General features: G+C 37.9%; 4 protein-coding genes across 10 annotated transcripts in view; all 4 read right to left on the bottom strand.

Moving 5' to 3' along the window:
• Positions 1 to 5,478, bottom strand: part of LOC143848302 (uncharacterized) — a 10,659-nt gene extending 5,181 nt beyond the window's left edge. For all 5 annotated transcript variants that reach the window (XR_013235365.1, XM_077357210.1, XM_077357208.1 and 2 more), the window contains exons 1-3: positions 5,247 to 5,478; positions 1,300 to 1,367; positions 920 to 1,022 (exon numbers count right to left, since the gene is read on the bottom strand). Coding sequence is in view for 4 of the 5 variants with exons in the window: in XM_077357210.1 (XP_077213325.1) it covers positions 920 to 1,022; positions 1,300 to 1,367; positions 5,247 to 5,409 (334 nt within the window). In the remaining variant the exon portion in view is untranslated. The remainder of the gene's footprint in view (positions 1 to 919; positions 1,023 to 1,299; positions 1,368 to 5,246) is intronic.
• A 12,415-nt stretch (positions 5,479 to 17,893) lies between these two features.
• LOC143848979 (ankyrin repeat-containing protein At5g02620-like) lies at positions 17,894 to 24,447 on the bottom strand. Its single transcript, XM_077358017.1, has 3 exons — positions 23,462 to 24,447; positions 22,289 to 22,695; positions 17,894 to 18,921 (listed from the first exon to the last, which is right to left on the bottom strand). Exons 1-3 carry the CDS (start codon positions 23,799 to 23,801, stop codon positions 18,046 to 18,048), a joined length of 1,623 nt encoding a protein of 540 aa, XP_077214132.1. The 5' UTR covers positions 23,802 to 24,447; the 3' UTR covers positions 17,894 to 18,045.
• A 4,117-nt stretch (positions 24,448 to 28,564) lies between these two features.
• NUDT9 (nudix hydrolase homolog 9) lies at positions 28,565 to 42,870 on the bottom strand. Of its 3 annotated transcripts, XM_077357287.1 has the most exons (9): positions 42,707 to 42,867; positions 41,267 to 41,341; positions 40,497 to 40,553; positions 37,048 to 37,121; positions 34,446 to 34,504; positions 32,345 to 32,493; positions 29,572 to 29,712; positions 29,223 to 29,381; positions 28,565 to 29,004 (listed from the first exon to the last, which is right to left on the bottom strand). In XM_077357287.1, exons 1-9 carry the CDS (start codon positions 42,809 to 42,811, stop codon positions 28,909 to 28,911), a joined length of 915 nt encoding a protein of 304 aa, XP_077213402.1. In that variant the 5' UTR covers positions 42,812 to 42,867; the 3' UTR covers positions 28,565 to 28,908. The 3 variants fall into 3 exon arrangements, with proteins under 3 accessions (XP_077213402.1, XP_077213403.1, XP_077213404.1); XM_077357288.1 differs by lacking the exon at positions 41,267 to 41,341 and having other exon boundaries at positions 42,707 to 42,870; XM_077357289.1 differs by lacking the exons at positions 41,267 to 41,341; positions 42,707 to 42,867 and adding an exon at positions 41,068 to 41,154.
• A 6,603-nt stretch (positions 42,871 to 49,473) lies between these two features.
• On the bottom strand, positions 49,474 to 62,849 carry LOC143847780 (ankyrin repeat-containing protein ITN1-like). The gene is made up of 4 exons (XM_077356545.1): positions 62,561 to 62,849; positions 61,562 to 62,281; positions 55,951 to 56,360; positions 49,474 to 50,510 (listed from the first exon to the last, which is right to left on the bottom strand). The coding sequence occupies exons 1-4, from the start codon at positions 62,580 to 62,582 to the stop codon at positions 49,674 to 49,676; spliced, it is 1,989 nt and encodes a 662-aa protein (XP_077212660.1). The 5' UTR covers positions 62,583 to 62,849; the 3' UTR covers positions 49,474 to 49,673.
• Positions 62,850 to 72,089: the final 9,240 nt, after the last annotated feature.

Raw genomic sequence — 72,089 nt, 5'->3', positions numbered from 1 at the left:
GGTCTGCCCCTACCTCTTTTTACTCCATCAACTTGGCACGAGTCACTTCTTCTCACTGAAACATCCAAAGGCCTATGTTAGATATGCCCAAACCATCTTAAGCGGTGCTCTCTCATCTTCTCCTCACTTGGTGCCACCCCCACCTTTTTACGGATGTCTTCATTTTAATTCTATCTAACCTCGTGTGGCCGCACATCCATCTAAGCATTCGCATCTCCGCTGCACTCATCTTATGCACATGCTGCTTCTTAGTGGCCCAACAGTCTGAGCCGTACAGCATGGCTGGCCAAGAAATGAGGGGACTATGTGAGGGTAAAAATGGAAAACATATATACAGTTAAGTAATGTATAAGATTAATGCACAATAAGTATCTTATATTCCACAAATCCTTGTATAGGTTATTGGATGTGTAGGGAGTTAAGTTACTAATAATGAAGACATACAAACAACTAACTTCTTGGCACAAGAGATATTACCATAATTATGAAAACCTCAACATAACCAACAAATACAAAAAAAATACTAAAATACCATTTTATATGAATAACAAAAAGAAAGTAGCAAATAAAGAACGGCTAAAATAGCAATATGAAGTAGAAATATTAGCGACAGAACTGACTTTTTGGTCCAAGAGATAATTACTACAATGATGAAAGCTTGAAATAGAAGCAATAGATAAAAAAATGCCATGAATACATAGATATGTAAGTAAATAAATAATGGTTAAAGTAGCAATAGTGCATTTGATGAATACACCTAACAAAAATAACAATAATCAACAAGCCATTACAATTTGAAGACCAAAATCAAGAAAGTGAATGTGAATCACTTGAATTCATTTGTTCTCGGAAACTTAAAATATACAATGATGTCGATCTGTGGTGGTTCCAGGGAAAAAGTGCTATTTTAAATCGGTACCCGGCAAAGCAACTGAATTATTAACCATGACTTCCCTTTCTATTGTTCGAATGTGGTCTCTCATGACATGAGGTGATAGAATCCTTTCATACAGAACCTGGTCCTGAAATAAAATGCATATGATATCAGTGTAATTTTTAATACAGAATACAAAAAATAAAAATAACAAAAAGAGAGAACCTTAGCTAGCTAACCCAAATTCTGGTTCAGTGACAATTCATGTTTCTTTAACTAATTTGACACTTTCCAATAAAATTAGTTTCAATCTTGGAAAAAAGAAAAGAAATCTAGAGCTAAAATTATCTTGCGATGCTACTTCATGACGCAAAGAAATATGAAGTCACTAATTACGGATATATAAAAAAAGATTCATATTTAACCTTTGAGGCGTAAGTCTTAGCTTCTGATAGCACTCTTTTTAGAGCTATTGCAGCATTTGGATGATATTCTGAAATGAAATATAATCACTCAATCAGTTGCTTGTCTTGAACAGTTTATATGAAAAAGGACACAGTACTGGAAAGATGAAATAGGATATGGATAGCAAAAACAGCTTGTGCAACAACTAGAAATGTAAATCCATGTGTGGCTGAGAATGTGTTCCAAAAAATGAATTCCAATTGTTGGAAATGAAGATTATGCTATTGTGGTGACAAGACCTCAAGTATTAATCCTGTCAATTTGAAGCTGCATTGTTACCAGTCAAATTAGTCTACTAAATACTCGGGAATGTTATCTAACTTCTACTGTGCCATCAACAATTTATTTCTTTATAACTGGCAAACTAAAAAAATAAATTAAGAGTTACCTCAAATAACAGAACGTGAAAAAAATAGAATGAAAATAAAGAAATTTGTGGAAAGAGCAAAATCATGCAATGGGAAGGCTGATCAAAGAAAGAATACCTACCAAAGCTGCATAATATAGTCGAACTGTCGGTCACATCACTGATTATGGGACATCTGAGCAATTTCATTTCCGTCCAAAAGTTTTGTAGGTCTTTTTAGACTCTAATTCTGCATAGAGTAATAGTTCATCCAAATGATGATATTTTACTAATCATCTTCAATCATTAATTAGGATACACAATGCAAAAAGGACAGAACCCGGCAAAATCCATGCGGACAAGACGGGTGGACTGACGTTCTAACTTCCAACATCTCTCTAGAAATAACACGAGGTCTAGCACAAACTCTATGATGCCCAATCAAACTTTACATAACCCATCTTTTGTGCTAGGGAGCAGTTGATGGTGGGTTCTGTTTTCTGTTTAGCATGGTGCAGAAACAGAAAAACAGGGAGTAAGGTCCTCATAAGAACGAGAGAGGTAGGCTGTCTCTATTATAAACCAGATTGGATTTCAGGGGACAATAATTATCCCGAACGAAAGGTAGGATGTCTCTATTAAAACCAGATTAGATGTTGTGGAACAATAATTATCCCCCACAATGCAGTCATACTCTATATAAATTGTTGATATCCTTGGAAAGGTCCTTTGTAGAAAAGTGAGCAATTAACAAGGTTTCTAATGACTTGAACTTGAATATGATTTAATGATTAATTGAAAAATCACCAAAGCCTTCCATATTGCTTCATCTCCCATTAAGGCTGTGTTCGTTTCAGATTGTGACAGCCAATTTTAGCCCCTTATCCGATTATTGGCTCAAAATTACGTTCAATTTTGGGTCCAACTATGAAGCACGGATACGGGTACGGGGTGTGGGTAAGACATGATACGGGTGAATGGATACGTGATTTTTTTTTTTTTAAAGGATAGGGTACGTTGCGGGTACGCTGAATATAATATATTTTTATATTTTATTATATATTTACAAAAATTAAAAAAATTGAATGCCCTGCTCGTTTGGGATTGTCCCAACTCCCAACCGAATGTGAGCCCCAAACAGATTATCGGACTCAAAATCAAACATAATTTTGACTCCAATAATCAGTTTTGGGCTCTCAATCGGTTGTCAGTGTCACAATCTCAAATGAACAGGGCCTAAATGTAATTTTGAGCCCAAATGTGAGCCCAAAACAGAGTATTGGACTCAAAAAATAATTTTGACTCCAAAAATCAGTTTTGGGCTCTCAATCGGTTGTCACAATCTCAAATGAACAGGGCCTAAATGTACTTTTGAGCCCAAATGTGAGCCCCAAACAGTTTTGAATTGTTTGTTGTTTGGGTGTGTACCCAGTACGCACCCAGGGAGTACCCGGTCACACCCGTACCCAATACGCACCCGATACGGGTGCATCAGCCTCCGGAGAGTACCCGTGCTTCCTTGGGGTCCAATAATCGGATGGGAGCTAACAATCGCTTGTCACAATCTGTAACAAACAGGGCCTACACCATTTATGTATCAAACCTTCAAAAAATATATTGAAATCATCAATATAAATGGAAATTACATGACACTAGATAGTGTCATACCAAGTTACTAGCACGTTATTTGAGCATTAATTAACCGTATTTTCTTTTCAACTGGAGTTTAGAAAATCAGCCTTTGATATGGATATCAAAATATTGTATCATTTTGTATTTTGCTTTGGCACAATGGCTAACAAAAGTATCAAACCAGGTTCTCTTGGCACAATGGCTAAATGGTGACTTACCATCATGGTTACCATCAAACCATGATGGTAAGTCACCATTCAAAAAAAAAAAAAACATGATGGCAAGTTTGCTCAATTCGGGCAATGAAGATTTGGGACTTCCATGCCTGAACTAAGCTGTATGACATCCTCACCGGATATGGGATGAAGAAACCATAAAGAAATACGTAAAAAGGGTCACTTTTTCTTAAAGATGAAACTCACATCTGTTACTTGCATGAAATTTTCGAATTGTCAGCACAATTGATATGAAAAAATTTCCTCCCCAAAGTTCCACCTCTTCCCAGATCTACATGCCTCATAGGATCCAAATTGACATGTGATAGCAACAAGTTGGCACAGGCATAGGATCCAAATCGACATGTAATAACAACAAGTTGACACAGGTATACTGTCACTTGGCCAAAGAGTTACCCAATTGTTACTCCGCACAACTTACCCAATTGTAACTCCCTGTAACATATAAACTCAAGACTCATTTTCCATCATAAAATGCCTTCCTATGTGATTCCATAGGATCCCTCACACATCGTCAACCAACGTATCAAAGAGAGATTTGCCTAGTAGTGGCTACAAATTGGCAGACGCCAACAATTATTGGTTGGTAGTAAGGTTGGTTCACCATACAATAAAATCAGAAGAGAAACACCATAGACTTGTGAAATTCTTCAGAGGTGTTGCAATAAAAGAACGCTTTAACAAGTGCAGATGGTGTTGGCAAACTTGTACAACTACTACTACTACATTGGCTCGATGAAACGCAAACTTCCTCACACACTCCATGGTCATAGACTAGTTACCATGATGGTTTTGTCTATCTTCTTCTATGTTCACTAGCAACTTGGGTCGGGGAAACCCGACCCGGATTGTCCCGGCCTGAAAATAACGTGGGTCGGGTTTAGAAATCATGGGTCTTGGGTCGGGTTTAAAGAAAAAAAACCGAACCCCCAAACCCGACCTGACTCTTATAGGTGTACTGTGACTTTCTTAAGTATCTTTTGAATAATAAGAAAAACTAGTTTCCATTGTATTGATATAATTGTTTTCATTGAGGTGATCAAGTTTGTGATGTGAAAAAAGTAGTTTCTTTCTTAAATATATTCACTTTGATTACTTAAATTTAGAGATTTTTGGTTAGAAGATTTGGTGTTTTCTACAATCTTTGAAATTAGTCACTACCCTAAGTGAAAAATTCAAAACCAGACCCGACCCGACCCAAGAAACTATATCAGGTTGGGTCGAGTTAATGAATCTTGTGTTTTCCCATAAAAAACTCGATCCAACTTGACCCGACCCGAGATAATTTCTCGGGTATAGTAGGGTTATGGAAAACCCAATACGCTCAACCCGAGTTCCAACCCTAATAATAAGTTAATAACCCCTCAAAAATCAAGCAGGATTGAAATTTGAGGTGACTACCCCACCAAGAAAGATTACTCAAGGAGAAAATTTTGAGGTGATTTTCTCATACCATCATTCATCCTTTCCTACCCTCTAAATACCCCTAAACTGAAACGTGTACATCTAACAAAAACAATGATTTATGTCTTAAGAGGTCATCTCCTTTCTTTCTTACACAGATATATGTCAAACCCATCAATCTTCTAACAGAAATCAAGACAACCCAAGTTGCAGAATTCACCAGAGAACATTATAGTAAGAAAGAATGTATGATTAACTGAAATGAGTAGTATGAAATTGGGAAATATACCTTTGCACCACACAAGGAGGCCTTGTTCCACTTCATGGACAAGGTATTGAATCTTTGCTTGAAGATTGTAGATTTGGATGGTAACCTCGTCGATGGTTAAAGTGGCCATGCACTCGTAGAGAAACTGGTTTTCTAGGGTTTGGTTCACATGAATTTGCACCATTTTTGTTTCAGAGAAGCATCATTCTAGTTGGTTAGTGTGGTTTTCTTAATTAATTGTCTCTGCTTGAATAAGGGAGGTTTGATATATTCACGGATTTACCCCCTTTTCTTACTTGGGACAGCCCACTCTAGCATATTTATTAGTTATTACTTATTACTAATGATTTAGACTAGAAGGGGCTGTCCGAAGTAAGAAATGGCGCAGTCAACACCTCTTTGAAACTAAGGAAGCCCTTGATGATAGGTCCCATATGACATAGTAGGCCCCATCATTGGTTGATCTGGACCGTTCAACTGACAAGAACTATGTTGGATCTCCAATGGCCCAAAGATAATTAAAAAGGTCATTCCCCAAGCCAATTAAAAAGGAAAAGACAGGCTGAGTTTGTGCAACTATTGAAACATGGTAGTCTCAATATCAGTACCTTACTTTCTTTTTGAAGTCTTCTCTATGCTCTAACCTAATTCCATGGAATTCCAAGGCCTTGACTACCTTCAGTCCATTATTTTCAAAAAGTACTGTAGGGCTCAAGGATGGTCCAAACCGTCCATTTGATGGGCCACATCTTTAATAGATTGTACCCAAAAATATCATCTATCTATAGATCAAAGGGTTGGGATCATCCTATGGAAAGGATTTTTTTGGCACTGTTTATTTATGATATGGCCCATAAATGGATGGTTTGAATCATCGTATGGTGTGGGCTGTACAGTAATTTTGTAAAAATGCTAGACTATATACTCCGTATAAAATCTCATGGACATGACTCGTGGACTAGACTAGACTGGACTGGACAGGACATGCAGCCAAACGAGCAGTCATCTTTTGCTAGCGTCCATCACAGAAGGCATTTAGCGGATGGGCTGTTGCATTTGAGGCTTAGACATAAGGATGATCCAAACCATCCATTAGAATGGCCACAGCCTAAATAGGGTGTGGCCCAAAAATTATTTCCATGTTATCAACCCTCTAACATTCAGATCGGAGGGTTAGGATCAACCTATAGAAATGATCTTTGAGGCACAACCTATTTATGATGTGGCCCATCTAATGGACGGTTTGGATCATCCTATGGTGCGGGCCATACCGTACTTTTAATAAAGTGAGAGTGCACTCATCAAAATACAGTAGTGCTGATAACATTTCCCAAAAAATTGTGCCCTAAGATTTTGAAAATTACAAGAGAACCGAATCGGGTCGCTATGCTAAGGCCTCAACCTAACTCAAAATTAAATCAAGTTCGATTTTCCCAACCTAACCTCGGGAAATACCAACTCAGCCCAAGTTGAAATCGGGTTAAGCCCAGCCCAAGTTGCAAATTGGAGATTGAATGCTCTGTGTTCGGGCAAAAATTAATGTTCAGTATTGTAGAAAAATCGATTTTGTACTACATGTTGGAGATTTTCAAAATAAAAAAGATTTTTGAAAATGTTTTTAATAACAAAGAGGTTTTACTTAGAGAAAAGGAGTGTTTTGAAAGAGATGATATGGCTTGTGGAATACTAATGTTTAGTCGCACATTAAGTGAGAAAAGTGGAGAACCATAAACAAGTATCCTTTTACTTTTTCCTTTTGTTTTAAATTCAAATTCCATTTGCTAACGGTGGACCAATAGGACGGTGGGCAATGAATTGTAGGGCCCTAGTGATGCTTTTTGACGCACTTTGCACTTCGCAAATACCATCGTAACTATCAAAGGGCAACCAAGTGTGAATCCGAGCTTCAGATTGACGATCGGTCGCGATCCAACGTTTAGACACGGGGGAAGACGGGTGTTTTATTGTTATTTTTATTTTTTGAAATAGTGAGATATGTATTAAGATAGATGGGGAAAAGCCTTAATAACGAGGAGCTCAATAATACAAAAAGTGCTCAATAATTCCAAAAGAGAAAATAACCCGATATTCACTCCAGAGCCGATCTCAATTGTAGAACCACAATCTAACAGTCAGATAAGCAGCATATGTTGATTGCGTACCATGAAAAGGTGCATTTCAACCTGAAAAGGCACCGGGTCTATAAATAGACCAGAAACTCACTATTTATGGCAGAATTCGAGATTTTTCCTGTGGGAAATATTTTCTAGTGATTTCCAGTCTTCTTCTCCCTCTTTAGAGATTTTTAAATTCTCCTTTATTTCATTTTTGTTTTCTTTCTCTTTAGTTATTTGTTTTTCGTGGAAACAAAACCAATATCTCACAAACTTGCCAAAATCCAATGGTGTTTTGGGCTATTTATGTTTATGGGTAACACCAATAGACATAGGTAGATTTGGTTTACTGGACGTTATTGTATCTTGGAGCCAAATTCATGGATCCCAATGCACATCAATATTCAAGTGGTTGGGCGAATATTGTCTTAGGGCCCATTTGGTTTGCAAGAAAAGTCTTTCCACCCTAGAAAGGATTTTTGGGGAAAACCTTTTCTTTTCCTTTCTTTTCTAGGAAAATCCTTTTCATCGTTTGATATAACAAAACTGAAATAGAAAGCCTTTTCTTAGAAAGGCATGCATATCGTTTGGATGAATGTTAATAGGAATATATATATATATATATATATATATATATATATATGAGAATATCGACTAATCCATTATCAATGGGTTTCACATAATAATGATTTATATATAATTCTTTTCAATATATCAAGGTGTATATAGTTGTTTAAACGTACTATTTTTTACAAAATTAATTGTAAAATCCCAACAATTATTCCAAATCAAAAAAGTGTTTTTATTTACTACTTTCTTCCTCTATTTTCTCTTTTCTATATTTTTTAATATTATTTTGCCATTTATTTACAATCAATGACATGCCAAATAATAAAGTCATATATGAGATTAAAATCATATATGAGATTATTAAATTATATTGTATCAGATAAACTCATAATTCTCATATACTTACATATGCGAAGGCGAGTATGGGCAGTTGGGTTTTTTCAGTTTCCTCCAATATTTGAAGTCTTTAAGGAACTCTTAGCATGTAAAATTCTTGAAGCAAAATAGAAGATTAGAAAGCAGTACTTGAAAAAATTGCTCATTGAATGATAATTTACTCTTTTTTTTAACAATGTTGAAGATGATACTTCTCCCTCTTAGACTTGCAAAATTTAACAAGAGAAAATAAATTGGAGTTTCTCCTCCTTAAGGTAGAATATAGGAAGTTTTAATGGCATTCTTATATCTATTAAACTCTTGTTTGGCTCCAATGGCATGAATGAACAACAAAGATAAATTATTCTCGTGTTTAATCGATCACAATATTAAAGCTTATTCCATCATGCTAAATTGGAGTGCATGCAATTGTTGTCACATCCCCTAATTGGTTGAATACATCGTGCAATGGGCCATCATATACACGACCAATACAAGCATGGCTCGCCCATTGTAGATGACATAACCTAAAATCAGTAGCATTGTACAATATGCCCATTTGATAAATGTAGCTTTGTACAACATGCTCATTTGATAATTGAACTTGAACGTTGAACGCTACTAATTTTTTATAGCCATCACTTTGCAAGTCATTGAGCGGACAATGGTATCATTGACTTGTACAACTTTATAGTATTATCTTCTACTTAATAGCTTGGCAAATGAAGGGTTTAGATTACCTAATGTCTTTTGGCAATATAGTGATATCTTTTGGCACCTCTCAAAGTCTTGGTTAATTGAGTCATTTCAAGCTTGTTTCATAAGAAGATGATATATGAAAACAATGTTACTTTCTGTATCTAACTAGCAGTCTCCTCAGGCCATGGTGTCATACCTATTTTTTAGAGTTAAGTAAATCAAGGATTCATTAAAAAAAAGAATTTCTTACCAAGATTAAAGAGGGTAGATTCCATCTGAAAACTCTACCATTATGGGTTTACTGTTTGTATGCCAATTATAAAGATAATCCAATATAAAGTGGATTGGATTGGATCAAATATGAAATATATAAAAAAATTCAGACATGTTATGAAAAAAAAGAGATAAAAATTAGCCATATATTCATCTGTAGCACAAGCAAATAAGGGTGTCAATTTTGGCTTGGGCTCGGAAGCTCGCTCGAGCTCGGCTCAAATCCTTAACGAGCCGAGCCCGAGTTAGGCCAGGCTCGGCTCGGCTCGGCTCATTAAAGCTCGTTAAGAATTTAATATATTTAAATATATATATATTATATATTAATATATACATTAAAAGGGTTGTCCATGGAGTGAAAGGGGAGGGGGGGGGGCAAAATATGTCACTTCATTTTTGGAACCCCATTTGTTACTAGGACCACCCCCCATAGTGTAAAAAAAGTAGTCAAATTACACTAGTAGGGCTGTCCAGGGAAGATGAGGGGTGTGAAGGGAAGATGAGGGGTGTGAACATAATATAACCTGAGCTCGGCTCGCGAGCCTGGCCGAGCCTGACCGAGCTGAGCCGAACCGAGCCTGGTTCAAGCCCGAGCCCGAGCCGAGCCTGGTCAAGCTCGGCTCGGCTCGGCTCGTTTACACCCCTACAAGCAAGGCAAAAGTAATAGTGTTTTAAACTTGTATTCTATAAGAAGGCAAAATAGCTGATGTGATAGCGTTGTAATTTTGTAGGAATAATAAACTATTCAAGAAAAAGAGCAATAGTTTGCTGCGGGAAGATACGTTGCATGCTAATGACAAACTTAGGCATGTAAGAGAACATGCACATATGCAGCAAGACTACAATCCCTTTTTATTAAAAAAATATTTTTATTAATTTAGTTGAATGTGTATTTACAACTTCTAATGTTAACATGCATACATTCAGTAAGACCACAATCCCCATCATCTATTTGCTATAGACTAGGATGTGTAGTGCCACTAGCTTATACTCTCGTTTTGACAGTTCAATCTGCAGATTTGCAGTATTTTTTTTACAATATGCAGTTATAGATTTGCAGTCTGTCAAATGTCAAATGTCTTCATTCACCACTTGAAAACATCTGATTGTCACATTAGTGTCTTTACAAAGATGGACTCCAAACACACCTACTTAAACATTGAAATAAAACAAGTGACGTAACTCCAAAGACGATGAGAAAACATCTGCCCTACAGAGATAATATGAAAACAACAAATCATAACTTTTTGTAAAGGGCCTTACTTTATCCAACTATGGGAATAGATTTTGCACAAGATTCAGGCTATAAGTTGGAGAAATCGCAATATCTTTCGAATAGAATTCGAAAATGGAGGTTCCGGTAAGATTCGAGTGATCTTGAAGGTTATTGGTGTTTGGAATTACAGGGAGAAAAAGCAACTTTTGGGAGAAGAAGCAGATTTCATTTTTTTTTCTTCAACAGAAGAGAGAGAGAGAGAGAGAGAGAGAGAGAGAGAGACGATGGGAACATGCTAAGTTTATATTCGGGAAGAAGTTGTGTGCGAGTTTGAGTTGCCCTTCATACGTCTTTCCATGGATGGAAAGGAAAGCTGCATCCCACATTTTAAGAGGAAAAGATATTTGGGATTTATGTTGAGATATCTCAAAAAACTAAAAACCTAATCAATGATAGATATGCTTTCCTTCTATAAACAAACAACAGAAAGAGATGGAAATATGAAAAATGGTGTCCTTTCCATCTCTTTCAGCCCTTTCTTGCAAAACAAACAGGCTCTTAGGCTCTGTTCACTCGCCTTCTCAAGAAAGGAAAAGAGAAGAAAGTAAGCCATTTTTTCTTGTGATTGGACATAATTGGACATTTTCCGCCGTTCACTCGTTTTCTCGCGAAAGCGGATTTACACATGTGAAAATTCTAAATAATTACGTGGAAAACCAACTTTCTTGCACTTTCCCTCTAAATTTGCTCACCAAAAGGATGAAAATTTCATTTTCCTGAGAAAACCACTTTGCCTGCATACTTTTTTTTCCTTTCTCGGCCAAGTGAACAAAGAGAAAAAAGAGTTTTCTCACAGTTTCTTTTCCTTTCTTTTCTAGTTTTCCACGTCATATTCTTTTCCTTTCTTTTCTTCTCCTGCAGCTAGAAAACAAGTGAACGGAGCCTTAAGGAAAGCGACATCAATAATACGCCTTAGAGCATCAATCTTCTTCTAAATCTACATTTAAGTTTCATCATCCCCTACGTAGATTTTTCTTAAGCAAATATCACCTAATCTCCAAACTGGCATAGCCTCGAAATTGGCGTAGCCAAAAGCGCGAAGAACAAGTCAACAGTTGATCTTCATTGGCCTCTGATCGGATAAACATTTGAATTCAAGAAGTGTTGTTCTACAAGTCCACGAAGAACAAGTAAGATCAACTTTCTCTAAAGAAGGAAGAAAATTTCTTTGATTTCAATAAAATAAGAGTAAATCATCCAAAACCATATACATTGGTTGTATTTATAATAAGCCCGTAACCACCTTTCCTACTAAGACTCAATTACCTAAGTCTACAAGAACTCAATTACCTAAACCTACATGGACTCAATCCCCAACTCCTAAACTTCTAACACATCAAAAGACAAAAAATAGTTGGGCTCTTTTTCTTTTTCTTTTTAAAGAAGCATGATGCAAAAAGAGACTAATTCCGCTTCTACTTGATGTAGCTATTTCCAAGGAGACTCGGCTACTTCAATCCCCTCCACTTGAAGAGAACTCGACCCCGACTTCATTGGTGATGTCATCATAGCATCTCCAACCTCAAAGACCTTGACACATCGGCGCTTGGCCTTTTTGGCGTTGCACTTAGCATTGGCATGAGCAAGCTTCTTTTGCTTCTTTTTGACACCTTTGTGTATTTGCTTCTTCTTGGATTTGGCGAGGGATTCCTTTAGCGACAAACAAGAGTGTCCCTCCACTTGAGAAGCTTTGGGATCCTTCCTATCCGTCAAAGGTAGAAGGGCATAACTCTTATTGTTCTGGCAAACAACGAAGACAGTATCTCTTCTCTTATGAATAGAATCAATGTCAAATTGCCAAGGCCTTCCCAACAATATATGGTAAGTATCCATATTTATAACATCACAAAGAACTTCATCATGTACCTTTTGAAACCCAACCGAGCTTGTAGGGAGTAGGGTTCTTCTCTGTCTTTAACTTGAGCTTCTCCACCATATACTTTGATGTGAGATTCTCAACGCTACCTCTGTCAATGATGACATGAAGATGATTGTTCCGTTGCGTAAGTTCCTCTGCTTTTGGTATTCACCTAAAACACCGCTTAACTAGAGATCGTCCAGGAGCACTAGTAGTAGGGATAGGATCTTCTTTTGTATTTTGTTTCTCTTTATGCTCCCCTTCATTACAATTCTTCATATCATCGTCTCCATGCATGTCACCAACGACTAGATTGGTAGTACACCAGCCACCTTGTGGGCATTGGTTGGATTTGTGACCCAATTGGTTATACTAGTAGCACATGATCTGATGCTCGAACCACGGCTCGTACGGATCACGCCAGAGAACTAGAGTCATTGCCGAAGTAGGAGCAACATCTCCGCCTTCTCTTTCTCGTGTCAGAAACGCCTGGATATATTTGCTTACCCCAACATGAGGATTGAGAACCTCCTCCTGTTTTGCCATCGGAATTGCCGTATGTGGTGTCTCTACTACAGCTTGACTCATATAAAAAAGTCCTCTAGGACGGACGATTGATTATGGTCTCAACTCGTTGTGCCATCTTCACCGCCTCATATAATCTCCAAACTGAGTGAAGAGTTACATGGTCATAGACTTCCTGACGAAGATCGCTGATGTAGCGTGATACGCACTGTGTCTCGATCTCCGAAACATCATTCCTAGATAATAGTATGTAGAACTCCTCTATGTAATCTCGCATTGATTTGTTTTTTTTTTTTTTGTCAGTAATTTAGTACCGTTAGAAGAGTTCCTATCATAGTCAATGGGTAAAAATCTCTCACAAAGCTTTGATGCATCCATGCCCACGTCCGGATTGGTCACTTTCCCATCCTTGTACGAGAGAGTAAGCGTAGCTCCCACCATACCGAAGCTCCTCCTTTAAGCTTGATAATCTCGAGTTTTGTCTTCTTCTCCTCGGGTACTTCCATATAGTAGAAAAACATCTCGAACGCCGCAAGCCGATCTAGGAAATATTCTGATGTAGGACATTAGTAGTAGGTTTCTTATTTCACTAGGATACTAGGATTTTATTGCCTAACTAGGATTAACATCTTTCTTTCTTTTCTTTCCATTAGGATTATTCTGTTTTGTTTGTCTCTTGAGTGGGAAAGAGATATTTTTTTTTATTTAGTAGGATTTAGTTTCTTATTTTTAGTTTCTGATTTTCCTTTATATAAGAGGTTGTAATGTGTAAAATAATCAATCATGGAATAATATTAAAGATGTTTGTCTCTCTATCTCTGCTCTCCCCTTTCCTAGTGGATTCTAGGGTTCTTCTTCTTCTTCCTAATGGATTCTAGGATAATTATCGGATCGTATGCTTCGGGTACGATTCCACGTTGATCCGTTGCGTTAGTTGGTATCAGAGCAAGGTCTCTCCTCGGATCGAACCATCTTACTTCAACGGCAAACACCACCGTCAAGAAAGCTTGGATTTATGATGCGGACTTCCCGCACAAGCAAGTTTTCCTGATATTTATCCAGGTTTTGTTCTTCAATCTCGTCTCCCATCTCTACCACCATCCACCACACCAAGAAAAAAAATAAAAATCTGGCCACTTCTCTAGTTTCCGAAACCCAACACCATAACACCTTCCCTTTTCACTTAACCCGTTATTTTTACATAGGAACCAAGTCCACAGCCATTGCATCCCCAACCAACCACCTTAATTTTCTTTCCAAAACTGCCATCTTTCCTTTGAAAATAGCAGTGGAAATCAACCACAAAATCCTCATTTTACCCTACGTTTAGGCATTTTCTACACCTTTCTATTTACTCCGCACACCAATAGCATCTTTCTTCCTTCCCAAAATTTCAGCCCGCCCTTTAGTCATCTACAATTCCTAATTTTCAGCCACCATATCTCCTCTCATAAATCTCCATCCCCTACTTTACAAATTCAGCCCTTTTCCCTTCTGTTTAGCCCTTCGGAAATTCCGGTTCCTAGTAAACAAGTCACTAAAATCAGTCCTTAATTTTCTCCCCAATAGCCTTTAAATAGTAAGCAGATAATATCATATCTTTAGAGAAAATCTACTTTACAGTTCCTATTATTTTTGCCACCTACTTTCCTACAATTTAGCATCCTTGCTCCCTGATTTTTAGAGGATTTTAGACATGCCTACCTTGCACATCCCTAATTAATAGCTGTCCATTGCAAGTCAACATTTTCTAAAAGCTAGACATCTTTCTGTATAACAAAATTGCATCTACCGAATTAAGAAAAGTTGCTATTTTACCTTCTTTTTGCTTTCCTTCCATTCATTCCAGCATGAGACAAAATCCCAAGTCAACCTCAATTTTATACGTTTCTTGCTATCACTAATTTTCCCTACTTTAACACATCGATCCAACCCTCCATTGGTGACTCTACTTTGTTCCTTTTGAACCATTCACCCATCTCCTTTGGCAGTGTTAATTCCAATTACCTATCCAACCCAAACTGAATTTTTTCAAGTCAATCTAAACTACAGATCATTCCCACCATTTCCTATTTGATTTGCCTAGAATAAGAACCAAGCCGAATCCCATCTTCCATTTACAGAGAACCCTTGAATTGTATTGTTAGCCCAAACTATTTCCCCTTTCCCTTGTCCCATCTTATTACCACCTTTCATCTTAACCGTTAAAAGTGTCTGAAATTTTCTTTAACTCTCCATGGATCTAAGTTTTGTCCCACCTTTCTTTGGATGTGTTGATTGTGAGTCTGCGTGTTTAGCTTGGATTGACGGAATTGAAGATTGTGTATACAAATATGGCCTGAGCCATGCAGAGATAATTAAGTGTGCAAAAGCGATCACCGGCCTTCATGCAAAATATTTCTTGAAAAAATGGAACGAGAACGGTATAGATTGGGACAATCACCCTTCAACTGTTGGTATGAATTACGTGATCTGCTTATAAAAGAATTCGCGCCAGTTGCCTATCAAGAGTGCGTGATGATCCAAGCTAAAATCAGGCGAGAGAAAGCTCAAAAGGCCGTAGACCGTGCCAAGAAGAAAGCTGCTTGTCTCCTTATCCAAAAGACTTGGCGCATGTATCGGGCCAGAAGCTCATTTAAGAGGTACGTCAGCTCTACAATCAAGATTCAAAGCTGGTGGCGTCCAAAGATCACCCGAGTTGATTACTCGTGCACAAAATATGCCACTAGCATCATTCAGAAAGCCTGGAGAGCCAAGATCACTTGATGGAGAATCATGATCAAATCCTTAGTTGTAGCGCGCGAGTCAGAAATGGTAGACAAACTCTATCTATCTCTCTCTCTCTCTCTCTCTCTCTCTCTCTCTCTCTCTATATATATATATATATATATATATATATATATATATATATATATGACAATGTCGTTCATACCGAGCAAAGTGAAATATACGTTCTACCCTAATTACCCAGGATCAAGAGACCTTAATTTCTAGTCGAATCAAGTCCAACCTTCTACGAGGCAGATGGAAGTACCTGGTTCGATGGAAAGGATTTCAATTCGAGGTCAAAGCCAACAATTCATTTGTACAACTCTATTCTACATCGGGCCTAAATTTATGCTTGTTCTATTCATTCTGTCTAAACTCGAGGTTGAGTTTCTTTCAAGTGGGAGGGACTGATGTAGGACATTAGTATAGGTTTCTTATTTCACTAGGATACTAGGATTTTATTGCCTAGCTAGGATTAGCATCTTTCTTTCTTTTCTTTCCATTAGGATTAGTTTCCTGTTTTGTTGGTCTCTTGAGTGGGAAAGAGATATTTTTTATTTTATTTAGTAGGATTTAGTTTCTTTTTTTTAGTTTCTTATTTTCCTTTATATAAGAGGTTGCAATGTGTAAAACAATCAATCATAGAATAATATTAAAGACTTTTGACCATTCAAAAAAAATAAAAATTAAAGACTTGTCTCTTCTCCCCTTTCCTAGTGGATTCTAGGGTTCTTCTTCTTCTTCCTAGTGGATTCTAGGACAATTATCGGATAGTATGTCTCAGGTACGATTCCACGTTTGATCCGCTACGTTATATTCAATGTAGAGTTGGTCGTTGAACTCCGGCAGATCCACCTTATTACGATGGTCGCAATCACAAGATGCGGCTTGTGGAATATGATCATAAGTATGCCTCGAGTAGACGATATCGTCGTCATCGCCAGGAAAATACGTAACTCTGTTCGGGGCATTTAACTTGACATAGAGCTTGAGCGTGCCACTGCTGATCATTGTCGTCGATATGGGGTTAGTCGCACTCAATAGGATTCAATTGTGCCAATTACTTTTCTATTTGATTAATGGTAGCCTATAGAGAATTGAACATCTCCACGATCACAATCGCTTGAGTTCTCATTCTATGTTTGGAAGCCATGGAATGTAGCAGGGTTCTAATAACACCTGGCGTAGCTAAAAGCGTGAAGAACAAAGTCGGAAGTTGATCACCATTGACCTCTGATGAGATAAACCTTCGAATCAACGAAGGGTTGTTCTAGTAGTCTAAGAAGAGTAAAATCAACTTTCTATTAAGAAGGACGAAAATCTCTTTGATTTCAATAAGGTAAGAATAAATAGTCCAAAACCATGTACATAGGTGATTTTTATAATAAGCCAGTAGCCACCTTTCCTACTACGACTCAATTACCTAAGTCTACAAGAACTTAATTCCTAAAGCTACATGGGCTCAATCACCCAATTCCTAAACTCCTAACTTAATTCCTAAAGCTACATGGGCTCAATCACCCAATTCCTAAACTCCTAACACATCAAAAGAAAAAAAAATTAGTTGGACTTATTTAGAAAAAAGAGCATGATGCAAAGAGAGACTATTCTGCTTCCACTTGATGTAGCTGTTTCCAAGGAGGATGGGCTACATAAAAAACCCACAACTAGAAACAACTCAAAGGGCTAAAGAAATACTAGGAAAGCCTTGCAACAAAAACCCGAAACCAGCCAGAAAGACTCATTATGAAGACTTATAATCAGAAGCCTTTCTGGGCCTTTTTTTTATTCAACTTTATTTCAGAAGCAAAACCACGATCGAGACAGTCACGAGAACACAGAAACAAAACAATGGATAAGGGGGATAGAGAGACAATGGATGTAAGGGATAGAGGGGCATAAGCCCTTGTCAAGGAGGGAGAAAATCGAAAAGCTCTAGTGATGCTCTGAATACCCCTTCACGAGCAAGACGATCCGCATCTCCACTAGCCAACCTCCCAAGGTGGTGGAAGAGAACCCGGTGTCCCTCCACCCGGTCCGAGATCTCATCCATACACTCTGAGAATCTCCATGGATGAGTAGACTTCCAGCACAACCATCTGGGCTGGGTTTAAAAAACCCAAAATATCCAAATTTTCTTTTGAAACTGACCATATTATCGTTATCCTAATTTTATCCTCTCCTACCATCATACATTATACACTGGTGCTACTCAAGAACAAGTTATTCCTTCTAAGAAAAACAAAAGGGAAACAAGAAAAACAGCACTATAATACATGGAAAATATACAACATTAAGGATAGTAAAACAGAGCTAGAGATAGCAATAACACCGTGGACAAAAAAATTCGGTGTAGTAATCTCAAATTGCATACATTTTCTTATACTCATTGTGCATTAGCTCAGAATCTGAGATCTGTGACATTGACCATGACCGCATCCCGCTCATCGAAGACTTCCTGATGCTTCTACAGTTAGACTTAGAAGCCTCAATTCTATGTATCACGACCCAATAGCACATTGTCCCCAAAGTTGTAGCCAGTATAGTCGTTCCTATAACTGTTGCTCCAACTGCCAACCACCTTTCGTGATCCCCCACTACAATAAATGATAGCGCTAGAAATGCCACAGATATAAGTACACAAGCAAACCACATTAGCTTGTTTATAATTGCCATCATTTGCTTCTTTGCTTTGCTCTCTATAACCACGACCGATGTTTGTACCACAACCACAGCCAAAGATATGAAGAGAGCTACTGAATCGAAGACAAAGAAGATCATAAATGGAGCCAAAGGTGCAATGTTGGCTTCTCCAAGGGACAATCCTGGTGAGAGGTTATCCGGGTCGTCAGCAAATTGGCCTGGGACAGTGAAAATGGCAGCAAAGGCAACAGTGGCAATGAGGACAGCAACCACTGTGGTAGAGTTTATTGCATTGTTGAGACCCTCAATGTGAAGCTTGTTAATACGCTTGGTGATCTCTTGCATTTGTCTCCTTGTCTGACGAGTGGGTTTGAGCTGGGAGTGGAGTTCATGCTTTATGTCACTCACTGTTTGCTTCAATTCTTGGGTGGCATTGGGGGGCATAAGTGCCCTTGCACTTTGGACACCATGCGCACTAAGAATGGTAGCGACGTTTGTATTACTGATTTTCTCAGCGGTGTCGAGAGCAGTTTCCCCTGCTTTGTTGATGGCTTTGGTGTCAATACCCTCGCATTTTAGCAGTCTAATCACAATCTGCACAAAAAAGTGGGCTCAAATGTTTTTCTTCTCAGTTTTGATTCATAATCTCAAGCTATGGTTAAGGAAACTAAACTATGAAAACCTTAAGGCCCCGTTTGAATTGCAGGGATTTTTTTGAAAGAAAAACGTTTCCAAATTTCCTGCTTTTCCATTGTTTGATTACAAAAGAAAAAAAAAAGTTTGAACCACCACAGTTAAAATTTTATTTATAGAGATCTTCAATTTCTAATGATATTCCTCTAAAAAATCCACAACCATTTCATTCCCTTTCCTTTTTTCCATTGTTTGATTACAAAAGAAAAAAAAAGGTTTGAACTACCACAGTTATAATTTTATTTATAGAGATCTTCAATTTATAATGATATTCCTCTAAAAAAGCCATAACCATTTCATTCCCTCTAAATCATGGAAACAAAAAAATATTAAAAAAAGGACGGCCCAGTGCACGAGGCTTCCGCCATTGCGGGGTCTGGGGAGGGCTAGAAGTATGCATCCCTACCCCAGCTTTGCAGAGAGGCTAGCGCAACGGTAAGGTTGCTCCATTGTGACCTGGTGGTCATGGGTTCGAGTCACGGAAACAAAAAAATATATTCGTAGGAAAAAAAAATTCCACGAGCTGTTTTTCATGCAATTCAAACATGCCTAAGGGCAAATCCAAATCCACGATAAAGCCTTTGTTGGGATATAGTGTAGGGGTATTATTGTCCATCACATTTTTAGTATATAAACATCATAATCCATATGTTGTTGGAATATATCTACAATGAATGGGTATTATTGTCAATCACATTTTTAGTACATAAAAACCATAACATGAGTGAGGGTGATGCAGATATTAAGATTTATTTACATGTTAATTAGTTTCTAGGATTTTATTTTCCATGTTATTTAGAATTAGGAAGTTTAATCTTTTATGAATTCTCAATTTAGTAGTTTTTATATGTTGCTTGCTTGAGAAGGAAGCTCTGCTTTGAAATGTAACTTGCACTTGCCTGTATTTTGTCTTGTTATAATTATCTCTTCAATCAGATATGGCAAGAGAGAGGGCTCCTTTTCTTTTCTTTTTTAATTATAACTTCTTACTTACACTAATAGAAGTTGCTTCTGTGAGAAGGAAACTTGCCTCTTTTGATAATACCACTCAAAGTAGGAAGCCATCTCTTCTTCAGGTTATTTTCATCTCTTCTTCCCCTATTCTTCTAATTCTATCCCCTTTCGTCTATTTCTCTCCCATTTTCTCAATTTCACTTCCCTATCCTACATCAGAGGGTTTCCTCTCTTCTTTTCTCCCTTTTCATCTTTCATCTTTTGTTTATTGCCCTAGTATACAACTACCAACATGACAACAAAGCATATGCTGTAATGTTTAATACTTCTTCTTCTTCTCTATATCTTCTCCATTTTTTATCCCTTTTGATCATTGTGCACACCAAAAGAGGCGTTATGCGATGTTAAAAGTATCATGTGAGTCTTTCTTCAATTATACAAGCAGAAAAGGGATATTTGTGCGACATGGTAGGGCTATGATTTGCTGGTGGCGGCGTTTTGCGATCACAAAATATTTGTGCAACCTCAGATCTTTTCTATGATCACAAGTCTGGCTTCAATGGAAGGCAGTTTGTGTTTTTTGGGGCTTATGTTGATGTGTGTGGGCAGTTCTTTGTGGTGTTGTGTGCCAGTTTGTATGTTGTACTCTTCATGTGGGTGGTTGTTATTGTGATGGATTGTGTCTTTTGCAACTGTTGTTAGAGCTGCCTCCCAGATGTTTTTGGTGAGTGCAGGTGGATAATAAAGTGACGCTAGATCTGGGATATTATTTCTCTCAAAATATGTCAATATTCAGGTCACTTCCATTAAACTTAATGGTACTAACTATGCTCACTGGGTCAAGCCTTGAAGGTTTTCCTTATTGCATAAGGAAAACTGAAGTACCTTATCTGAGTGGATTCAAGAAGATGTTTGATTTAAATCATGGATGTGGAATAACATGGAGCATAAAATTAGTAGCCTTATTTTTCTTGCAAATACCAAGAAATTTGGGAACATATGTTCAAAATATGTATTCAAGATCCAACAACATCACCCGACTTAGCAGTTTTTTAGTCTACAATAAGGTGAGAAGAGCCTACAAGAATTTTATTCAGCAATGATGAGTATTTTTTAATGAACTAAATATAAGCTTGATGGTGGTGGTGGTGCAAACTCTATAGCTTTACAACCCTCGCTTTCTCCTCTTGAATGGCATTGGCAAACTTCCCATTTGACAACTTAAATGCCTTTATTCTATTGAAATGTGGTTGAATGCACTCTGAAGAGTACTTAGGCTACTCCCAATTTTCCATGAAGAGAACAGAGAGAAGATAGATCAAAGGAATAATATGCAAATGGGGCACACAGGAAAACAATTACACCGCATCAGACCATATTCCATGGCACTACTCTGACATTGTACAAGCCAAAAAGACAGAGTATCCTAAAATGACTAAAGCGACACAAAAACCATGCGTAAGCCAATCTGAAAAACTGACCTAATCATCATCAGAGTAAGGCTTAATGATTAAAGACATCACAAAAGCCACATCCAAATGATTCCTGATATGAAGGATACAATAAACAGTATACGATGAAGTTTCCCTTGGGGAAGACACAACTGACCAATTACTTGAAGTGAAAAATGACATTATAATGAACATTTCTGACAAATAAGATCAGCCATAAGAACTACATATTAGAATGCCTCACTTTCACACCTGAAAATTGCCTCACGGAGTTTCATTTTAAATCAACATAAATTAAATAAAACTAATATAAACTCTACAAAATGTTAAAGGTATCAGCAATATAGATAAAAGATTAGGTGCCCTCACTGGTCTAATGGTAAGAGGTAAGCCTTATCTGATGCAACTTTCTCACAACTATCCTTCGCTTGATTACAATGTAAGTATGTAAGAAGCTGGACAACAACCGCTTTACTTTGTTATACAAAATGTGGATTTTGATAGAAACAATCACAAATCACACAGGCAATATATCTCAGGCCCATAGAAAGCTATACAGGTCACGTTTAAAAGGTGACAACACTCTTCTATAGCTCTGTGATATGTTAATAATCTACAAAAGCAATCAGAATAGACAAACCTTACAAAGCTGCCACTATACCTAGTCTTCTCCAAAACTTAAATGCTAGGATAAATTTCTTTGTACTTTTGGGCAACAACCCATTATGCAGTGAACAAAGCAGAATACACTTTCCATGCACATACTGCCACAGACTAAAGAAGGCAACAAAATGATATATAAAAACGAAGAGTCATTGATATAATGTAAAAAAATAAAAAGATGTAGGGCATGAGCGATCCACCTGACTACGGCCCTTTCTAGTTGCAATATGCAATGGTGTGTTTCCCTTGGTGTCTACCATGTTAATCACCGAAGGTTCGCACTTTAGCAACTCTTCAACTAGCTCAAGGTTTTGTCCCTTCACGGCCATATGAAATGCTGTTTGCCCCTTCTTATCAGTTCTGGTTGCTATTCCGGGATCCTTTAGAAGGGCTTTGATAACTTGGATGTGACCATTCCTTGCAGCGGAATGCAAGGCAGTTTTACCATTGCTTCTTGCTATCTTTGCAAGACTGCCATCTTCTTCCAATAGGAGATTCACCACTTCTATATAACCTTGTGTTGCAGCTGTGTGTAATGCTGTGGTGTTCGAGAAATCTACGGTCATAGAGAGTTCTGGAAGGGCATTCCGAAGCTCCTTCAAAATCTCTGCAAAACCATTACCACCAATCAATAAAAGTGGTCACCATGTGGATATTACCTCTATGATGACTGGAACAATATAGAAAGATCTACTACCTTATTACAACTAATACATAGTGATGTATGTGACTGACACAACACTCCTACTAGATGAGGTAAAAAGTACTTTGTTACTTTTGTTGATGATTTTTCTAATTACTGTTTTGTATTTTCTAAATACTGGTATGTATATCTTTTAAGTCATAAAGATAAGGCTTTATATCCTGCAAGCAAATTTCCATCCAAAGCCACCTGAACAAATTGCCAGCCAGTAGTACAGGAAACCCCTGAATTCAAACATTATATCAAGAGAGATGTGACTGTTCTGATACCAAGAGAGATGTGACTATTCTGATACCAAGAACATTATATCTTAATTTTTACCATTTGATACCAAGAGAGATGTGACTGTTCTGAGTTCAATTAACAATGTAAGCACCAATGTAAATTTAGGCCACAAACACATAAAAGGGAAGTTGTTCTATTTGATCCAGAAGCCAATGGAACTTTGAAGAATTACTACCAACAACATAAGCACCCAAGAAATTTTATACCGGGAAAAAAAAAATCCTTGAAATTGTCGATCAAAATAGAACTAGAACTATACAATATCAAGACATAGATGAAACCACATAGTGAATTTCTACGAACAATATGAATACCCATGAATTGATATACCATAAAATAACATACAATTCTTCATAAAAAAATAGTCAATTCTTCGGATGCATACCTATATCCCCTTGCCTGGCTGCAATGTGGAATGCATCATAACCATTTTTGGCCTTTATGCAGGCAGACATAATATCATGGTACTTTATCAACTCTTTCACTACATCAATATACCCATATTCAGCAGCCACATAGAGTGCAGTTTCTCCTGCTTGATTTTGTTTCAACAAAAATTCATTTAACTCTTTATTATCAGTTCGAGAGAGTAATTCCTTAACTATGCTTAAATTTCCAGCCCTCGCAGCCGAATGCAGAGGAGTATCATCTCGTTTTCCCGTCAACTGCTTCGCCATTTTCTTCCTTGATGGTGTCTCATTGGGCTGCCTTGGTGGAGTCTCCATCAGACCCAGTTGCAGAAAAATCTCCTTTAACTAGTTTTCCTTCCTATCTCAAAGTTTTTTCCTCTAAAAACCAAAATCTAAATACCCCAATTTAACATTCAAGGCCTCTCCACCATGATCAATATTTCCATAGCAAGATAAATAAAAAGACATACCTTGGATAATCCTAGTAAAAACCTTATGGTTCTAAGTCCAAAAGCCTGCTTATGTGACCTCAAAATCAATATCAGTGTATAAGAAGGGTTCTACCATCCCTCCATCAGAAAAACCATAAGAAAGAAAACAGAAAGGGTAAATGGTAGGATTGAATAACAGAATCCTAGCATCCAAATTGAAGTATAAAATTGATTCAACAAACCATTAGCAAATGAGAATGTGAGTTTTGGCCACCAAAAGAAAATTCAAAGAGGTCCATAAAAAGAAGAAACAGAAACAAGGCCATTATCATTCACCGTGGCCTTAAATTCAGAGCTGTCCTCCCTCCCAAACTAGAATTACTATCCCATTTCAAATACCCAGACAATGTGAAAAAAGCCCATTTTTTTTTAGTACAGGTGTGTTGAAAAGCAGATGAACGGGGAAGAAAAGCAGTTGAAGGAGACCAAGACCTGGGTCAAGGCTAGCACTCTATTTTCTGTTATGCGGATCATAAATCATTTAATTAAATGGAATAGACTTTAGTAAAGTTTTGAATATTTTTATCAAAGTATGAGATGTTTCCCGAAATCAGCCTGTTTACTTTTAATTTTGAGTCCAATAATCAGATTTAGGTCCCATTTGTTTGGGATTTTGAGAACCCATAATTTGGACTCAAAATTAAAAGTAAATTCGAGTCCAATAATCCGTTTTGGACTCACAATCGATTCTCAAAATCCGTTTTGGACTCACAATCGGCAGGAAGGGTAATAATAATCTCTAGATTGATTTTGATTTTGATTTGTGTTCATATTTTTATACATGGAATCACTTGCTTTTTTGTGAGTGGATACATTGTCCACATGTATTTTCCTACACAAAAATGTATACTCTCAGTGATCAAAATTACCAAAGTCATACAAATAAGAGGAATTCTAGACTCAAGGGAGCCCTTGGAAAAAAGAGGTGAAAGGGCTCCCCCATTGGCTGCACATCACCATCATGTTTCACTTTTCAGCCATTATTAATGCATGATGGTGATGGGTAGCCAATAGGAGAGCCCTTTTACCTCTTTTTTGCAAGGGCTCCCTTCAGTTTAGACTTCCTCATCAAATAATCTAATAACATTTCACTACTATATTGTTGCTCTGATGTGCCAATATGAGGTCACCTATATGGACCTGGTCCCACGGAAAATGTACATCTACTCGTAAAATCCATCCCTATATAAAATGAACGGTTTAGATTCTATTAATACAGCCCTAGAAGACGTCTTTTTTTATTGATAGGATAAGATTATCTAATCATAGTGGGAGAAGCAGGAATGGGATTCGACCAGGGGTGTTAACAGGCCTCTATTCGAATACATAATTTTGTCTCGTAGTCGGATTGGATTCAGATTTGGCTATTCATTTGTCTGCCAAACCTGTGATTTGAGTCAGGCCCATTGACACACTTAGTTGGACTCATAGTAGTCCAACGGGCCAAAGGATCTCCCAAGCCATTCTTTTTTCAGGGTTTTGAAGTTCTTTATTTGATAAATAAGAACACCCTTTTGCATGAGGCTTAGTGGCCAGTTAGATCAACCAATCTTCTCGTGTGTTTCGTGGGTACTATGGCTCATTGGACAAATATATCACATCCCTATTTATAAACTTTCCTGCTATTCTAAGGTCATTTGATGGAAATGACCAAAATCTGTCAGTTACAAGAGCGGTCGGTCTAATTTTTTATGGGAAAACTCGAGATTCATAAGCCCGTCCTACCTTACCGATACGCCAAAAGCTCCAGAGCTGACGGAACGCGTTAGGTAAGGCCCTTTAAACCTGTCCCATACCAGGCTGGATCCCACCCAGTCCCATACCTAGGCAGGCCCCCACTTAGGACCGTAACAGTTTTTGTTTTTTTTAACGTAGGATAGTGACTAATTTCAAAGAGTTTTTAGAAAACAACAATTTTTCATCCCAAAAAGTCTCTAAAGTTATGTCATCTAAGTGTATAGATTTAAGAAGGAAACTATTTTTCACATCACAAACATGATCACCCCAATGAAAACAATTACACCAATATATTGGAAAATAATATGTCGGGTTATTTAAGAGATATTTAAGATGGTCATTGTACACCTATATAAGTTGGGTCAGGTTTCAGGTTTTTTTTGTTTAAACCCGGCCCTACCCAAAATTGGGATGGGTTTACCCAACCAACGACTCATGATTTCTAAACCTGACCACAGGTTATTTTCGGGTCGGGTTGCAACCTTATGTCCATGGTCATACATAATAACCAAAACTTGGGAAATGATATATTCGCTCCTTTTTCTTGCCCATGCCGCCCTCTTGTCCAATGCAAAGCCTCGAAGGATCCCCCACACGCCTTACACCTCTTGTTGCTTCATACACGCTCACAATCTACAAGTTGCTTCAGCCCAAGCGTACTTTATAGGTTCCCCACCACGTTGGGACAAGACTAACATCCATGTCATATTAGGGTCCTAATGGTCCAGGACTACGATAGGACCAAACTGCCGCTGAATATAAGAACAAGGGAAGTGATATCAACACAACCATGTTTTAATAATTGCACAAACTCAGCTTGTCTTTTCTTTTGTAATTGGCCTGTGAGAGCTTTTTCGAAACCGTATTAAACTTTGTCAACATTTTATTAAATAATAAAAGACAAGATTGGTTAGTTCACTTATCAGTACAGGGGTTGTGCTGATATCATTTCCCAAAAACAAAGAGAAATCTAGGCCTAGGCCCAATTGGTTTAGGTAGTAAATATACTAAAATTTTTGGCACATAACCAAATTGCTATTATATCATTTGTTGGGCCTCAACGTAAATAGGTTTTGCAAGAAATTATATGGTGGAAGGCCTTACGACAATAAGGCCCTTGTACGGTGGAAGTACCAACCTTGATATTTGATCCAACAGTACCGAATTGTTGTAAGGCCTTAGACCATATAACAACTCGTGTATGTAAAGGAATGATACATTAATAGAAGGGAAGTGATATATCCGCCCTCTTCTCTTTTTTTACTTGGGACAGCCACCTCTGGTGTATCTATGACTGAGAGCGTCTGATTTACTTCACGTGGGAAGGATTCAACGGGTGCCACATACATTGGAGCTGGTTGTCCCATGTAAAGAAAAGGGGCGAATTTATCATTTCTCCAATAGTAATGTCTACATATCAGAAGGTTAGTATCATCCTATGGAGATATTAGTAGGGGCACAGCCTATTTACATTAGGACCCGACTAATGAATGGCTTTGATCCTTGAACAGTTGACCCAAGTTCTTTTCTTTTTCTGTTTTTTTTTAAGATAGGAGTACGCCAACACACCATATAAAAATCTGCAAAATCTAGGTTTAAGCATAATCAGTCTAAGATTAGTCGCACTGAAAATTGAGATGCTAAACTCTAGGGGTATGCGTATTTCACGACAATCGCATAATCGGATTTTTATTTATAAGCGATTGTTATATCAGTTTACAGAACACTCTTTTAAGAATAATCAATTGTACAATCGATTGTTCGGGACAATCAATCGACAATTTATAATCCCAACCGAACAGGGCCTAGATAAAATCTAATTTAAAGAATCTAGCTATATATGTCATTGATACAGGCTACTGATATTGGCACTACCCTGTTTTAGTAATTACACTAACAAATCTTGTCTTTTATTATTTAAACCGCTGTCAATGGTTATTACGGTTCCCAAAAAAACTCCCAAAAGCCAATTAAAACAGAAAAGACAAGCTAAGTTTGTGCAATTATTGAAACACAGTAGTACCAATATCAATAGCCATGATATAGGAATAAATACTCGAGATTAAACTCACTCAAAATTACAAAATTTAATTGGCCCTTGAAACAGAGATGTCTTAACTTAGTAAGAGTCATTTGAAATATCTAGCTCCAAACATAATTGGTAGGCTTAAATGTACTCAAAATTGCAAAATCATCAGGCCTAGAAAACACCAAAAATTTCTGCATTTTGACAATCCACAAAATCTTGCTTTAGATGCTGTCAGTCTAAACATGAATGTAAAGAAAAATCAAAATAAGAAGATCAAGCTCTAGATGCATTCGGTCTAGGCCCAGACACACTTGAAATTGTAAAATTAAGTCCAGGCCTTGAAAAAACCGAATTATATAGGCAGACTGCAAAATCCATCTCTCTATGCAATGCAAACCAACTAGGCCTAGCAAACTCAACATTACAAAGTTTAGCTCTAAATGCAGTTTTGAAAATTGGGCTAATATTGACAGTTCGCAAAATCTATCTCTAGACACAGTCCATCAAGGCCTAGAAGCACTCAAAATTGCAAAATTAGCACTAAATGCAATCTGTCAAACACCAGATACAGCACATCTAAGTCTAGACGAAGTCTATTTTGGTCTAAATACACTTGAAATTTAGACGTAGATTGTGAAATCTGTGTTTGGCCGTCCAAGGGATAACCCGAGTCCAGGGTGTTCCCATTGATGGAAAATGATGGGGCCCACCTGTGTTCGGTTGCGTGGGAACCCACAAAATAAAAAGGGCGGATATATCATTTCCACAACTTTCAATGACAGTGTACAAAGTAAACGAAAGAATTCTAAATAGAAGATATGGGAAACAATACTATTTTCTGAACTTTATTAGAAGGGCACTACTAAATAATTTTAAAATTCTAAAAAGAGAAATCATATTATGCTCATGTAGAGTGAAAATACACCTTTGCTCAATCCACTTAATCATACAGATAAGGCCCTGAGTGTAATTAAGATAAAATATATAAGGATTTTGAAAATGCAATACCTGAACAGATCAAGAAACCCATCGTCCCAATCTCATTTTTCTAATTCTGATGACGCCGAATGAAAATGCTTTGGAACTTAATAGAAGAAGAGAGAGCTATAATAAGGTGATGGAAATAATAACCTTAAATGTTGAAGCAAAGGACTCTCCAGGTCTATTAGAAATCTTTTGAAGCTTGAATCATCAACTCATACAGTGCAAACCCGCCTTGATGGCAGCCGGGCATTCTCAATGACATGTTCTCTAATTCACCCTGATAAGTACATAAACAAGTAAGCTTGTAAATTAATTAAACCATAAAGGTGAAAAGAAACAAGGCATAGTTGGTGCATAGTAATTTTATTTAGGCTTGGTTTAGACGTAAAACTGGCGTAAAACAAATTTTACGCCCATTTTTAAGAGGAAAAATGTTTTATGCCCATTTTACATCGAAAGAAACGAAGCCTTAATTATTTAGAAATACGCGCTAACCTTTGAAACAGTGAAAAGCCGTGTAGACTCATAGCCATCTTGTGCACTGGAATATAGTTGTTGAATTTCCTCCGACTTTAGATTACACTTGAGAAAGAAAAATGCTGTTGGTCGAACGTTCAGCTCCCTACGGGATATACCAATAAAGACGGGATTTGCCTGGACACAAGGTCAATAAAATTAGTATAAGAGCTAGAGAAAATTATTTATAATGAAACTTGCCCGAACAGATCCCCATGGTTTGTTTATAAGAATATGATTGATCAATTCATCCAATCCAAAAGCAAGGTAAAAGAACAAATGATTGTATTGATGTTTTCCAAATTCAACTGAGTCATGGAAACTTAACAAGAGATGGCCCAGGAACTCCGATTTCTTCAACAACTTCACGAATAATGCCATCAAACATCTCCTGAGAAATCTTCTCATTTATATGTTTCAAGCCCGCAGAGTCGTCGTACTGATGGGCTAATATGCCTATTTCTTGAGGCTACCAATCAGAAGGAAATTAGATTAATAACTTCACGAGTAAGCATTAAATGGTATTAGTAGTCTACAAAAGACAAAAGAACTAGAGAGACTTAGAAATGCTTAAAAAATTCACCAGAATAAGTCCAAACAACAAACAAAATTGATCTATAAAACCATTAAAGAAACATATTCTTTTTTTGAATGGGATTAAAGAAACATATTCCATAAACTGAAAAAGCAGCTTCGTTAGAAAAGAAAATTTATAGAATTAAAAAAGTAGCCTCATTAGAAAAGAAAATCATGTTTTCAAACGCTCCCAAAAAGTCGTGTTTTTAGATACGCAAAAAAATCCACCATCCATCTAGTAGGCATCCATTTGTTAACCCAGTAGTTCAACCCCCACATTTTCTTTTTACCCCTCATGTGATCCAAAAAAGATAGAGTTTAACGAAAAGCATGCTACTTGGACACTAAAATTGTCCTTTGAGTCTTTCAAACAAATTATGGAAATGCCCTTCTTCACTTCTCAAGGTCACTTAAACTTTCAAAATTCCACGTTCTTTCTAGCATTTCAGGAAAATTGGGAGCCAAAATGGCATGGTTTAATAGAAACGTACATTTTAACTAACATTTTTGTATTATTGTCGTCAAGTAAAGTAGGTAATAACTATGCTACTTATTAAAACACAGCAATAAGTTAGTTATTACTCTATAAATACGTTATTATTTTCAAGTTTCCGATCACTCCTGACTTTGAAATTCAAGGCAGTTTCAAGTATTTTCAGGAGAATATGGAAGCCAAACCAATATAGCATGTTTTAAAGAAAAGCATCATTTCAAATAACCGTGGGCATCATTTACCATTGTCTCTTGCAACATAGGCAGTAAATTTGCTATTACTACTCAAAAAACAGTACCAAGTTATTTACATGGTGTATGCTTGTTTGATAAAACATAAAAGGATAACTAGAAATTTTTTATTGTTCAACTGAGATTTGTGAGTTTGAGACACTAGCAGAGGCAACATTGATCCAGTCAAACAGTGATATGAAGTTCCTTTAGATATTAATGGCATTCCTGCTGGTTCAAAACCAACACAAATTTCAAAAGATGACAATTGTGCTGATTAATATCACAAAAGTGGGATACATTGACATTTATGCATAAGATGGTCAAATCACTAAAATAGCCCTAGAAAACAATTCGACATCTTTTAACAATTTCCCCTCAAGATGAAGTGTTTCATAGAACAAAAGTGAGAACGAGAGAGATGATTGAGGAATTTGAGCAATATCCCTAATGGGTCACAATATGATGGACCAATATAAAAAAATTTACAAGATGTTAGCTAAAAGATCCCTATACGGCTATATAAAATCATCTAAGATCCAGGGTGAAATAAAGATGAAATAAATACTGAGACAAAATTACCCATGTAATTATGAAATAAACACTGAAATATTGTATTGCGACTTGATCCATTTAAGCAACACTATCGCTCCATGATTCCACCAAAGCCATATTTAACTAGATTAATTTTGTATTGTATTGTTTGTAGTTTTTAGAATTTATGGATCTAAATATTCCACGTTCCTATAAACACAAGCACTAAATAAATTAATTTTCATGTTAAGTAAATACGTGTACACATTTGAATTCTTTAATACTATCTCATATAGATGATTCCTAGTCACAAGTTCCTGACTTTTTGAGAACAATACCTCTCATATGAATCAACTCTTGCTTCATCTCCCACTTCGTCCAACTAGGGTCAAGCAAGAATTTATGCAAAGCCCATGCACAACCTTCAATTTATTGGGGCTGTTTGGATGCAGTGAAAATTTTTCTCCAAGGAAAACAAATTTTCCAGCATTTGCTTAACTCATTTTCCATGGATTTTTTTTCTAAAACCGAAAATTTTCCTTATTTTCAAGGAAATTGGAAACCTCTCCAAATTTGTACAATAGTTGAGGGAATGTTCAATAGGAGACCATGTAAATGAAATTTTGACTCACATAAATCATGCGAAAAAACAATTATATTTCATTCTAGGACTTTGCACATAATCTAATCTCATAATAATTTGACCCACATACTATATTTAAAAATCATACACATCACCCCTTAAAAAGGACCCAAATGATCAATCTCCAAAGCAATAATGAAATCTTCAATAGGAGACCATGTAAATGAAATTTTTTACGTCAAAGAAATCATGTGAAAAAAGAATTATATTTCATTCTAGGACTTTACACATTATCTAAGCTCCTAATAACAAGACCCACATACTACATTAAAAAACATACACACCACCCCTTAAAAAGGACCAAAATGATCAAACTCCAAAGCAATAATGAAATCTTCAATGGCTATACAATTTTTTCATTGATGGCTGTACTTGCTTTTGTGTCCTTCACATGCACACACACCCAGATAAATGGGTAAACAGCAAATTATCATTTGGAAAAATAGAAAGGTAAAGGCTATACAAGGACAGAGTATACTTACCAAAGACATGGAATTATAGAATTGAATGATACTTTACACATAAATTCACATTCTTGATAAGATACTGAGAAATTATGATTATGATTTACAAAATTTACCTCTGAATTTCATGAGGTATTTTTTCAGGATTTCACACAATTTACCTCTGAATGACCTCCTGGGAAAACGAAGTGTCCAGGGAATTCCCCAACATTATAGCTTCTTTCCAACACAAGAATCTTTTTATCAGCTGTCTCTACAACTGCACCGTTCCCCAAGGGACTTGATGTATGTTGGCAACGCTTAGAATCATCTGAAGAATTCTAGAAATGAGAGAATAAGAGTGGACCTAAAACTGCACTGATCTAATAGTTTAACCAAGGGGAAACTATACAATTAAGATTTGCCTCATAACTTGGATAAATCCCACAAAAATAAAAATAAAAGATGTAATTTTTCTTAAGAATCACAATATTCAATGACTAGTAGCATCATTAATAAGTTTATAGAAGAATGACTAAATTTGCTTAATATAATCAATTGCTGCCCAAGCAAAGCTCATTGGTTTAAAATAAAAAACAATATTAAAAAGAAAAAAAAAATCCAAATTGGAGAAAAAATATCACTCCAAACCCGTCAAATGTCGTGATTTCCTGCAAACCTGTCATGGTTGTTGACAGTGGACTAGATCCATATTGTACTAGTACGCAATTAATTAAAAGTTAAAAAGAAGTAGCTACTCTTGCTAGCCACAAAAAAAAATTCCTGGTAGTGTCAAAGCTAAGCAACCATGACTTGGTAGTGTCACATCTTCAGTTCGTCGATGATAACCCTAGTGTCCAGTATGGCTAAGGAGGAGAAAGTCTTAAAAGTTAAAAGTGGTACTTTGGTGATATGAGGTTCTTAATGGGCAGAGGTCAAATTTAAAAAAATCCAGGTTTCTTGGCAGCGATATCTCAGGCAAGGATTGCGAGAGACTGACTGGCTTACTGTGCTGCTTAGTGGATCAGTTACCTACACCGATCTCTTAGTCTTCCTCTTGGGGAAGGTCAATCCAAGAAGAGGGGGTGGGATACAGTCGTGGAAAGGGTGGAAAGAAGGCTCGCCACATGGAAAAGGAACCTGGTGTCATTGGGAGGTCGAATCACCCTCATCAAGGTCGTGCTAGCCAATATTCCAGTGAACCATCTATCTTTGTTCAGGTGACCAGTTAGTGTGGTGAATCGCATTGAGAAAATTCAGAGAAACTTTGGGGCGAATCAGAAGATAAGAGAAAGATGCACCCGGTGCGTTAGGAAGAGGTTTACAAACCCATTAAAGTGGGAGGAATTTGTTGTCAGAGACTTAAAGTTTTCAATCAACCTTTCATTGGTAAGTGATTATGGACGTTTGGTGAGGAAAGGCACCAGTTATGGACTGAAGTCAATAAAAGTAAGTACGTCTCAATCCTAGGGAATTGGATTTCTGAAGACTGTTTCAGGAGCAGGGGCATCACTGCGTGTGGGGATATCAAAAGGCATAAGCATAGCTTCCAGAAGGAGATCAGATATAGTGTGTAAAGGTGACAAAGTAAAATTCTGACATGATATTTGGTGAAAAGAGATGTCATTGGGGCAGTTGTTCCCGGAACTGATGGTGGTGGCTTCTAATAAGAATGCGTTTGTTCAAGACTGTTTTATATGGGAGTTTTATATGTGAGAAAGGACTGTTGTCCTGGAAAATTGAGTTTTGGAGGAACTTCTTCGATGGAGAAATCGAGCGAATAGCTTCCCTCTTGGATATTATGTACTCCGGTAACATCAAGAAGAAATGGAAGGATTTACGATCTTATACAACTACTGAAATGGGCATTCATGTCCCTTAGCTGTAAACGTAGGATTTATGCCTTAGTATTTTTACTATATGGGTAAATGCTTTGACATACAAAACTTACTCATATAAGCATGACATAGGACAGGAAAATCATCTAAATTCAATGAACAAGCATATTTCATTCATCGGCCATCAGTATCTCTGTATTCAAATCATGCACGAATTGGTGCTCTTAGAAGCTGAGCCATCACCCATGTTGCAGTCCAAAAAGGGTCTAATGTTGATATCTAAATATAATTTTTTGTAAGATTTTGAAAAGTACAAAACCTGGAGTAGAAGAGTTTTAATACTGCTGCTAAGGCAGGTTGGGCAGAACAGTAGTTACTTGTCATGATGAAATTTGTTGATAAAATGCTAAGCAGCTCAATCGAAATATTTACTGCACAACATTACCTTCTGAAGGAATGAGAAATTTCTCCCACAAAGGATTTAAGTTTGTGCCCACAAATGTCCTGAATTAGACCGTACAAAAATCATTTCGCTGGGTAATAATATAATACTACAAAAACAACCTTTTCAGATAAATCAAGTCCAATCATGCCAAGTCAGATATATCAATGCAATACCTAGTTGATTAAATTTGGAACAAGAAATACCTTAGCATTTTATGAACCCAAAAAAAGAAACAGAGAGAAAAATTCACAACGATAATAATAGCATTGGATAAAATAACAACCCTCAGACTAATCACAAAACATAATGGACTAATCACAAAACATAATGGCAACTACGTTTGACACTCCTAATCTTGTCACATGGGGAATGTACCCCGTCTTGAGTTACACATCTGGTGCACCAAAACTTTTTTTGAGTGACAAATCTATTAACAAGAAATGGCTTGTATCTTGATCGAAGAGTGAGATCTTTCCATGGATGTCAGGCTTGTAGAAAGGCTGCAGTGAATTTTGGCCTCAAGTCTATTGTATATAATTACAGATGGATCAAATTAGTGGAAAGTCCTTTTATGAAATATGTTCAATAATGGGAACCTAGACAGTTATTTCAGCCCAAGTTGTACGCTTCAGCAAAGAAAGTCCTTTTATGAAATATGTTCTGGTGCTTCTAAAACACAACTCTTTGCAAGCAGAATAAGTTAAAAGCCCATAATGAAAGACAAAACAACATGGAAATCAGATCACTGGAAGCATGGGAGCTACTAGTGAAACGTTTAATGAAAATGATGCATATGAACCTTCAAGATGTGTTTTCTGCCACAAATCAATGGAAACTGCTAATCAGCTAGATTTTAGGTGCTGATACACTCATGGAATAGAATTCTAGACAAATACCAATTTTTGGATCGGATCTGTTTGCTAATGTGTTCAAAAGGGTGAGGGCTTACATGAAAAATGATCATGAACAAGAAAGTTTTTGCTTGATTATGGAATTTTACATGGAAATAGAAATATTTTGGTTTTGGATGAAAATTTCAGAGAAAATCTTGTAAAGTATGGAAGCAAATGCCAATGATGGACATTTAAAATGAAACTCCAGGAGGTGCTAGAATAAACACAATGCACAAAAAAAAAACCATCACATAAGCAAAAAAAAACACTAAATGATTTAATAACATCGAATGCTTAGTGGCATGCGTTGTTGCACAAGTCTGATAATTATATACATACCATATTTCACATGTAATTTATATAAATATTTTACATACAATTTATATAAATATAAGTATGTAATATATACCGGTATAGTATACCAATAATACACTAAATGGCAAACAAATTTTTTTTTAAATAAATTTTAATATTTTATAAAAAAAACAATAACAAAGATAATATTTATACAAAATACATATCATTTCACATGCAATTCATATAAATATAATTATGTAATATACAGCGGTATAGTTTACCAACAATACACTAAATGGCAAAGAAAAATATTTTTTAAATGAATTTTAACATTTTATGAAAAAAAATTACAAAATCCTTCTGACATGTATCCCCGATTGATGCAGCTTGGTCATTTCGGTGCAAGCGGATCATTTATCATAAAGAGGATGAGATTCAAGAATGATTTGGAATTCTGAAAATAGTGAGAGAATAGTGCATAAATTTTATGTATAAGAGGGCATGGTGAAATCTGCCCATGCCTTGATTTGCTAGTTTTTCTAAAAGATTAATATTTTTTTAATAAAAATGAAAAAATTTATAATATTATACAATGTAGTATAAAACACTACAATGTATGAGTTGTGTTATTTATATAATTTTCTTGCTCATTCTATTTTTTATGATTATTAATAATATTTATTTATTTTAACATCTTTCATAAAAGAAATTAATTGTTTTTATTTTTATATAAAATAAATTTTTTTCCAGCATTTCCTAAATTTTAACTAAAATTGACATGTTTCCAAGTTTCGACTGGACTAGTATAATAAATACACTTACGTCTTGGTTTTGGTGTACATTTCAGGTTCAATATATGTTTCAACGGAAATGAAAACAGAAATATTTTGGTCATTTCAGTTTCAGTGGAAATTTAAAACCATGCCCATACCTAAATTATAAATGCAATATTCCTAACGTGCCATAATGTATATATGCAATACTGTCCAGTGATCCAATGGGGATGTTTCATGTAATTTGAAACGATGTTAGGACATGGAAATCTTGCATTTCCGTGCTCATAAGGAAAAAATCTTCAGCTTAACATCTTTTTTTTCTAGGAGAGATTTCTGCCAAGGGGAGGCATTCAGCCAAAATACGTTGATTTTCGTGGGTTAGCCAAAATACAAGAATGCACTCATATAAACATGTGCGTTGAGTAAAAACAATTACAGACTATGAAGATTGATGATGCACGACGCACTAAAAAAGGGTTTCAGAGTAGGAACTCCTATATAAAAAAACACGCATTAGATCATTGCTATCAACTATCAAAATACACATTTTGACTGATTTAACAATATTGACAAAGTTAGGCCCTTAAGTTCTTCAAAATGCTTAACTAAAAAAATGGCATAAGATTAGAAACAAACCTGTAATCTGTCAAACCAAGTTGAAGGCATACATAGGACACTTGGTTGGAACTACCTATATCGTGCCCCGCATACTGTAAAATGCATTAAAGCAGTCATAAAATAGAATTATTCTCTTAAAAATCAAGAAAACTATCAATCTAAGTTAAGGGCAAAACTTCAATCACTGCAAGCTACAATAAGTAAAAACATGACTCAAGTAGAGTAGAGTGAATAAAATTCTTCCATAGAATACTAAGATATTTTCCATGAGAAACCCTACCTACAATGAAGCAAGTCATTCCATTTTCAAAAAATAAGGCTGTCTAAATGAGTGAACAAAATACTTTTAGACAATCCATCCAATCATTCAAAATTCTTCAAGCACTTGACCATCAGTAAAATCATGAATGAAGTAAAAAGCATGAAAATAAATCTTTCAGAAAAAGGTTGTGAAATATCCAATGGAGAATTCCATTACTCAAAACAAGACTTAGTTCTCCAAATAACAAGACTACCTAAAATTGTCTTGACACTTCATATTGTATGTCAAATCTTTATGCTTGTATGCATGTTCAGGTGGATCCTACATTCCTACCATATTAGTACATAAGTTTATGGTGATGATTATATGATTCAAGCTAGAGATAAAAGTGAATAGGCCTCACATCATTAAAGTTAGGGCATTCAAACATAATGACTAGAAAGTTTTACCACAAAACTCACACCGAATCTCATCTTTAATGAATCCTCATGTTCTCACTCATAGGTGACCTATTTCTGCTTAAGTTTTTGCAAAAACAAAAACTTAGAAGCATGGTTTTAAATCTCCACCGAAACCAATATGAAATGACCGAAATGTTTCCATTGTCGTCCCCAGTAAAAATGCATATCAAAATTGAAACACTTGCCGAAACCAAATTCGTAAATGTATTAGTTGTATACTATACCAGTATATGTTACATAACTATATTTATATGAATTGCATGTGAAATGTGCTTTATGCAGTATGTATAAATATTTATATGAATTACATGTAAATGTGGTATGTACTGATTACTGAATTACCAGACTAAGTGTTCGATATTTTTAAACCATTCTGGATGGTTTTTTCTTAAGTGATGGTTTTAAGTGTATATTTGTGCTTATTCTTGCACTTTCTAAAGTTCCAGCTTAAATGTTTATCATTTGCATATGTTTCCATACAGTTTCCTGATTTTACAAAATTTTCACAGAAATTTCCATTTGAAGCCAACATGTTTTCATTTCCGTCACGACCAAAACACATACTGAAACTAAAATATGAAACCTTGCTCAGAAGGTAGAGCAAATGTTTGCTGCCCTACATAAGCTCTACCCGCTCTTGAACCCAGTGTTTAAAAACGCGGATGCGACATGGAACACAGCCAAGAAAAATTCTTGTTGACTTAGAGCGGACGCGGCCAAGAACGTAGTTGACGCGGCTGAGTACTCGGTTGATGTGGTCATAACTCTGGAGAGTCAAAGGAATTTTTATTGATTCTCTAGGGCAAAATGTGGAACGCGGATGCGGTGCAACGTGGAAAGCAGCCAAGGCACGGACGCAGGGGAGTTTTAAAACTATGCTTGGAACTGTACCAACCTTTGATCCCTTCGTGAGACAACCTCCTCTGCTTCTATTATCCGTATGAGGGGTTCTGAATTGACTCTTGAAGATATCCAGATCATTTGATGGTGATGTTTGTTTGGGGATAGAAAAAGATAGATTCCAAGATCAAGGGATTTGCTCTGAAATCCAAGGATTAAATTCGCAGTTTCATGCATGACTTTGAGTGGGCCTAGCTGAAACAAACTCAAAACAAGTTTGTTTTCATTTCAGGATGGGCAAAAATGGTGTTGTTTCTGCCAAAAGATTGTTTTGGGCATTTTAAACAATTTTAAAACCAAGGTACTTTTTATCGCTAGAATTCAAAATGTATGAGGGAAGGGATGAGAAGTTACACTTTCTTTCCAATTTCTGGTTTAGCCAAACCAACTCAATTTTGGCAAAATTTTAAACCATGTTGGTACCAAGGTACTTTTTAGGCCTAGAACACCAACATATGATAAAAGAGAAAGAGATATTTTTTTCATCCAAATTCAATTGCTCTGCCAATTTAATAGTGTATTATGAAAAAATCTAGTATATACAACTACATACACTACATTTCATATGCAATTCATATAAATATAATTATGCAACACATAATGCTATAGTGCACTAATGCACTTCGATTTTGATTTTGTTTTGTATTTCAATTTCGGTATTGTTTCGGTGGATTCATTTAGCCAACCCCAACTAGTTTGGGACAGAGGCTTTGTTGAGTTGAGTTGAGTTGAGTATTGTTTCTGTGGGGATGGAAAATAAACATTTCGGTTGTTGCATGTCGGTTTTCGTAGAAATTTAAAATCATGGTTCAAGATTATTTTGAACAAGTGATTCATTAATAAAGAAGTCTGGAAAACCATTACAACAAAGAGAAAGGGCGGCCTGTGGGGGGGGAGGGCTAGATGTCCGCAGCCTAACCCTTGCTTTGCAGAGAGGCTGTTTCCATGACTCGAACCCCTGACCACCAGGTCACAATGGAGCAACCTTACCGTTGTGCCAAGGCTCGCTCTCTTTGTTGTATTGGAAAACCATTACAACAAAGAGAACAGAAGAAAAAACAAAAAGGTAGCTGCATTATTACAATGAATACTAGGGTTAGCAAACTTACCAACATTGGTGTTAACATCATGATGGATATGAGAAAAAAAATATCAGCCAGTAAGAAGCAAATGGCTCTCTATATCCCAAAATAATTATGAAAATCTCCATGGAGAGCACACAACCGAAATGTTTCCGTTCAATCCCCACCAAAACTCATACCGAAACCAAAAAACATACTGAAATTAAAAATCGTAAGTGTATTAGTGGTATACTATATCAATATGTGTTGCATAATTATATTTATGTGAATTGCATGTGAAATGTGGTGTATGTATTAGGTATACATATTTATATGAATTACATGTGGTATAAAAACTGAATTATCAGACAAGCGTGACAACGCATGTCACTAGGTGTTTATTGCTATTAAAGCATTACATATGCTTGTCTTGCTTATGTGATGGTTTCTAAGTGTGTGTTAGTGTCTATTTTAGCACCTTCTGAAGTTTCATCTTAAAATTCCATCATTTGCATATGTTTCCATGCGTTTTTGTGATTGTACAGGATTTCCACAGAAATTTCCAACCGAAACTGAAATGGTTCCGTTTCCGTAGTGACCGAAATCGAAATAGAAATTTAAAACCTTGTCTTGACAATCACCACTCCAACTCTTTATGGGACAAGTGATGCCATTTAAGACAAGCCCACACTTATGCCACAACACTTACACAAGCTAATGCCAAAGAGTTTATAACAATAACATAATAGACACAAGTTTGAATGCCAAGGGAAAAGCACATACCCTGAACTTTGTACCATTGAATAATGATGGATTTTCTTGAACCCGTCGATTCCATATCTATAAAATGAGAAACAAAATCCAATAAGATATTATAAATACTAAAATAAATAAAATTCAAGAATATTGGAAAATATAGAAGTGGATCTGTTAAGGGAATCAATATGCATCCAGTAAGTTACTACCGGTAGTAACCCAGCTGAATTGAAGAAGAATTAGAAACTTCAACTTAATTTTTAATTTGGACAGAAATCTGATACAGAAAGTTGGATTAGAGTTTCTACAAACTGAACTAATGCCAATTAGGTCATGAACATGAACGGGACAATGTCCACTGACTGAAGAGAATCCCTCCAACTTTCTAAAAGTTGTAAGTAACTTCCCATAATTAGGACAGTTCAACTTCCATTTAAGTCAAATCTGATACTTTAGTTCCTTATTGAACAAGAAGTTATCCAGAACCTTGTGAGAATGTCAACTATAAAAGAGAAGAAAGCAAAATAAAGACCAGTTATAATTTGGCACAAATGACTGCAAGTTGCAAATTTGCAATAAGATTTCCAGGAAGTGTTACCAAGAAAATCAAGATCCAAAGACACTCATAGCCTTCCAATTCCAGGTAGAAACTCCCCTCATGCTTTTGCATATCAATACTTGTTTTAGGCTTAGGTTCTATATAATCATATTTATTGATGAATATACATCTACCTGAAAATACCCAGAAAGAATTTTCAATGAAAAGGAAAAATTGGAAGAGTGTCGGTATTACCAACCTCAGATATGGATTCTTCCAGGCTAATATCCGGATGGGGAATCCTGTCAAAAGACGGACTGAAATCCACGAAAACCTTCATTTAACCAAAAAATATAATAATAATAAAAAACCATAAAATAATCTGAATTCCCTCAACTAAGTTAACAAGTAATACTTCTAATCAAGCAACTCAAAACACGTAAAAAGCCCAAATCACTTCATTTTAGGAATAAAAAGCGCTTGAACTGGTTTCTAGAGGCACTGACTTGTTAAGCAAAGGTTGAGATTCTATTTGGGAAGACTTTCATCATTAAGGGTAGGGCTTTTATCTGAAAGGTTCTCAGAGCTTAGAGGTTCATTGTTCATAAAGGGTTAATGTTCCAATAACCATTCATGCTATGTTTTCTATTTGAATAAGGGACAATGGATAGTGCCATACTGTAATGAGGATAGACCTTGTTCCACTCTACCATGTGATTAGATAAGAGTGGTTTACTCGAGTGCCATTACAAGTTAATAAATAGGCTAAAAAGGTAGGGTTATGCATTTGACTGGAGCACTAAGTCTAGTATTTCAAATTTTCAATAACTTCAAGGTATGGTTTCCATGATTGAAAAGCAAATCTGGAACAAAAAAGGGAAACAGTTACAGAATCACATCCATGGAAGGCTATCAACTAAAACAAACACTAAGCTAATTCGCCGGATGCAACCAACAACGGTTTGCATTGCCATTTTTGTACCAATGTGGAAGGAACCTAATGTTATCTACAATATGATACAACTGGTAAGATAATCTGTATTGGGTCTAGAAAAAATCAATACCAAAGGTCAAAGAAAAGTAGTTGTGAGTGACTAGTGAGTAGTAATGCAAAGCATCTCAACTAACAAGTTATGTGTTAGTAGTGAATAGTAACACAAAGCATCTCAATTAACAAGGATGAAACACATACAATGAACATTTTCGAAATCTAGTCAATTAGCTCTAGATCACAGTTCAACATTCAGTATCGGCTCGATTACCTTCATGAATACCCACCTATAACTTCACCATCAAATTTGGAAAGTACTTAGCCAGAACAAAATGAAATCAATCTAAACAATTAATTATAACAAAGGCCTAAAATTGGGCCAAATTTAGGGGGTTCAAAAGACAATTTTGCACCATTCATAGTATCACAATACAACCCAAAATGCAATTTGGGTGTGCATCTAATTGCACCTAATATATGAGAAAAGAAATAAATAACAAATACTATCATCTGACAATTTTATTTCTTTCTTTTTTTTTTCTTTTCATAGGAAAGTCTAAGAAGATTAGAAGAGAAAAACAACAAACTCAAAACCAATCTGGGAGAATTCATTAAATATTACGGGGGGGGGGGGGGGTTGGGGAATTTGGAAATTGTGCAAATCCCATGAAGAATGAAGCTAAAAAACAAAGGGTGGGAGATGCTAACCTGCGCCGGGGAGAAACCGGAGGGGCACGTTAGCAGCAATTTATAGGGAGGAGGATTGATATTAGCACCCGCCTCCTCCTCTGCCTTCTTCTCCTTCAAATCCATTAATGGGACGTTTGTTTAGCTTCAATTCTTAAGAGAGATTTTTGCAAAAGAAGTATTCTACCTGGCTTTATTTCCAAAAAATAATTGCCTTGAGGTATCAAATTTGTGACCAAAATACCCATGGTAGATTTTTTTAGGGCGCTGAAATTTCCTCCCCCGCCTGACGGCTGGCTAACGTTAAACGTTAGGCTTTAACGTATATGTCACGTTTCCCACCATTTGACGGGTTTCTCTCTCCACACACAACAGGAACAGTTGGTGGGCCCGACAGAGACCGTTGGTGGAATGGTGGGCCCATCTTTGAACAATGTAGGCCCCTCCCATACCACACCATAGGATAATCCAAACCGTCCATTTGATGGGCCATAAACGTAAATAGGTTGCGTCCCAAAATATTATTTCCATAGGCTGATCCTAGCCCTCCGATCTAAATAGAAACTACATCTTATGCAACCTCTATAGATTGTAGGGTTGTGATCATCCTATGGAAATGATATTTGGGGCACAACCTATTTACATTGTGGCCCATCAAATGAATGGTTTGGATCATCCTATGGAGTTGGTCGTCCAATAACATTAAGGCCCGTTCACAACATAGGATGATCCAAGCCGTCCATGGTTTGGATAATCCTATAGAGTTGGTCGTACAATAACATTAAGGCGGCCCAGCCGATATTTTTCAAATTGAAGCGTACCGTCCACGACATAGGATGATCCAAGCCGTCCATGGTTTGTATCATCCTATGGTGTGGTTCGTACAGTAACATTAAGGCCCAATTTAGGCCCCACGCATATTTTTGAAAATGAAGTGTACCATCCAGACCATAGGATGATCTGAGCCGTCCATTTGATGGGCCATAACATAAATGGCTTGTGCGCCAAAAATCATTTGCATAGGATGATCACAACCCTCCAATCTATAGAGGCCGGTTTCCATAATAAGCAATTTCTCTTTATATTTGAGGGCTAGGATCATCATATGGAAAAGGGTTTTTGGGACACAACCTATTTACGATGTGGCCTATCAAATGGACCGCTTGGATCATCCTATGGTCTGGACAGTACACTGTCATAGTGGGTTGGGTTTGGGCATCAAGGAAGAGAATTTTGGGGGGGCATCAACTGTTCCTATTGTGGAGAGAGAGAGAGAGAGAGAGAGGTCTACACGTAGGAAACGGGCACTAACCTGATTCAAGGGGGGTGGGAACACACTATGTCATCAAAAAAAAAAAAAAAAAAGGGAATATAAGAGTTAGCCGTTAAAGCCTAATGTTTAGCATTAGTGCGACGTCAAGCCGGGGGCGGAGGGGAAAATACCCCCGGGGGGGGGGGGATATCAGCGCCCTTTTTAGTAGGGGTGGCTATTCGGTTTAAACCGAACCGCATAGAGCGAAATTTGGTAACCGAAACCGAACCGAATAAAAATTGTGGGAAAAAAAGAGGGAAAAAAATCAAAATCTCGGTTTGGATCGGAGGGCTAGGATCATCCGATCGAAATGATTTTTTGAGCACGACCTAATTAAGTTGTGATCAATCAAATGGACGGTTTTGATCATCCTACGGAGTGCACATATAACACTTTTTTTGGAAAAAAAAAATGGTTTTCAGCCATAATTTCGGTTATTTGGTTAACCGAATTTTTTTTTTTGAGAAAACCGAAACCGAATAACCGAATTTCCAAAAAAAAAAAAAAAACCGAAACCGAACCGAAAAGAAAAAAACCGAACCGGTTTTAACCGAATAATGCTCACTCATACCTTTTTGTACTCTAAATACCAAAATGTCCTTTACACGTGAAAATGCAAAAATGACGTTGGAAAAAGACCAAAATACTCGTTACGCCCGTTGATATATTTTGAAGGGTAAGTCCCACTAACTCAAGTCAAACCCATGCATTTGGGTGGGGCCCACCATTTTACGGGCCCATTTTTTTTACACCCATGCATATCATGCCCAATAATGCTAGCATGACAAAGGGACAGGTGCAACTTTTCTCGTCCTCATTCCAAAAATTGAAGGAGCAACAAAAGGCTCGGATTTTCGTCCGATTAGCTTGGTGGGCAGCCTTTACAAAGTCCTCGCAAAGGTTCTGACGGATCGTATCAAAGTGATTCTTCCTTCAATTATATCGGTCTGTCAAAGTGCCTTTATAAGCAACCGGCAAATTCTTGATTGTTCTTTAACAACCAATGAAGCCATTGACTATTATCGGAGGAAGGGGGAAGGCGGCATCCTATGCAAGCTTGATATGGAGAAGGCATATGACCGAGTGGATTGGGCAGCATTAGATTTTCTCATGGGTCGTATGGGCTTTGGGGGTCGGTGGAGAGGGTGGATCCGGAACTGCTTATCGTCTGCCTGGTTCTCTGTCCTCATCAACGGATCAGCAAAAGGATTCTTCAAATCTTCTAGAGGATTGCGGCAGGGAGATCCGCTCTCTCCTTTTCTTTTCCTGATTGTGGCTGAATCACTGTGCAGACTGCTGAAAAAAGGAAGTGAGTTGGGGCTATACCAAGGGTTCCTTATTGGCGAGAGTAAGGTGGAAGTATCGCTTCTTCAGTTTGCGGATGACACTCTTTTGTTCTGTTCTCCGGTCATATCCTAGATTCTCAATCTTAAAGCTATGCTTCGTTGTTATGAGATGGTTTCGGGTCAAAGATCTAATTTCGCAAAATCTCGGTTGTTCGCGATCAACGTTTCTGAGAGCGATGCATCCTTTTTCGCCGGAATTATGGGGTGTGGTTTAGATGTCTTTCCAGCAACCTATCTGGGTCTTCCTCTTGGTGTGGGTCGACCGAAACACAACCTATGGGCTCCTATTATACAAAGGATTGAGCGATGTTTGGCCACCTGGAAGCGCCGGTTGGTTTCCAAAGGAGGTAGATTAGTGCTTATAAAGGCCGTTCTATCCAATATGCCGATATATTTTCTATCTCTTTTTCAATGTCCCGCCTCAGTTGCTAAACGCATCGAACAAATTCAGAGACGCTTCCTGTGGGGCGGATCAGGGTCTTCTAAGGGGGTCTCCCTGATTAAATGGCGTATGGTCTGCTTGCCTACTAAAAATGGAGGTTTGGGTATCAGGAGGGTTCAGAGTTTTAACCAGGCCCTTATGGGCAAGTGGCTGTGGAGATTTGGCGAAGAACAATCCTCTTTGTGGGTCCGGGTCATTGGAAGTAAGTATGGTTCAGATCATGGGCATTGGGACTCTGTTGATAATTTTAAAATCAAAGGTCTCACGGTTTGGAGGGACATCTTGAAGTTGAAGTCGTTATTTGCTCCTGGCGTCCGATTCAGAGTATATAGGGGGGATCGGATTCGGTTCTGACAGGATCCTTGGTGTTCGGATGATCCCCAAGTGATGTTTCCTGACTTATTCATCGTTTCATCTCAGAAAGAGGCCTGGGTATCGGAATGTTTTGCAAGGGAACAAGGGAAAGTGGCTTGGTCTCCTAAGTTTCGCAGAGACTTCTTTGTTAGGGAGTTAAGCTCTTACAGTGCCCTCCTCTCCTTATTGGATTCTTGCTTCATCAAGTCTTCGGGCGTAGATCGTCGGATTTAGATTTAGAATCCTTCGAGGATATTTTCAGTCAAATCTTTTTATAACCATCTGATCCCTTCTTTAGTGGAGCATGTGTCCTCCTCGGTTTGGAGACAATCTTGCCCTCCGAGAGTTGCTTTCTTTGGGTGGTCGGTTAGCCGGGGCCGCATTCAAACTATGGATTTTTTGAGGAAGCGAGGAATGTGGTTGGTAGATCACTGTCCTCTATGTTTATCTGCTGGGGAATCCATTGACCACCTTTTCATACACTGTAAGGTTGCTCGCCATATTTGGGGTCTTATTTTTTCTCGTTTTGGAATCAGTTGGGTCCCCTCCAACTCTATGGCTGAATTCATTCAGAGTTGGGCATGGACTCCTTGGAAAAGGGAAGGCAGAACGCTGTGGAAGATGTGTTTCCTGGCCTCATGGTGGTTCTTGTGGAAAGAGAGGAATGCTCGTATCTTCGAAGGGAAGGCTAGATCTCCCTATTGGATTTATATTTAGTTGATAGCTGCGGTCATATCCTGGGCTCGAAGCCTTCCTCTGTTTCGTTTTGTTTCAGCTTTCGACCTCTGGGAAGGATGGTCAATCATATGCTTGGAATCGGTTACCAAAGTGAAAATCCTCCCCTCTTGGACTCCTCCTCCTCCGGGGTCCCTGAAGCTTAACTTTGACGGATCGTCTATCGGCAATCCAGGAGTGGCAGGAGTAGGGGACTTATGTAGAAACCACAAAGGGGAAGTCCTCTGGGCCTACTCGGGGCCTATTGGAGTGGCAGACTCAAACAAGGCAGAGGTCAGAGCCGCTCATAGCGGGCTTCTTTCGATGCCTCGTCTGGAGTGCGACAAAATTATAGTCGAAGGGGATTCTTTAAATGTTATTCGCTGGCTTTCGGGCACCGCTTCTCCCCCCTGGCGATTTTTGCCTCTCTTAGAGGAAATAGAGGATAGATCTAAGGGCTCCTCAATAGTTTTTCGCCATGTCAGGAGATCAGCCAATGCGGAAGCAGACTCCCTTGCCAAGAAAGGAGTCTTTCGGGCCACGTTTGAGTGCTTTGACTATCTACCTCCTTGAATTATTGTACTGCTATCTTTGTATTATCTTTGTTCCTTCAGGACCACCTCGGTTCTGTTTTTACATATATATATATATATATATATATTATGTTGCCATTTTCAAAAAAAAAATGCTAGCCGGTTCCTACACATATGTGTAGAGAGTTCTCTACACACTAGCTTAAAATATAGTGGGGGCCTATATTGTTTGGGTGATCCAAGCCATCCATTTTAAAGGCCCTCACATAGATAGGGTGTCTACAAAAAATCAGATCCATAGGATCATCCCAACCCTACGATTTGTGGAGGTAAAATGGATGTCTTTAAACATTCACAAATTAGTCCATTTTTTGCCTCCACAGTTCGTATGGTTAGGATGATCCTATGGATCTGATTTTTTGTGGACACCCTATCTATGTGAGGGCCTTAAAAATGAATGGTTTGGATCACCCAAATAATGTGGCCCCCACTGTATTTTAAGCTAGTGTGTAGATAACTTATCTACACATATGTGTAGGAACCGTTTTCTCATATACAAATGATATTCCCACATGTGTGTTTTAGCCTTTTCACGAAGTTTTTTGCAAGGCATATATAGAAATGATATTCCCACGTGCTACCATGTTTTTTCCCACATGGGTCACGAAGTTTGTAATAAATAAGGCAAACTTTTTGAATTATCATTATTCGGGAACGTCTAAGGCCATGTTTGTTTTGGCTTTTGAGGATTGATTTGGAGTTCCAAACTGATTACAGCTTCAAGCTCGAAATAGATTCTCAAAATCTAAAACAAACAGGGTCTACCCAATTTCACACAAACCCATTCAACAACCTCACTTTTTCAAGAAAGGTGTGCCACCTCATAACTGAATCTGTCTCATTCATTAATTAGTGGCTCTTCTTCTTTTTTTTTGTGTGTGTTCAGGTAAGTAAGCTTGAATTGAACCTCAGACCTAGATGAAGAACAAAGTCTTAACCCATTGAGTTAGAAGCTCAGTCCATAAGGAGGGGGCTCTTCTCTCCTGAAAAAAGAGGGGCCGCAAAAGTGCTTCTGCAAAAGTGTTTGGAACAATATGTATTACAAGGGATCCTAGTTTACCCACCAAAACCACTTATATTGTAGGTCATTACAAGTCTCGTCTTGGCCTTGGCCCACTATTGCATGATTCTATACCTATGATATGGCATGATGAAAATTGTTCTTTAAGCTGTTGATTTTTGCATGATTCCATAAAATTGTTCCACCTTTAGGGGCCATTTGGATACGCGGATTTTAGAATCTTGAATTTCCTCAAAATTTTAGATGGGAGATAAGAGAAGAAAGAGACCACCCGTCGTTTTTTGATTTCTTGCCCTTCTTCCCGACAGCAAGAGAGCAGGCAATCGTCCTATGTTGAGAGATTCCTAAAACCTAGATTTCTTACTTAAAATCCAAGAAACGCTACCAGGACTGCATACAGTTGGATTCTAAGATGATTCCAGAATGCATTACCTACAGACTGATTTTTGCAGATGATTCCAGAATGCATATTACCTACAGTCGAATGACTGGAGGACAACCACCTGCACCTTGCATCAAAATGTGTCTCCTTAAATCACAAAAACATAGAGAGCAGACACATTTTGAAGGTGATTTAGTGAAAAGCTTATGGACAGTTTTCTCAAAGCTATGGTCGGTTGAGCTCATCCACTTATTAATATTATTACATCTAGGTGATGTCCTCAAGCGATTCCCAAGCAAAAATCCAACCAATGAAATTTTTGGAAGTTGTAGATTAAGTTTGTTTTTTCTTTCTTTGAATGCGTAAACTAAATTATTTTTTTGAATTGGCTGTGGATTAGGCTCGCATGATATTGTAAGTCCCTTAAAAATCTCATTTTTCTTCGCTGTGCAAACGGCGAAAATCCAAGGCGTCGGACTTGCCGAACTGGATCTTCCCTACTTTCCATTTTCGCTCTCGCTGAATAAAAAAATACGTGTTTTTTTCAATATAACATGCCAAATTTCTATAATCCATTTTATCTGATATTAATCATTTTCTATTCTCACATTTTGCACGAAAAACTGATCACAACCCTCCTTCATATTCGTATTGCATCTGCTTTAAGATCCAACACTTTTATTCCCAAACCCCGTATTATATGTATACACAGTGCAAAACCTTACAACATAAACTGTATACTTCGTAAAACCACAAACAGCTTTGCTCCAAACTTTCAGATGCAAATACATAAAGACATCAAAATAAGATCTGGCATTTACCCATCAAAGGGCGAAAATCGGATTGAGTTCTGAATCGGATAACTCCGATTGATGCCACGAGTTTGACACACTCCTCCTTGATGATTTCAATTTCTCCTTCTTCCTGATCTTCCTGGTATGCCTAAATTTTAAAACATAGTAAAGCATGGTCCCAAGAACTCCAGCCATTATAACTCCACCAATGACAGTAACCAAAATGGCCGCCCACCTATGACGCCGGCCCACAACAATATAAGATGAAGCAATGAAAGCAACAGAGGTACAAACAGATGCCAGCCACATCAATTTATTGATCACTTCCACAACCCGTTTCTCGGATTTGGTTTCCCCTCTAACTAAAGTGATCTGAACCACCACAACTGCCAGAGAAGTGAACAAAGCAACGGCGTTGAAGAGAAAGAAGATTTTAAAAGAAGGGGTGGTCACTGCCACTGCTTCTCCACTCTCTTCGTTTCCACCGGGCACAGTAAAAATGGCTGCAAATGCCACTGTGGCGAAGAGCACGGCAACCACAGTGACAGAGTTGGTAGCATTGTTGATCCCTTCCCTGTGGAGTTTCCTCAGCTCCTTGGCAATTCCATTTACATTCTTGTTGGTTTTCCTGGTCTGTTCGAGTTGGGTATGGACGTCTTTTTTTATCTCTGTAACGGTCTTTCTAAGCTCATCTCTTGGTTGGTTCAGTTCATTTGCCCTGACAGCGCCGCAGCGAGCCAAGCACTCTTTTATCTCTGTAGATTCTTCTGAGAGAGGCAGTGCTTCGGCAATGTCGTATGCTGTCTTGTGGTCTCTGGTTAGTACGTTGACGTTGGTGTCGGGAAGAAGTAACAGCTCATTCACTATCTGCAAAATAAAAGTGAGGAATTCAAAATATCAAGGCGTACTCATACAAGTGAGGAATTCAAAATTTAAGTCGTAATCATTTCAGTTACAAGTATCATTCTTGCTCGCATCAACAAATTTTAACTATATGACATATGAAGATTGATTTGAGCTGCGAAAAAGATGTTTGACAGTGAATTACATAAGGGTAAAACTTCTGAAAGGCCAAATGTAGATGACTGGCACAGGCCAAATGTCAGATTTCTATGCAAAACATCCCCCTCTTATCTGTGTTATTACTACAAGTTAGTCTAGTTTTGCAAAAGGATAGTTATCAATATGACCTTCAAGGCACATGCCTTATAGGTTGGGCAGTTATTTGGCAGGCAATGGATAGCAGTGGTAGTTGCTATCTCCATTTTAAAACTATCCTGCTTGATGCCAACATATGGATTCAATTGGTTAACTCTAGTGGCTCAAAGATCTACATTGTGGGACAGAGTTATTGAGCCACTTGATCCAACCTGTACACAAGATTTGACAACTAGGTTGTGACAACAGCTTGTGGGAATAGCACCTTATTGCAATATTTTGACTACAGAATACCAGTCCTTCTTTCAGCTAATGGACGCAAAGGGTAGAGCCTGTAAGTTGTTAGGGATCAATATCAATCAAGAAGATGTGCTCTCCATTATTTCAAGTATGGTATGTATAATTATCTATATCATGCTCTGCCACTCCTCTCTCTTCTATTCCCCACTACTTATATTGATTATAGATGATGATTGTAATGGGGTCGAATACATGTTCCAAATCTCACAGCAACAAGGTGATTTTGCACATAGTAGAATGGCCAAATCACTGCAATCATTTCTACGATGACCCAAATAACATTCTCAAACAAGGATGAAAATTTACAAGCTCAAAGTCCCATGCAATCTATTGATGTGACACCAAAGAAATCGCACCATGTTTCATAAGAGAACAAGTTTTATATAATCTTTTTTTTTATTTTCTTATTTTTTGAATGGCTATAATCTTTTTAACTCTCTCTAAAAGAAAAGAGGAGCAATGCGAATGTATGAATCTGCATGACTATATCACGTTGAACAAGTAGCACAACTATGACAAAAGGCTCCCCACAAATAAATACGACAAATGGCCAATGAAACAATCTAAAAGGCCATTTGGATGTATAGATTGATTTGCCTGGAAATCAATTTCCACGGAAATCGAGTTTTCAGCTGTTTGGATCGCTAAATTTCTGTAGAAACCATTGGAATTGATTTCCTTTAGAACTATTGAAATTGGTTTCCATCCCAAACCATGAGAAAAAATATTCAACAGTTACCAGGGGCGCTTCTCAAAAACACACATCTCTCCCAAAAACAAAACCATGTTTGTTTAAAACCCTTCGTCACTTGAAGAATTGCTAAGTGTCAGCTCCCACTCTTCTTCTCGCTAAGGTTTTCTTCTACTCTTTCCCCTTCTCACCTCATCAAACTCTCAATGGAAATACTCCTGACTGATATTTCTCTCTCGAGTTTGAGCTCCCAATGAAAGTGTTCCCATTCTCGGGTTCGTCTGGTTGTTTTCAGGGATGAAAAAGGGTAGAAAATCAGGGATGTGGTGTGGCATCCTAGTGAAGTGGAGTGTGAAGTGAGGGTTGTCAAGGGAAACGGAAAGCAAGGACTGATGTTAACGAAACAAGGGAGTTACCTAAAACAACAGAAATCCATTTCTTCCCGAGCGACATAGTCTTTGTTCCTTGCGAGCTCCCTCTACCAACAAATTTCATTTCTTCTATCGAAATCCCAGTTTCAGACAAGGCCAAATCTCATGATTTACTTTAGATCCATGGTTTCCTTTTCTTCCTGATATTGCTCTTTCCTTAGATTCCTCAATGTTATGCAATTCCAGATCGCGGCACTCAGCCTCCTCTTCTACGGCCCTTTCATTATAGATGTAGAGGAAACGTCTCCCTCGGGTTCTTCTCAGTCTGATCTAACCGGGTGATTGGAGTCACAACACCCTTCTTCATCGTCATGTTTTCACACATCAGGGCAATGAAATGGGAGGTTTGGCTCATGTACCTTGTCCTCATCCCTATTGAGAGAGAGAGAGAGAGAGAGAGAGAGAGAGAGAGAGAGAGAGAGAGTAATCCGATGGAGATTTCCCCCATTATCTGCTCGTTTGACTGAGAATAGAAGGGGCTGAAACTCATGCCACATTAACAAACGAGGGAGAAACAAAAATTCCAACATGGCAAAATCCATTCAACCAGATGGGCTCTGAAAGGTTGGTCAATGGAAATAAAAAGAAGGTCATTTTTGTCAACTATCCATGCTGGGGAGGTTCTCGGGAGGTTAGCCAGACTGACCCTAAAGGCAAAGTTCTTGCATTTCCATGTAAAATCCTCGGGTGATGGCATTTTGGATGCTCTAGACTGAACTTTTCAATCTTACTAGGATTTTTTCCTATTTCTGCTTTCCCATTGTTTTATTTCTTGTGATTTTCTTTGTTGTTTGTATATATTACATGAGGAGTTGAACTGTTTAGGATAGACTATGCCTTTGCATTGCACTCACCTGAAATCGATTCTTTCTACAAAATCCCAGGCTAGCAATGGATTCCTCAAGGCAATGTTTTTTCAGATTTTCTATTGATTTTTTGCTTATTCATTTATTGTTTACTAGCATGTTACATCCTTCTGATAAATGATTTATTTATGTTAAATCTGAAAAGGAAAGAACGCACATGTTTTCCTTTAATAGCCTTAACAGATTCTACAAGGCACCTTTTTCTTTTTCTTATTTTTTCTAATCATCTATTGCCATGGTTGTTGATGCCATTTTAATTATTCCTTGCTCTTGGTATGGGGTTGATTTCGAACAGATCTTTGCTAATCTTGAACCTGCCTATCGAATGGTCAGAAGTCAAGACTTCCCAATGGTCGATATTTTAAATCGCAGGTCCACTAGGTCATGCATAATGGTCATAAAGTTGCTTGATGTTGAATACCCACAGGAATTTGCAACCCATTTATTTAAGAGATAATTTTCATGGAATTGAAATCCATACAACAGAAATTCAGATTCAAGGAAAATGAAGGATATCATCAAAACAGAAGAAATCGAAATAAAAAATCAACTTAATGAAACTGAAGTTTACAATGAAATCAACTTACGCGAATTGAAACAACCCTAACTTTCAGCTTGATGGAAGGTAGCGATAATTATGTTAGAAAAATGAAGTTCAATGACACAATAGCTGGGAAATATGATAAAAGCACCAAACAAATTATGCTCAAGCTGGATCAATTAAAAAGCATAAATGTAAAACGCCATCAATACTAAAATTTGCCACCTGCAAAAATGCAGAAAATTCAAATAGAAATGCCTTATATAGGCACCCAGACAGCCCTAAAACCAATTCTAATTGAAGGCACATAGTTCACTCTACTTCTTACTTTTCAAAACAGGCTAAACTACCTTCTCTGAAGATCTAGAAAGTCCTCCAGAGTAAAAATTAGCAAGATATATCCCCGCGGTCCTTTCTAGAAGTAGGAAGATAGTAGTTTTTTCACAATAATTTGAAGATGGGAGTTTTTTCACACCAATTTAAATCCATCCTTTAATCTCAACTCCTGATTATAAATTAATATTACCTCTTAAACACAACTAATAAAACCTTTGCCAAATCCAATTGAACTCATAAAAAATATCTAGAAATATAATTAAGAAATTCTATCACTTTTTTCCACATAAACAGCCCACAAAACCTACCTAAACTCAACTCAACTCAACTAAGCCTTTGTCCCAAACTAGTTGGGGTAGGCTAATGAATCCTTTAGAAAATTTTCATGAAGAAGGTGAAAGGATCTACCCGGCTCAAAATTGACTAAGTCTACTCCTGACACTAGTTGGGTTCGTCTACATGGATCATTTTCTTCCATTCTATCCTATCCAAGGTCATGTTCTCTGTTATGTTCCTAGCCCTCAAGTCTTTCCTCACTGTTTCAACCCAAGTTGGTTTCGGTCTGCCCTTAACTCTTTTGACTCCATCAACTTGGCACAAGTCACTTCTTCTCACTGGAGCATCCAAAAGCCTACGTTGGATATGCCCAAACCATCTTAGGCGGTGCTCTCTCATCTTCTCTTCAATTGGTGCCACCCCCACCTTTTTACGGATGTCTTCATTTTTAATTCGATCTAACCTTGTGTGGCCGCACATCCATCTAAGCATTTGCATCTCCACTACACTCATCTTATGCACATGTTGCTTCTTGGTGGCCCAACATTCTGAGCCGTATAGATATATGAGCCGTACAGCATGGCTGGCTTCACAGCTGAGCTGTACAGCATGGCTGGCCTCACAGCTGTCTTATATAAAACCTACCTAAAGTAGTACTAAAATCGAATTAAAATCACTGAAGACCTCCTAAAACAGGAACGGCTCATCTGGTGGATTTTCAGCCCAGACTGAATTGTTTTGGGCCCACTCCACAAGTTCATGTGGTACATTATATAAGTACAAGATTAAGCATAATCAATATATTATGCATACAAAATTTTAAGGGCATTTCAAGAAAATTTCATTGCTCTGAATTTTAAGGGTATTTTAAGGGTACAAGTAAATTTCATTGCTCTGAATCGTAGGGTAGCTTCATACGACGTAGAATTGATCTCGAAGGACTAAGAAAGAAAAAACCAAAGTTGCTAGCCTAGTTTTCAGTGAATTTTAACAGAAAAACAGTAAAGTACACAGAAGGACCACAGAGCTAACATATTCAACTTTCAGGCCAAGATTTAATGAGACTGAGACATATTACATTCTGATAATGTCCACCATCAGATGAAGGCAATAAGACCTACAGTTTTAAGTGCTTCTAAAAAGAGTCCATCTTTTAATCCTGTGAATATGAGGAAGTATCAATCACCCACTGATGTTTATTTATCATATTCTGGGGTGTATTTATTTGTGGTTTGAAAGTGAATACCATCAGATTCAAATTTTAGGTAGCCTGAGCCCCTATTGTCAATGAGAGGTTTCCAGCACTTGGGTAGATGTAATGAAAATCTTTTTAATCTCCATTTCAGAAAAAAAAAAAAAAAATCTTTTTAATCTGCTTTCAAAGTATTATGAACAATGAACAAAAGGAAAACTAAAGAACTTTTTGAGCAAATTTACAAGAAAAATAAGAACTTCAAGCACTAATATCACTAATTCATGAAGGATGACTTAATGTGATACATGTGTGTATATCACGGTAAATCAAAAGAAAATTACACTCATTATCTTACCAATCTTAAGACAAAAAGTTAGGAAAGTAACATGCATAAAACAAATGATGGTCTAAGAAGTTCTGAGAGAAAAGAGATAAAAAGAGAACAGTATTAAATAATACTAATAATAATAATTAAAAGAAAACAAATGATGGTGCAGCATCACGAAGGAATACCTCTGCCCGCTTTTTCCTTGTGGCTACATGCAAGGCGGTGTAGCCAAATTTGTCGGGTAGCATCACTATCGCGGGGTCCGCTTCAAGAAGCAACTTTACCACTTCACAGCTGGTTCCTTTTACAGCCATATGTAGTGAAGTCTGTCCTTTCTTGTCAGTCCTCCGTGCCAACTGTGGATCCTTTTCAAGTAATGCTTTTACAATGTTAACATGCCCTTGTCGCACAGCAAAATGCAATGCATTTTTCCCATTGTTTTTAGAGATCTCTAGCAAGCTAGAATCTTTTGAAAGTAATTCATTCACTACCGCAGTATGCCCCTTTTGAACTGCAGATATAAGAGGGGTTGCATTTGATGGGCCACGTGTTTTGCTTAATTCTGGGTAATGGGTTAAAAGTACCTGGACAATGGCTGTATGAAACTTGTCATTATAAGCATACTAACACAGTTTGATATAGAACATTAAGAATGCGGGGCAACATGATCAATAGCAGCATAAGAGAGCTCCTTAAAACAGATAAATACAGTTTTCAACAGCGAGGACTCACCGCCTCATGATTCACAAAGTGACACAGATCATAACATGAAGCTATCATAAAAACAGAAACAATAGCTAGGAGCAATATGGAAGTCAAGATGAATTACTTTGGTCACTATTCAACATGAACAAAAAAATAAATAAAATTCATTTTATCTTTTGGTCTTTATACAAGCCACTTCTAAAGCAATGTTAGCCTTTTCATTCGAACAAAAAATTGAACAACAAATTTTTTTTTTGAATTTCTAACGCGTTTTTTTTAATTTATAAAATGAACTAGGGTATATTTATTCTGAATGATGAAGAAAGTCAATTGAGAAAGCAAAAGACAGAAAAGGAGCTCGACCGAGTTTGTCAAAGGCACCATAAGAGAGGAAGCAGAATCAAAGCGAAAAAACAAAACAAAAACCCCTCGGGGGAGGAGAGAGGAGGTGGATGATCAAAAACAGAAAGCAAGACTATCCACCTCACTACATGGTAGGAAATCGAAGTTCTAATGAGTCAATCAGATAACGTGAAAAAAAAGAGACAGCATGTCCTTCTACAATGTCCAGCACCTCCTCAAGTGCGTCGACAAACTGATGGCATCTCTAACCCGTCGAATAATGTTAACAGAAACCCCCCCTCCACAAAAAAGCAACAAGAATCTCCGCCTCATTGGATTCGGCCACCACAGTAGGCCTAGAGAACGTCCAAGAAACAGTGTTATCAGAGTCCTTAAGAATCCCTCCAATACTAGCTGCCCTGATTCCCTAAACTTGCGCGCGCGCCCACCCGCACGCACACACGCGGGGCGCGCGCGCGCGCACACACACACACACACACACAGAGAGAGAGAGAGAGAGAGAGAGAGAGAGTCTGGGCCAGGGTCTGTCCTTTTGAATGGAACACTCCGAATAATATCCAACGATCGTTGCAGATTCGACTAAAAATGCAACTAAACTCGGCAAGCACCACAACATATCTTATGAGAGGCAAAAATCTAACTCTGAATAGCATCAACCACTTTCTTCCTGCCCTTCAAAATCTTTTCACACCACTTCAACAGACAAGACCCACAATTTACCACTGTGTTTGACTACAGAATGAAAGAGAAATAAAAGTGTACTTTCATTCACTGTTTGATGCATATAATCACCCCAACCATTATTTGTTCCGCCACCATCCACAAATTCAACATCTTTAGCATTAGTGTGTTACGAACCCAAATCAGTTCGCCATGTGATTGATCTTCTTAAAGGGACGATCAGCCTCTTGACCCACTTCGAGGGAAGGATCAATCCTCTTTTGTGCACAAAGACACTTTCTGGAACAAGTTTCTTCATTGATTTAAAAAAAAGCTACTTACATGCTATTTATAGAAAACCCACTTGACCACTTCCTTTGAAACTCCTACCCAAGCCAATCTAGATAACCCTTATCTCTAAAACTCCTATCCATACCAAACAACTAGAGAAAAATATCACAAAATATAATCTAACTTATTCATGTTGCTTAGAAGAACAAAAGAAATCATAGATTGGATTCAACAACCTCACCTTCCTGCCCTTCACTCGCAGCCTTATGCAATGCGTTGAAACCCAAAAGCTATTTGATAAATGAGCAATGGATGGGAAAATGGAGCAAATTATTCTAAAGTGCAGAACATGATTAATTGATTAGGGATGCACTTATGCCGCCGATTCATGTGGTCTATTGTCATGATAATGTCGTAAGTAGAATTTTTGTTTTTTTTGTTTTAGAGATTCTAGTTAGCTTGTAGGATATTTTGGGTTACTTTTATCTCTTGCAGCATCGGTTTCTAAAATAGGATAGTAGCCTATACATTTTTGGCTTCTGTTCTGTTTAACATAAGGAAATTATATGTTTGGGCCCATAAGAGCGTGGTAATAGTTGCTCTGTATAAACTTATTGGGTGATGCTTTCTACTAACTTTCCTCAAAGATATGTACTACAACAAATGTCCCGGGGATGCTTTTGTGACCGATAATGCTGGTCATCTCTTTGGAGCTAGAAGCTACATTGTTGATGCCAAACTAGCATGATACATTGACACAAATATAGAAATAGAATCTGAAAATAAGGGAATCTTCTGGACTCCCTGGACTAATGAAGAGACATTAAGGCCACTGTTCCAACATCTTTTACTTACTGTTCCAACATCTTTTACTTCTCTTTACAAGCTTTGCGCTAATAGTTTATCAGCAAGTCTAAACAGTATAGAGCAGCAACAGGGCTATCTGTATACCTAGAATCACCACTCATCCTTATTCAGCATTATAAACTCCATTGTTTGTTTGAACTCAATCCTTCAGAAAGAGCCAAAGTAATTTGTCAGAATTTAGTAAAGTTGCATTCTGCTCTACGAATTCCACTGCACTGGTCATCTCTTTGGAGCTAGAAGCTACATTGTTGATGCCAAACTAGCATGATACATTGACACAAATATAGAAATAGAATCTGAAAATAAGGGAATCTTCTGGACTCCATGGACTAATGAAGAGACATTAAGGCCACTGTTCCAACATCTTTTACTTACTGTTCCAACATCTTTTACTTCTCTTTACAAGCTTTGCGCTAATAGTTTATCAGCAAGTCTAAACAGTATAGAGCAGCACCAGGGCTATCTGTATACCTAGAATCACCACTCATCCTTATTCAGCATTATAAACTCCATTGTTTGTTTGAACTCAACCCTTCAGAAAGAGCCAAAGTAATTTGTCAGAATTTAGTAAAGTTGCATCCTGTGGCTAACTCTTCTATTTGATCGAGGAGTTAGGTATAGAGTGTATTTCGGCGACAGGGTCTCTTTCTGGTCCATGAGGTGGTGTTCGAGTTCCCCTTTAAAAGTTTTATTCCTTGACCTCTTTTTAGTTGCCGCTGATAAGTCAGTTTTAGTGAAAGATTGCTATGAGCGACTCGCTGGTAAAGTTATCTGGAATCCTCTCTTTCGTCGGAATTTTTTTGATCGAGAATTGCCCTCGGTGACAAATCTATTTTAGACTCTTGATCAGATCTATATAAGTTCTTCAGGGGAAGACAGAAGGTTATGGGTATTAAACTCTTCAGGATGTTTTTCGGTCAAGTCTTTCTATAATAGTCTGTTGCCTTATGAGGAAAATGCTCCGGTAGCAAGGGTATGGAAAATAAAGGCTCCTCCTAGAGTATCTTTCTTTGGATGGTCAGCGTTAAGAAATAGAATCCCAACGGTGGACTTTCTGAGAAAGAGAAATATCATGATTATTGATCACTGTGCTATGTGTATTGAATCAGGGGAGTCGGTAGACCATATTTTCATCCACTGTAGAGTAGCTCGGGAGGTCTGGGCGAGGATTTTAGAAAGGTTTGGTATTAATTGGGTGTTTCCATCCTCTCTTCCAGACTTGTTCGCAGGCTGGTCATGTACACCATGGGGCAAAAAAGGTAAGCGATTGTGGTGGCTTTCTCTAATGGCCTTCTTATGGGTTATATGGATCGAAAGGAATTCTCGAGTCTTTGAAGGGAAAGCTAAATCTCCTTACTTTCTATTTATTAAGGTCGTTGCTCTTACTATTTCTTGGGCTCGAGCTCTTCCGTTATTCCGATTCGTTTCGGCCTTCGAATTGTGGGAAGGGTGGGGAGTTGTTTGCAATAGCCAGGAGAATATTAATGTTTCCATCCAGCACTGGTGCCCTCCTCCTGAAGGGATAGTCAAATTAAATTTCGATGGCTCAAGCTTGGGTAACCCTGGCCCAGCAGGGATTGATGGAGTATTAAGAGACAGTGATGGTGGGGTCTTTAAGGCTTTTTCTGGTCCAATCGGCATAGCAGATTTGAACGAGGCGGAGGTAAGAGCAGCGCATCAAGGTATCCTGTGCTTGGCAAGGGGCTGATTAGAAAGTTGTATTGTGGAGGGTGATTCGCTGAATGTTATCAGATGGCTTAGGGGCCCTAGGTGTTCTCCGTGGCGTTTTCTTCATTTCTTTGACGAAATTAAAGATATCTTACAAGGGCTTCAGGTATCTTTCCAGCATGTGATAAGATCTGCTAATGATGTGGCCGATAAGTTGGCGAAAGATGGAGTTTCGAAGCAGGATTTCGATCTTTATGATTTTCTTCCTCCCTAAATGTATCTCCCGGGATAGTTTAAGTTCCTTGGATGTTGTTTGTTTTTCTTGTTTTGTTTGGGGGACTTCCTCAGTCTTCTTTTAATATATTCTGCTACCATTCAAAAAAAAAAAGAAAAAAAGTGCACTTTCATTCACAGTTCAATGCTTATAATCACTCCAACCATTATTTCTTCCCCCGCCATCCACAAATTCAACTTCTTTTTACAATAGTGTCTTACGAACCCAAATCAGTTCGCAACGTGATTAATCTTCTTAGAGGGAAGATCAGTTTCTTGACCCACTTCGATTCAAAAACCTCACCTTGGTTGAGCTATTTCAACAAACAATACCCACAATTTACCAAAAACTATTTCAAAATCTTGTCTCACCGTTCAACAGACAGTACCCACAAGCATGGTTTAAAATTTCGACCGAAATCCGAAATTTCGGATACCGGTGGGGACTGAAACCGGAATTTTCCGAAATTCCATTTTTTGCCCTATACCAAATTTCGGACAGAAATTTCGGATTTCGGTCCGAAATTTCTGTTTAATGACATTATTTATTAAAAACAAAAGGTGTTACAAAATTTCGGTCAGAAATTTCGAAATTTGGGTCCGGAATTTAGAACCAAATTACCAAATTTCGGACCAAAATTTCGCCAAAATCCGAAATTTCGGTTTTGGTGGGGTCCGAAACGGTTACCATACCGAAATTTTAAACCTTGCCCACAAGTTACCACTGTGAATAAACATAAAAAAGTAAAACAACGGCAAAATGAAAGAGAAAAAAAGTGCACTTTCGTTCACTGCTCTATGCTTATAAGTTATAATCACCCCAACCATCATTTTTTTTTTTTGAAAACGAAACCCCAACCATCATTTCTCCCAGCTCCATCCACAAATTCAACTTATTTTTATCATTAATAGTTTCATATCACTTAGAAGAACAAAAAAAAAACCATAGATTCAACTCAAAAACCTCACCTTGGTGCCCTTCACTCGCAGCTTTATGTAATGCATCAAACCCTGACCTGTTCTTCCTCTCCACATTCTCCTTACTCGAGTACTTTAACAGCTCCTCCACAACATCAAGATGCCCACTCTCCGCCGCAATAAACAATGCAGTCTCTTCCAATTCATTGACCTCATCCACAACAGCAGATCTAATCTCGGCCACCTCCGCATCAAATTCCGCACTCCCAATCTCCCCCACCATCTGAGTGTCGATCTCTCCAAGTATCTGCTTCACCATCACTAAATCCCCTTTCTTCGCCGCCAAATGGAGCTCGGTATCGTTGTGCCGGCCAGTCACCTGCTTCACATACTTCTTTTTTCCTGCCTGATCTATCCGCTTACCGGAATTCGATAAAACCAGAGATTTTCCAGAATTCGAGAGAACGAGAGCCGGTGATGAGGCGGCCGAGGGTGACGAATTCTGATCGATCCGCTTCCCGGAATTCGATAATCCGAGAGCCTTACTGGAATTTGAGATAACGAGAGCCGGAACAGATCCGGCCGGAGAAGATGCCGGAATCTGATCTATGCGTTTGCCGGAATTCGAGAGAATTAGGGCTGGTTTTGACGGAGAGAGAGACGAGGGAGAGGGTAACGACAACGGAGACGGCAGAGAAGACGGCCACCGCAATGGCAAAGGTTCGGGGTTAGGGTTAGGGTTTGCTCCCTTCTCCAAATCCCTCTCATCTCCTGCAAAATCAAACGAGAGAATTCAACAAAAATTAGGGTTTAGAAACCCTAGAAAGGGAATAAAAAACCTTATTCGAGAGAATTCAGCAAAATTTAGGGTTTAGAAACCCTACAAAGGGAACAAAAAAACCTTACTCGAGAGAATTCAGCAAAAATTAGGGTTCAGAAACCCTAGAAGGAGAGTAAAAAAACCCTAATTCGAGAGAATTCAGCAAAAAAAAAGGGTTTAGAAACCCTAGAAAGAGAATATAAGAAAGGAAATAAGGAAGAGAAGCGTACCGTGATGGATTTCGATTCCCATATCTTCTCAGAGGATTCAAACCCTAGAAATCATTTTTCGAGAGAAAAGTATCGATTTAAGGGTTTTTGGGAAGAGAGAAAGGGAGGGAAAGGGAGAGGGGAAGGAGCGTGGAAATAACAAAATGTGGGGCGGATTGGAAAATGGCGGAAAGACATGTTTTGCTCTTTTGTTGTTTTTTTCTGCCTTCCGTTTTTTCCCGTCAACGAGAAGACGCCGCCCTTCCCAATAGAGATGGGTCGGTCCTTCTCGCGGTCGACGTTTTTACGAAAGACCACCTTTCATTTGCTATATTCTTAAAGAAACCTCATTCTGTTTTTTATTTTCTAAAATACCACCTACTGTTATACAGATTTATGTCAGAAGATCTTATGCTTCATTGAATTTGATTAATAAAATGACCAAACTACCATTTACTTGTAAATGACCAAAATATCCTTCTTCTTTTTTCTTAAATCTATCAGCCAATAAGTTATTAGGGAATTGCTAGGGTCCATCGCAAAAGGCATTTTGAGGCTGGTCTGTCGCATGTCAGACCAGCCACGTCTTGAGTGAATGAAGACAGAAGCTTTTGTCTCCATTAATTGGGGGGGGGGGGGGGGGGGCGGGGTGGTGGGGTGACTGCTCTGATCTTATTATTTTTACCTTTTGTTTTTTAAGGGATTTTCTTGGCCATTTCGCAGCCCACTTTTGCAAGAGAGAACGGCCACCTTTGTTGAATCAAATGGATAACACAAGATCGACTAAAAAGTGCAGAAAATGGTTGTTATGGCATGTTGGGGCCACACTTTTACACTTCATGTTTTGATAGGTGGAGCCCACCATCTCCCCATCCCATGCATTAAGTGGAACACACAATTTACACCTTATATTTTGGTGTAGTGGGGCCCACTATTTTACACTCATTCATAGGATCGATGATTCAAAATGCACAATGGGGCACACATGATAGGATGATCCAAAATGTTCATTTGATGGGGCACAAAGTAAATAGGCACCATGGCATAGATCATCTCCATAGGATTATCCTAGCCCTCCGATCTATAGATGTTTCTATAGCAGTCAATCCCGTTATAGATGAGGATTAGGATAATCCTATTGAGATGGTCTATGCAATGCCGCCTATTTACATTGTGGCCCCAGCAAATGAAAGGTTTGAAAAATATAGATGTTTCTATTCCTCTGAAGTGGGCCCGTACTTTTTGAAAAAGTTGTACAGGGTTTCAAATTATCATTTTTTGTGTGAAAAAAGACAATTTTAGAAATATTTTTCCTTACCAAACTTTTCCAAAAAATTCCTACAATCCAAAAGGTCTCTTGATGATTCTCTTCTAGGGACAAGGATAATGGGGATCCCACCTTCTAAAATGACTCCATGGTAGATGAATCTAAACCATAACTCTTACAATTTTTGCATCTTTGCCTAATTTTCACGTTTCTCATCTTTCAATGGCGATTCCATCCTCACCAATTCACAGTTCTTTTTGTCATCCTCTTTAATTTCGATGAAGCATTTCATTCGTATCTCTCAACTCCATGAACAAGAATGGAGAGATGGAAGGCATGCACCGGAGAAGCATTTGAGTTGAAGGGGCAACTTGTTTGGATGTTGCAAATAGAGGACAGAGTAGAAGGTAGGAGCTGTAAATAGAAGGAGATCTAATAAGGGAGATTTTATATGATGCCCGACCATCAAAGTAACAACCTTCCCTTGTAAATCTCACAGTTGGGCATCATATAAAAACTCCTAATAATGATACTTATTATTAAACTGGTAGCATGAGGTTTTGACAACTATTTTGTTACATGCTTTTGGGCTACAATCTATATTTCAACGGACAATGTTTGATAGGGCTGCACAAAAAACCGGCCAAACCGATAAACCGAACTGAATCGGGCTTTTCAGTTTGGTTTGGTTCAATTTTTCTCGGCATTGGTTCGGTCACGGTTTAGAATTTTACCGAACCGATCCCATTGGTTCGGTTCACGTTTTTAGATTTTTAAACCGAAAATTAACCGAACCGAACCGAGAAATGGACGAAAAGACTTACTGATTTTGTGTCATTATCAAATCTAAGGTGAGTTATTTCATTTGCAAAGGGAAGAGGGGTGATTTAAACAAGGGAGGTGTGTCTATATCAATTCCTTGTATTCAAAAGTAAAGAATACATTCACCCCTTTCCCTTAGACCACCCTTTAGAATTGTAAAAAGAATAGTCCTAAATACTTAGAGGGGTTGTCCAAGAGAATAAAAGGGGGGGGGGATATATCATCCCTTTTATAAGGCCCTCGATTAGGGTTAGAGAGGGAGGGATCTCTTCATTTTTTGTTGAGAGAGAGAGAGAGAGAGAGAGCTTGATGGTTTCGTTGCATACCATTGATGATCGATTCGAATAGATAAACCTTTTTTTTTATATATAGATAAATGTATTTAACTACTTGATTTGGATTTGTATCGGATAAACCGTGAATCAAACCGAACCGAACCGGTCAAAATCGGTTTGGTTTGGTTCGGTTATACCCCCGATCGGTTTGGTTATGGTTTGGATTTTCTCCAAACCGATGTGATTGGTTAGGTTAAAAAAAACTCCCTAACCCAAACCGGTCCGAACCGTGTGCAGCCCTAATGTTTGATCTTGGATGGTGAAATTACTATACCATCCATGATTATTGAGTTCCTGGGCCCACATAGGGTGGGCTATTAAGTCTAGTCTCGTATTAAACAGAATCTCATTGGCAATATTAAGGCTTTTAAAGAAAATGCTTATTTGAGACATTTTAACAGGACATTGTTTTCATGGTTTTTCGATCAAGGGAATAAATCTCGAATTAGGGTAAGATAATGGCCCTATTAAATGTAAATATGAGTCAAGTGATCAGCTTGGACTCACAATTGGTTCTCGAAATCCCAAACAAACAGGGCATTGAGGTTTTAAGAATCGATTGCGAGTCCAAAACTGATTATTGAACTCAAATTAAGGCCTTGTTTTTTTGGATTACGAGAACCGATTGTGAGTCCAAAGCTGATTATTGGACACAATCCGTTCTCAAAAGCCAAAATAAACTTGTTCTAAACGTAATTTTGAGTCCAACATATGGACTCACAATCGGTTCTCATACAAAACAAAAATGGCCTTAGAGAGGGAGGGATCCATGGTGGTGGGGGGGCGCACATTTTTTGGACGGTTTGGATCATCCCACGGTGCCGGCCATACCCCCCTTATCAAAATCTAGTGATAATATTTTCCAAAATAAACTACTGTTTCAATTTGCGGGTGACCCGCGGGTTGACCCGGCCCACCCGCGGGCCGCGCGGGTCAACAAAATTCTGACCTGCAAAAATGCGGGTCATCTCCTGACCCGACCCGTGTGACCCGCACCCGCATCACCCGCGTGTTGACCCGGCCTGTCCCACCCATTTGCCAGGTCTAGGTAAATAGACCTATGATCGTGATGATCTAGTAGCCCTTAACGTGAAGAAGAATTTGCCTGTTCATTTTTTGTGGTCCTTCATCTAATAGATGATATCTCCTCAAAATTGTCCCCAAAATCAAGAAAGAAAGGCCCCAAAAGGAAATGATAGAAAAGAATGGAGACCCATTCAGAGAAATGTCAACCACAATTTTGACATTGTCAGCCCTTCAAATGGTCAGACCCCTGCTTTCCAACTGAGAACCGGTGACTCTAGGCTCACCCCAGATCATACAGTGAGGGATTCTCCAATCCAAGAAATAAATACCCATAACCAGTTCTCAGCTCTTTAGCATTCCGAAGAGGAGGAACCAATACAGGACACACTTGACAACGAGGACGAGGCAGTGTCAGACGAAGATTGGGAAGAAGACATCAACCCTGAGGCTCTGGATGAAAAGTTAAGAGTCTGAGAATCCCCCACATTTAGATATGACTTCTCCTTTAACCGGATTCTATATAAAAAATTTGATGGTGCCACCTTCATGACTGAGAGACTGACAAAGCTCAAATCAATGATCTCATAAAGAAGCTTTGAGGATCTGACAATCCATACTAAAATGGAGATTCTAAGAGAAGTTGAGGAAGAGTTAGCAAGTGTTTCAAAGGGAAAAAGCATGTCGTGCCAGGTGGGGATTCTCTCCTCGACTTCGGACAAATTATTTCCAGTTGAAGAATCAACTGAATCTAGGCGGGCAGGAAGTCCAAAAGAAAATTTGGCCAAAACGATCTCAAAGAGCCTAGCATACCCCTTCAAAATTAGCCGATTATGTAATTCAAAAGTATTGAGCTTTTTAATCTTTCAGGCTTAGAAGGCCATGGTTTTCCAGAGCTCTAATTCTTAAATATTATTGTTCATAACCATTAGAATTATTATTTGAGGATGCATGGCATAATGTTGTTTTTTGATACAATTGAATGATCAAATCTCTAATCTATCATATGGGATTCGCTAGGCAATTTCTTGGAAACTCATTTAGCGGATGGCTTTCAATGAAATGGCCAAGCAAATCCCCTATAATATATACTGACCATGTTTCTTGGGATTTGCTAGGCAATTTTGGAGAAAGCCATTTTGCAGCTGAATTATGCACGAGGGAACAGCAACGTCGGCTCACTTCACTTTCACCAGATTTTGTCTTCTTCATTTAATTCATCTGAGGTGGTTGTTCTCTCATGCAAAACTCAGTTAACAAATGGCTTTCCGTGAAATTGCCTAGCAAATCCCATGTTTCTTTCCATTGACATTGGTTTTCTTTTCAAAAAAATTTCTTCTTAAACATTTTCCTCTAGAATTCAATAATCTCTCTCCTTAACTCTCATTGATAATTTGTACAACTAAGCATTAGGGTAGGACTCACTATTTTACACCTCATGCTATGTTGTGGGGCTCAATATTTTATAACCATGCCTGGCATGGGTGGGGGCCACTATTTTATAACTCATGTTTTCATGTGGTGGGCCCACCATCTCTACCCAAACCCATGCATGGGATGGTCCCCACCATTTTATACTTCAGATTTTGCTGGGTAGGGGCACCGTTTTACACATTATGTTATTTTACATCATGTATAACATGGGCCTAGAATACTAGTTTTTAATAGAGGGTTGCTGGCAAAACGGGATTTAGTTTGGAAAATAAAGACGAATCCCTATGTTGTGACACATGTGCAAGAAGAGAAGGAAGTGAGCTCAATCCCACCAAATGCAAAAATCAATGTGGATATACCAAATCATTGGTCAATTTCACTGTCATCTTTATTTTCCAAACGAAATCCCGTTTTGGATGTGTTTTCCTCTTTAATATGTATTAAAAACTACTAAAAATAATGACCCCTTATTGTACCCACATGCGACACTGGCTATGATTGGATCCGTTTATCCAGCGACCAGAAGTCTTGCCAAACTTTTTCTGAGAACACCTTGATTGGAGAATCCCTTCATCTTGACTCATCATCAATCATCGTTTAGGGATCTTCCAAGAAAAGCTAAGGACCGGTTTATTTTGGATTTTGAGATTCGATTGTGAGCCCAAAATTGATTAGCATAAATTTGAGTCCAATAATTTGTTTTGCAGTCCTTTATCTTATGCATGGGATGATCATTCGTCATGGAATCAATACAATGTGGATTGCTTCATGATGTTCTATCAGATCAATGGTCTCGACCACACATGCATGCCCCTATAAGGTTTGTATATGATGTATATATGTATGTATGTATTTTACTGTGTTATATATATATATATATATATATATATATATATATATATATATATATATATATATATATATAGAGGAAAAGGATTGTGAGCTTGAGCGTTGGAACCTTATGGTGCGCTTGAGCTCTCAAACCCATGTGGCCCACATTGCTAGGATGATCCAAAGCATTCATTTGAAATGCCCTTACATAGATAGGGTGTGTACAAAAAATCAGCTCCATAGGATCATCCTAACCCATCCATTTGTGGAGGTCAAAATGGACAGACCACAAATCTGCCCATTTTTGCTCTCCACTTTTGGAGGGGTTAGGATGATTCAATGGAGCTGATTTTTGGTACACACCCGATCTATGATAGGGCAATGCAAATGAATGGTTAGGATCCTCACAGAAATTGTGGGACCCCATGTGATTGGTGCACTCAAGCGCACCATTTGATTCCAGCGCTCAAGCGCACCAACACATTCCTCATATATATATGTATGAGGAAAGTGTTGGTGAGCTTAAGCTCACCAAACTTATGGTGAGCTTAAGCGCCCCAATCACATGGGTCCCATATTTTCTGTGGTGATCCAAACCATTCATTTGCAAGGTCCTATCATAGATAGGCTGTGTACCAAAAATCAGCTCCATAGGATCATCCTAACCCCTCCATTTGTGGAGAACAAAAATGGGCAAATTTGTGGACAAATAATGTCTGTCCATTTTGACCTCCACAAATGGATGGGTTAGGATGATCCTATGGAGCTGATTTTTGGTACACACCCCATCTATGTAAGGGCCTTTCAAATGAATGATTTGGATCATCCTGACAAAGTAGGCCCCAATGTGATTGGGCGCTTAAGCTCACCATAAGTTTGGTGAGCTTAAGCTCACCAACACTTTCCTCTCTCTCTCTCTCTCTCTCTCTCTCTATATATATATATATATATATATATATATATATATATATATATATATATGAGAAAACGGTTCCTACACATATGTGTAGATAAGTTATCTACACACTAGCTTAAAATACATTGGGGGCCACATTATTTGGGTGATCCAAACCATTCATATTTAAGGCCCTCACATAGATAGGGTGTCCACAAAAAATCAGATCCATAGGATCATCCTAACTATTCGAACTGTGGAGGCAAAAAATGGACTAATTTGTGAAAGGTTTAAAGACATCCATTTTACCTCCACAAATCGTAGGGTTGGGATGATCCTATGGATCTGATTTTTTGTAGACACCCTATCTATGTGAGGGCCTTTAAAATGGATGGCTTGGATCACCCAAACAATGTGGGCCCCCACTGTATTTTAAGCTAGTGTGTAGAGAACTCTCTACACATATGTGTAGGAACCGTTTTCTCATATATATATATATATATATATATATATATATATATATATATATATATAGAGAGAGAGAGAGAGAGAGAGAGAGAGAGAGAGAGGAAAGTGTTGGTGAGCTTAAGCTCACCAAACTTATGGTGAGCTTAAGCGCCCAATCACATTGGGGCCTACTTTGTCAGGATGATCCAAATCATTCATTTGAAAGGCCCTTACATAGATGGGGTGTGTACCAAAAATCAGCTCCATAGGATCATCCTAACCCATCCATTTGTGGAGGTCAAAATGGACAGACATTATTTGTCCACAAATCTGCCCATTTTTGTTCTCCACAAATGGAGGGGTTAGGATGATCCTATGGAGCTGATTTTTGGTACACAGCCTATCTATGATAGGACCTTGCAAATGAATGGTTTGGATCACCACAGAAAATATGGGAAAACTGTTGGTGAGCTTAAGCGCACCAAACCTATGGTGCGCTTAAGCTCCCCAATCACATGGGGGCCCACTTTGTTAGGTGATCCAAAGCATTCATTTTAAAGGCCTTATGATAGATAGGGGGTGTACCAAAAATCAGCTCCATAGGATCATCCTAACCCCTTCATTTGTGGAGGACAAAAATGGGCAGATTTGTGTGTGTCCATTTTTGTCCTCCACAAATGGAGTGGTTAGGATGATCCTATGGAGCTAATTTTTGGTACACCCCCTATCCATGTAAGAGACTTTAAAATGAATGCTTTGGATCACCTAACAAAGTGGGCCCCCATGTGATTGGGGCGCTTAAGCTCACCAAAAGTTTGGTGAGCTTAAGCGCACCAACAGTTTCCTCTATATATATATATCCAAACTCAAGAAAACACCTTTATCATCGATATCATTCAACTTCACTGTGACGGCTCCCAACTCCATTTTCTTCTCCAATCTCCCGGTGGCTTGGGGGGGGGGGGGGGAGGAATTTAAATGGATAGCACGTGCATCGCACGTGCATTTTTACTAGTTTCAGTAACAAGACAAAATATCTTTACTCCAAGAGTTAATTTTCAAGAGTGCGAAAGTCATCTTAGGTGACTAAATAACACCATCCTCAGTTCCTCGCCACTACAGTGATATAAGTAAAAAGAGTCATTTGGTTTGAATATGGAGAATTTATATATATATTATGGGTGGCCGTGAAAACAAATGAAGATTCTCACTGTAGATTGAGTCTCCTTCTTTGAAGAAATATGAGAAGGGAATTCATGATATCAGCACAACCATAGTCTGATATTTCCACAAACCATCCTGTCTTTTAAGCTCTCAGAAGCCAATCAAAGAAGAAAAGACAAAAGACAGCTGGGTTTGTGCAAATATCAAAACCAGGTTGTGCTGATAACATTTTCCTTTCACAAACAATTTTGTCTTTTACTGTTTAAAGAGCTGTGAAAAGGTTATACTAAAGTACTGTACGGCCTACTCCATGAGATGATCCAAACCGTTCATTTTAGGGCCACAAAGAAAATAGGTTGTGCCCCAAAACACATTTTCATAGGATGATCCCAACCCTCCGATCTATAGAGGGACTGCACATTATGGAAACCTCTAGAGATCAGAGGGTTAGGGGCACAACCTATTTTTGTGATGGCCCCACAAATGAACGGTTTAGATCATCTCATGGAGTGGGGCTTATGAAAAAATACTGGACTATTGTCCCCACACACACCATATAATGATATAAAATCTCTGATATTTCCACACCTTACCCTAAACATTTCCCATGAGCGTAACAAAAAAAAAAAAGGGGCTGTATTTACCAAAAAGCGTCAGATCACCATCTTGAAATGCCGGAACATGACCGAAAGGCTATACAAAGAGAGTAAACCAACCACATGCAAAAAAATAAAAATAAATAAAAGAAAAGGAAAAAATAAGGGTATAAAATATACACCGTTATTCAGTATATATCCGGTCAAAGTTCCGAGACTCCCCAAAGGCGGTGAGAAACAGGACCTAAATATATACACTGAATAATTGTGTAATCAAATGATAAAGGATAGGTAAGTTACGTAAAGAGAAATGGAAGACTCTTTCTTGTGTTTCCCTTTGCTCATGTCCACGGGAATGAATGCGAACTCTAAATCCTTCTCGTAAAGACAAGCGGCAGCTCGCATCGTAGCCGTTGAAAACACGCCTCCGTGAAGCTTGAGAACAGCCATGGCCGTTGATTTAAATAGGTATTGTTTGAAGGGATTTGCACGGGAACTAGAGTGTATATGCATGCTTTGGGGAAGACAGAGAGGTGGTATTTATAAGGGTAAAAAGTTCTCGAAATTATTAAAGGGGGGGATATTTTCACCCCCTGCGGTAAGCATTCACCCCCCTGCAGTAAGCATTAATAAAAGTTACCAAATACTTGCTATTTTTATTTAAAACAACTTCTAATAATTCACAAGGATCTGAGCGAACCAATTATCATGTCTTCTACCTCTCCAGGACTTAGTT

The sequence above is a fragment of the Tasmannia lanceolata genome, unplaced genomic scaffold, assembly GCF_043159265.1.
Source record: "Tasmannia lanceolata isolate RefF3 unplaced genomic scaffold, GAP_Taslan_0.1 ptg000016l, whole genome shotgun sequence".
In the NCBI taxonomy this organism is placed as follows: Eukaryota; Viridiplantae; Streptophyta; class Magnoliopsida; order Canellales; family Winteraceae; genus Tasmannia; species Tasmannia lanceolata.
Note: the sequence above shows the minus strand (reverse complement) of the source record. Positions and strands in the feature narration are given on the sequence as shown.

What these genes read in the sequence shown, in the direction of transcription:
- LOC143848979 (XM_077358017.1), bottom strand. Translation starts at nt 23,801, where the DNA reads ATGGAGACTCCACCAAGGCAGCCCAATGAGACACCATCAAGGAAGAAA. An exon ending in AGCCAGGCAAGGGGATATAG is followed by an intron (nt 22,696 to 23,461) that starts GTATGCATCCGA and finishes ATGGTTTTGCAG; the next exon opens with AGATTTTGAAGGAGCTTCGG. An exon ending in CTAGAAAGGGCCGTAGTCAG is followed by an intron (nt 18,922 to 22,288) that starts GTGGATCGCTCA and finishes TTTTTTGTGCAG; the next exon opens with ATTGTGATTAGACTGCTAAA.
- NUDT9 (XM_077357287.1), bottom strand. Translation starts at nt 42,811, where the DNA reads ATGGATTTGAAGGAGAAGAAGGCAGAGGAGGAGGCGGGTGCTAATATC. An exon ending in TGGAAGAATCCATATCTGAG is followed by an intron (nt 40,554 to 41,266) that starts GTTGGTAATACC and finishes CTCATTTTATAG; the next exon opens with ATATGGAATCGACGGGTTCA. An exon ending in ATTTCTCATTCCTTCAGAAG is followed by an intron (nt 32,494 to 34,445) that starts GTAATGTTGTGC and finishes AGAATTCTTCAG; the next exon opens with ATGATTCTAAGCGTTGCCAA.
- LOC143847780 (XM_077356545.1), bottom strand. Translation starts at nt 62,582, where the DNA reads ATGGGAATCGAAATCCATCACG. An exon ending in TGCGAGTGAAGGGCACCAAG is followed by an intron (nt 56,361 to 61,561) that starts GTGAGGTTTTTG and finishes AGTTTCATACAG; the next exon opens with CCATTGTCCAGGTACTTTTA. An exon ending in CAAGGAAAAAGCGGGCAGAG is followed by an intron (nt 50,511 to 55,950) that starts GTATTCCTTCGT and finishes TTTATTTTGCAG; the next exon opens with ATAGTGAATGAGCTGTTACT.